Raw genomic sequence first — 72089 nt, 5'->3', positions numbered from 1 at the left:
AGCAGCAAGAGGAATGGCCAAAGGTATTGTTAAATTTTATATGTTCCCCCCCCCCCTCCCTTTTTTAAAATATTTCAATTATTTAAGATGCCACAACGAGGCATTCAAGATGATGAATTTCCCAGAATAAGTCGGGGAAGGAAACCTAATAGGTTAGTTTACGTCCCCCATGGCCAATTACCAGCCTTCTCAGGATGCAACCCATGACAGTTACCCAATTCCCAGGTACCCATTTACTGGTTATCTTGAGAGGTTATCTTGAGATGATTTCGGGGCTTTTTAGTGTCCCCGTGGCCCGGTCCTCGACCAGGCCTCCACCCCCAGGAAGCAGCCTGTGACAGCTGACTAACACCCAGGTACCTATTTTACTGCTAGGTAACAGGGGCATAGAGTGAAAGAAACTCTGCCCATTGTTTCTCGCCGGCACCTGGGATCGAACCCAGGACCACAGGATCACAAGTCCAGCGTGCTGTCCGCTCGGCTCCCTTAGGTAGGTGAACCTAAGTGAACCTAAGTGAACCTAAACACCTACCAGGGCTCCCTCCCTGGTAGGTGAACCAAGACATCAGGCCAAAGGAATCATGCACAAATGTCCATTTGGCTGCAGGACTCAAACCCAGGATCTTTTGGTTGTGAACAAAATAGTTTTACTGTAAATATATAGCTCTTTAAATAGCACTTTCTCTAACTAGCTGACATTGTAACTAAGGTGTGAAGGACAGATGAAATTGTTTATGTGATAATCTAAGACGAGGTCTGATAAAGACCTTTTGTGCCATCTGTAATGCTTTTTGCGCTACCGCTCACAGGATGGGTATGAGGTGCACAATAAACTAGCCGCCTACGGCGGCAACAACATTAACAAAATAGCACTGCCTGTTTCGGAAGAATACAGCAAACCTTAAGTGTCACCAATACTGTAACTGCAGTTTTTATTATATTTTCCTTAAAAGTGTGTTGCCTTTTCACCCTCTTGAATGTGTACAACTCAGGCATGTACTAAGCAGACTAAGCGGTCTCTAAGCAGAATTACCTTTGTCTTGGAATTCAACAGCCATTACAAACACTGCTCAAGCTTGGTGACAACCTTATATCAAGTACACTGCCACAAGAAAAAATACAATTATCATATTGGTAGACTAATAGTGCATATAAAATAAGTGAATAATAAGTTATTCATTAGTAACTTTTTTTTTTTTTAACAAACAAGCTTAAGGCAGATATTTATTATGCACATTCACATTATCAACCAAACTTCTGCTATATATAGCAAATTTGCACTAATGTAGACAGGCACCTTAACCACAATTACACCCCCCCTCCACAAATCCTGTGGCTCAACCAACCCAATTTTGGTCAAATTAGTCTATTACACTGATGCTGAAAATCAAAACTTGAATACTATCCCATGTTCTAATACTCAAATTCGTCAAACTTTAGCCATTAACTTTCTGCAGTAACCAACTGCTACAGCCAAAATTTGCCAATTTTCAATATACTAATACAATTCTTATTTCTGCTAACAGAGCTTTTCTACACAAATTAATACTGTACAGTACCAAGATAAACTACTTTGCAAGCTGGCTAGCTAACCAATAGTTTAATATTTTCAGCTCCAAATTCCTGTCCAGTGAATGTATGCACTTGCTCCACTAACAGTCTTCAATTAACTTCTTGTAACCTACTGTATTATATTATGTATTATAGTGGAGGCCTAATGGCCAAGTGAACAGCACTCGGGGTTCGTAGTCCTAAGGATCCAGGTTCGATCCCCGGAGGATGTGGAAACAAATGCGCAGTTTTTTCGCCCTGATGCCACTGTTCACCTGGCAGTAAATAGGTACCTAGGAGTTAGATGCTATGGGCTGCTTCCTGGGAATGTGCATGTATGAAAATTAGGATCAAGGACTTGCCCAAAAAGTTTTATGTGCTAATGGCTGTACAAGAATGCAAGAACTTTATATTAACCCTTAAACTGCGCAAATCCTCATATAATGTGTGACATTGAACTCTGTTTTTTAAATTTTCTGAAACTTTCAAATGTTTTGTGAATAATCTACTAGGCAAATGCTCCAACTTTGTCTTAAATGATACCAGTGTAACTTGAAAAACAAGAATAAAAAATAATTATAGAATTGAATATTGAAAACTTCAGATTTTGAAATCAGCTGCAAAAATATAAAAATACTTAGTATCACCAACTATTCATTTGTTGTTGTTGTTATGCTCTCAGAATAGCATATGATCTTCATCTTCATACATTTAGAATATAGGTTTTCAGTATACAGTAGTTCACTATAAAAATATTTTAATATGGCATTTGAAATATGCACAAATTTTGACTGCAAAAATTAACTCCAAACGTTTAGTTTATGAAAAATCAAATCTATAGGGGATTGTAGAACAGACAGCTGTGCATACTATATGTAAAAATGGTGAGAATTGGTCAGAAACTACATTTTAGGATACTGAATTAAATTGAAATTCTAGTTATAGATATAATTGAAGTTGAAGTTATCGACAATGAATAAGGCAGTTCTAATTCACAAATTTACTTGTATGTTGTAATAAACATTGTACTTGAGTACGAATGCCAAACAATGTGAAAGTTGTAGGTAAATGTGTGTAGAAATGAAGTCAAGAAAAAATAGCCCCCCCCCCCAAAAAAAAAAAAATTACTGCACTGTATAGGGTTAATAATTATAATGATTTAGTGAATATATTTAGGGTATACTTTATAAAGTAAAAAAAAAAGTCCTAATCTGGTCCCTAATCATCAAAACAACCTAAAGAAACAAGGAAAATAGATTTTTAAATCTGAAAAAATCAGCCCAAAAAAATTCAAAGTCCCAAGTTCTGAGAGTTGTAACCGATTTATTTGCTGACCAATTTAATTCTGGCTTCAGATAGTTAGGGACAAGTATGAATTCTCCAGGATGTAAAGGTTAAAACAAATTCAAATTATAAACAAAGGAGGAAAAAACACTTAAAAACCTTAAACAAATTCCCATAAACAAAATATTTTTTGGACATTGTTTAAAGTAACTGATAACATTGCCCAATGAATTTACTGTATATGATGTATAACAAAATAAGAGCATAACATTCACGCTCATTATTTGTGTTATGTATTACTCACCAATGCTATAAAGGCACCAGCTGTATATCCACTTTGTGGACACTTCTTGCTATTATTATTCTTTGTGCGTCGGACAGGTGCTTGCATCTCTATTATTGTTCCAGTTAATAGGAGCCGTTCTCTTTATCAACAAAACTTTTTTTTTTTTTTTAATATTCGTCTAAAATCAAATTTCTGAAAATATTTTGATGAAAGTTTCACAAAGCTGAAGCAAATAAGTTGGGAGGTTTGTTTAACATTCTTAAGTAATTTTTTCACAATTTGAATATTTTCCGAATTATACCCCCCTTCAATATCACACACGCATATTTTGCACAGTTTAAGGGTATAAAAAAAAAATGCCTCCATTGCATTCAGCTCTCTGGTTAACAGTGCCAATGAAGAGTCCCCTGGCACCCTAGCATATACAGTATTACAATCAGGCAACCTACTGGAAGCAACAACTAGAATCATGCCAACCCCTCAGAGGTGGGGATAGAGGAACCACTCACTAAGGGAAAACCTACCAAAGACTGAAAGAGGGTTACAAAAACAAATATTTGGTATGATGAACAAATGCTTGATAAAAAAAAAAAGTATAAATTACATCCTCTACTTAATGGCAGGACTAGTCAAACCAAGTGTTCTAACCCAGCACTCCCAACCCCACTCTCCTGGTTCCCTTTATTATGGTGGTGGTTATATCCTCTTATCTGGTGCCTTACTTTACCCCCCCCCTCCAACATGATTTACTAACAGCTTCCCTGCCTCATTCTGGTCTACTACCTGTAGACTGAGATGGTATTGGCACTGGGGTACTAGTAAAGAAACTATGGTAGGAAAGTCACCGAAAGGCTCCCAGAAAGAAGCATTTCGTACTTTTGACAATAACTACCTCCACCCCTCCTCCCCACCTTTCCCCAAACTGCAACTTCCCGAGTGCTAATTCTTTAAAACTTTCCTAACTTTTTATTATCATTATTAAAGCATGCACTAAAAATGTTCACATTACACCCACTGACCTTCCTAACAGAGGGCAGCACAAATGGTTTGCCATTATCATCACGATAAGCACCCACACCAAGGTTAATCTTCTTAGGGTTTGTGTCCCGCTTGAAGGCTTCTGTCACACCAAGGATGGCATCAGGAGGGCCCATTTCCACCCCACTCCACCAGGAACTACATACAGTATACCAATTATATATTAATAAAATACAAATTATTAACAAATTGGACACTGTCCAAGGCCAATATGCTAAGTAAAATTCAGACATTTTCATCTATGGCAAGCAGTTAACCCTATGAACTTTTATAGTGCACTTTTAAAACCAGAATATAAAGAAATGGCTACAAAGACTTCTCTTTTGTAAACCTTTACATGCCTACAAAAAATGCATTCAAAATACTATACACAAGTATGCATGAGAAATAAGCCAAAGCTTGGCATTGCAATTGCCTTTGCTACTGTTCAAGGCATGAACTTACACTTTAAATAGAGTACTGTAGTGTTTGAAAGAACACAGTTTAATATTAATTCAAACAATTAGCATATTTGAGTTCAATCAAAGCCAAATTATCCCTCATTTCCCTGAAGGCCACCATTTCTATTGGCCTCAATAGGCACAGGGAAGCTGGCGGCTTGTCAAAGCATCTAGTTGTTTCCGATGATTTTTCCAACTAGATTTTGAACCGAAATAATGTCATATATAGTACTGAAGTACTTTATTAATAATTTAATATTCTTCCAAGATGCCAGTAGTCTACAAACACTATTGCAATCCATATTAATTGACATATTATATATCATTTGGGCATTAATTTACCCTTATCCATCTACCTTGGGTAGATCTGTGTATGGTATGGCACCACCACAAGCTACTGTACAGAGGAACCTTGTGCGACGAGCAGCCCCATCTATGAGCATTTCAGGTAATGAGCAAGCCACTTTCAGAAAATTTTTCTAGATTGACGAGATTCTGATCTGTTAACGAAAAAACTATGTGGTACTTCCTAGCGTTCCCGCAAATTCTCCGAGACCTCCGATGACAGTTATTTTATCGCGCAGAATAAGCATCCCTCTGCATTTTTTTTTTTTATTACAATTTGTAACCCACGATGTAGTAACTTTTCTCCTCCCCATCGTCTCCCTCAAGCCAGCAGCGACTCCTCTTAAAAGGTAAAGTACAACTGAAAACAGTAAAACAAAACATTTATAAAAATTACATGTATTATAATTACATTATAAAATTTCATATTGATGTTTTTCAGGGGTTGAACGGATTAATTGTATTTCCATTATTTTAAATGGGGAAATTCATTTCGCAAGACGAGCGTTTCACATGACAAGCTCGGTGCCGGAACGGATTAAATTCAGTAACCAAGGTTCCTCTGTACTCAAGACATGTCTTACACATCAATATTAACTGACAAAGCTCTTGTAGATGGATGTATTAGAAGCCATGATCATCACTAGAAATATATATAGTATCCGACATTCCTAAAGTATAACAATCTACGGAAACACGGCACATAAAAAAGGAACCCCATCATATGGAACTAATAAACCTGGCACACAGACATTACTACAGTATTTTATGTTACTATATAGTCAAATTAAAAAATATATGAGCATAGAAAACTATGCTGTACTAGCACAAGTTTCAGGAAATGTATTTTATCTCCTATGACATTAACAAAGTACTGTATTGCAAGTTTGTCTATTGTAAATAATGCACACACTAAGCTTTTACTACTTGCAAGACCGTGTACTATAACGGGCTACTGTAATTAGATCAATCACTACCCTTTAACTATCACATTTGTGATAGACTAAAACGTCAGTAGTAAATTAGAAATGCAAAATATCTGGGCTTTAAGAACAATTTGATCCATTTTTTGAACCCCTTATGACTAACCATTTTACCACCACCCATGCTGAAATTACACATACGTGTGTATAAAAAAAAAAAAAAAGTTAATGTTATAAGAATATCACTAGGTGGGCAGTTTCCGTGGCGTAGTGGCAAGACACTCGCCTGACGTTTCGTGAGTACTTTGTCCTGGGTTCGTATTCTGGCCAGGAAAGATTTACTGCGAGTCAATCCTTAACTGTATCCTCTTTACCCAACAGTAAAATGGATACGTGGATGTTAAACGATTTGGGAGGTCGTATTCTGGGGAATATTTGGATTAAAGACTTGCCCGAATTGCTATGGGTGCTAGTGGCTGTACAAGAATGTAAAAACTCTTGTATATATAAATAAAAATAAAAGGCAAAGTAGGTTTTAAAAATCTGTTAAATATATCTGATATGAAGTGACATATCTGCTCAGAAGGGAGTACAGGACCTCTAAGAGGCCAAAACCATTTAAAATTTGTCTACTGCTAGTATAAAAAAAAAAAAAAAAAATTAGTAGTTAGAACAGTTGTCTGACATTATATTGGAATCTGACTTAAATATCAGTTGGGTCAACCCGTGTATCATTCCAAAAATGTGCAACCATTTAGGAATAGATGAATGTCCAAAGAATATGGTTGAAAACATCTCTTAACTTAAAAATTATTTATGTAACCTCACACACGTATAGGTTAGGTCTGTAAAAGGTTAGGTTCGGTTAAAACATATCTTGGTTTCAACAAAGTTAATTTTTAAGTGTTATGGCAGGATCAGGTTAAATACCTGATCAGGTATTTAACTATCAGGTTAAACCTACCTTACCTCTCTATTGTCAACCAATTTTTTTTTTAAAGAGCGCTGTTTGTCGACAGAATTGTATTTGTGCTGCTTTTTCAGCTATGTTTTCATTCCATGTTTTCATTTTACTCTTTATGCTCAATTAGTATTAAGCTTTAGTCATTCAAGTTTTTCATGCCCGAAACGCTTTGTGTAATAGTGGCTTTAGGCATTGTATGTACTAGCCCTATCTATAAATCTATCACTCTTTGTAAAATCTCTTGTATGTATGTACCTTACCTAAATAAACAAATAAAAAAAAATAAAAATAGGTTTTAAACTCTTAGCAAACCATCTTCAATACAAAGTTATTTTATCTATATCCAATAAACAGTATCATGGGAGAGGGGGGCTTTAGTTTTTAATTTTATTTATATATACAAGTTCTTACATTCTTGTACAGCCATTAGCACGCATAGCATTTTGGGCAAATCCTTAATCCAATTTTTTTCCAGGAATACGACCCGTCAAATCTTTTAACAGCCAGATACCCATTCGTAGCTGGGTGAACAGAGGCTACGGTTAAGGATTGGCACCCGGTCAATCCTCCATAGCCTGGATACGAACCCAGGCCAAAGCACTGAAAGCGCCGGGCGAGTGTTACCACTGCGCCACAGAGACTGCACCGGCTGTCGTCATACAGCGATTTTACTGAACATTTCGTACCCAAAATTGTTTGTAATCAGATTTGAACACCTACGTCACCCACCCTAACAATATATACTCTACAGTACAGTACAGTACATGTAATTAGAAAACGAACTTCGCGAAATGCAAGTAGAGTATACCACTGGACCAAACCTCCCCGTGACTACCATCTTGGCAATAATGGGTTATTTCATGGACACAATTTACATTTATTTCGTGGAAAATTAGTTGAATTTAGGTGTGGAAGTGATGTTATGACCTTGCATGTCCTCCGATGTATTGTAGGTAATCAATGTTGACGCCGGCAGGTCCAAGGCCGCTACATCAAACTCTTATCTCCGCCAAAATCTTGAGTTTAACAAGGGAATAAGACATTGAGAAGATTGAGGATACGAAGCGGATGAGGGATTTACCTTGGCCTGGAGGTGACATTATAGAGAGCAGCGTTGTGGCGGCTGAGGAGCGCCAACGACCTCATCTTGTTCACAGCCATGATGATACTGCGGCTGCTGGCTGGCCCGCCATGCTGCACCTCGCCTTGCGCACTCCTTCACGCACACCGTACCTCACACACGGTACCTCACGCCCTACACTGTACCTCACACACGGTACCTCACGCCCTACACTGTACCTCACGCCCTACACTGTACCTCACGCCCTACACGGTACCTCACACACTGTACCTCACACTACACAGTACCTCACACACACTACACAGTACCTCACACACACTACACGGTACCTCACACACACACTACACAGTACCTCACACACACACACACTACACGGTACCTCACACACACACACACTACACGGTACCTCACACACACTACACAGTACCTCAAACACACACTACACAGTTCCGCACACACACTACACAGTGCCTCACACACACTACACAGTACCTCACACACACTACACGGTACATCACACACACTACACAGTACCTCACACACATTACACAGTACCTCACACACTACACAGTACCTCACACACACTACACGGTACCTCACACACACTACACAGTACCTCACACACATTACACAGTACCTCACACACTACACGGTACCTCACATCCACTACACAGTACCTCACACACTACATAGTACCTCACACACACACTACACAGTACCTCACACACACACTACACAGTACCTCACACACTACACGGTACATCACACACTACACAGTACCTCACACACACTACACAGTACATCACACACTACACGGTACATCACACACTACACAGTACCTCACACACTACCTCATACACACTACACAGTACCTCACACACTACACAGTACCTCACACACATTACACAGTACCTCACACACTACACAGTACCTTACACACTACACAGTACCTCACACATTACACAGTACCTCACACATATATGCAACTAAATGTCACCCAGAACTGTAGGACAAGAGCTACGAGGAGAGGTTAGAGGCATTAAATATGCTAAAACTAGAAGCTAAAAGAAAAGGATGCGATATGATCGGTACGTACAAATTTGTAACAGGAATCGATAAAATTGATAGGAAAAAATTCCTGAGACCTAGAACTTCAAGAACAAGAGGTCATAGATTTAAAGAAAATTCACTTTCGCAAACAGAGGGTAGGCGGTTGAAACAAGTTAGGTGAGAAGATGGTGGAGGCCAAAACCGTCAGTAAGTTCAAAGCATTATACAACTAAGAGTTCTTGGAAGACGGGACATCCCGAGCGTAGCTCTCGTCTCATAATATTAATTTATATTTGAGAAAATTCTCGTTTTGAATGAACAGCATGTAAAAATTTATGAATACGTCTGTGGAGTCGGCCACTGGATGTAATTTAATGGACTTGAGTCGAGGACGGGTTGCCTCGACCCAAATCCATTCCATCCAGCGGTCGACCCCAAAGGCGCATTCATCTCTTTTAACACGCTGTTCATTCAAAACAGGAATTTTCTCAAATATAAATTAATATTATAATATATTAGCATATTGTGCATATATAGGCATAGGTTAGATTAGGTGTTTAGGTTCTGTTGGTGATTATTTGTATTTGTAGTACGTGGGTGAAGCATTTACATCGTTGTGCTTTCAACAAAATTCGTCAGTGAAGCACTTGTTCCGGAAGTGTTCGAACGTCATCAATTGAGAGTCGTGTGTAAACTGTTTTTTATTCAAGAACAGGGGTTTGGCGGGTGTATTTGGTGGGTATCATTTAACCAGTGCCTAAATATGTTCAATAGAGTAATATTAAATAATATTAATTTATATTTGAGAAAATTCCTGTTTTGAATGAACAGCATGTTAAAATTTATGAATGCATCTTTGGGGTCGACCGCTGGATGGAATGGTCTGAGGACGGGTTTCGTAGCGCATACCTCTCAGTTCTAGGACTACTAGTCTGGTGGCATACCTCTGAATCTTTTCTAACTTTGCTTTGTGTTTAACTACGTTTGAATTCCAGGCTGGAGCTGCATACTCCAGGATTGGTCTGACGTAAGTGGTATACAAGGTCCTGAACGATTCCTTACACAAGTTTATAAAGGCAGTTCTTATGTTGGCCAATCTACCATATGCCGCTGATGATATCCTTTTGATGTGGGCTTCTGGGGGACAGGTTCGGTGTGATATCGACCCCCAGATCTTTCTCTATATTTGATTCTTGCAGGATTTCATCTCCCAGATGGTATCTTGTGTTCAGCCTTCTGCTCCCTTCTCTTAATTTCATTACTTAACATTTTCCTGAGTTGAACTTAGTAGCCATTTTCTAGACCATTCCTCCAGTTTGTCCAGGTCATCCTGTAGTTTCTGTCTATCTTCATCTGTCTTGATTCTTTTCATAATTTTTGCATCAACCCTGCCTGTGACCATAAATGATCTGAGTGTGTGTGTGTTGTGTGTGTGTGTGTGTGTGTGTGTGTGTGTGTGTGTGTGTGTGTGTGTGTGTATTCACCTAGTTGTGCTTGCGGGGATTGAGCTCTGGCTCTTTCGGCCCGCCTCTCAACTGTCAATCAATAAACTCGAATAATCAGGATGAAAGAAACGCTGCCCATTTGTTTCCGCCATCGCCGGGATCGATCCCCAGACCCTAGGATAACGAATCCCGAGCGCTGTGCACTCAGCCACCAACTAATGTGTGTGTGTGGTGTGTATTCTCCTAGTTGTGCTTGCAGGGGTTGAGCTCTGTTCTTTCGACCCGCCTCTCAACTGTTACTATTTCCCCCCCCCCCCCCCCAGGAAGCAGCCCGTGACAGCTGACTAACTCCCAGGTACCTATTTACTGCTAGGTAATAGGGGGCATCAAGGTGAAAGAAACTCTGCCCATTGTTTCTCGCCGGAGCCGGGAATCGAACCCAGGACCACAGGATCACGCGCCCAGCGTGCTGTCCAGTCAGCCACCGGCCCTGTAATCAGTGTAATTGCCTAAGTGTAGTTACAGGATGAGAGCTACGCTCGTGGTGTCCCGTCTTCCCAGCACTCTTTGTCATATAACGCTTTGAAACTACTGACGGTCTTGGCCTCCACCACCTTCTCACTTAACTTGTTCCAACCGTCTACCACTCTATTTGCGAAGGTGAATTTTCTTATATTTCTTCGGCATCTGTGTTTAGCTAGTTTAAATCTATGACCTCTTGTTCTTGAAGTGCCAGGTCTCAGGAAATCTTCCCTGTCGATTTTATCAATTCCTGTTACTATATTGTATGTAGTGATCATATCACCTCTTTTTCTTCTGTCTTCTAGTTTTGGCGTGTTTAATGCTTCTAACCTCTCCTCGTAGCTCTTACCCTTCAGTTCTGGGAGCCACTTAGTAGCATGTCTTTGCACCTTTTCCAGTTTGTTGATGTGCTTCTTAAGATATGGGCACCACACAACAGCTGCATATTCTAGCTTTGGCCTAACAAAAGTCATGAACAATTTCTTTAGTATATCGCCATCCATGTATTTAAATGCAATTCTGAAGTTAGAAAGCATAGCATAGGCTCCTTGCACAATATTCTTTATGTAGTCCTCAGGTGATAGTTTTCTATCTAGAACCACCCCTAGATCTCTTTCTTTATCAGAATTCTTTAAAGATTTCTCACATAATATATAGGTTGTGTGGGGTCTATGTTCTCCTATTCCACATTCCATAACATGACATTTATTAACATTAAATTCCATTTGCCAAGTGGTGCTCCATCTACTTATTTTGTCCAGGTCTTCTTGAAGGGCATGACAATCATCTAAATTTCTTATCCTTCCTATTATCTTAGCATCATCAGCAAACATGTTCATATAATTCTGTATACCAACTGGTAGTTCATTTATGTACACAATAAACATCACTGGTGCAAGAACTGAACCCTGTGGTACTCCACTTGTGACATTTCTCCATTCCGATACATTGCCTCTGATTACTGCCCTCATTTTTCTATCAGTCAGAAAATTTTTCATCCATGATAGAAGCTTACCTGTCACCCCTCCAATATTTTCCAGTTTCCAGAACAACCTCTTATGTGGAACTGTCGAAAGCCTTTTTTAGGTCCAGATAGATGCAGTCAACCCAACCATCTCTTTCCTGTAATATCTCTGTGGCTTGATCATAGAAACTGAGTAAATTCGATACACAGGATCTTCCAGATCGAAAACCATACTGTCTGTCTGATATTATATCATTTCTCTCTAGGTGTTCTACCCATTTAGTTTTGATTTAGTGTGTGTCTGTGTGTACTCACCTAGTTGTACTCACCTAGTTGTGCTTGCGGGGGTTAAGCTCTGGCTCTTTGGTCCCGCCTCTCAACTGTCAATCAACAGGTGTGCAGGTTCCTGAGCCTATTGGGCTCTATCATATATGTGTGTGCGCGCGCACGTGCGTGCTCACCTAATTGACCTCAATATCACTAATACAAAATTATCCACTGAAACAATACAGATAAAGACTTAAAATATGCATTTTAATTTATGCTTCTAAGCATGACTAAGAACAGTTAATATCAGCGTGGTGAGAGAAGGAGTAATGATGACACAACAAATTAATTAAATTCACTTTTCTTTAATTGCCGGGTCGTTGGGGACAGGAATGCCTGTACTTACGTATATATAGGCTTATCAATGTCCCCTTAGCCCAACTATATATAATGACTTTCCCAAGGATGCTGTCTACAACAATTCCCTAACTCACTGTCTATTTTACTACTATAGGTGAAGAGAGGCATCAGGTGAAAGAAAACGTTTCTGTGGTTGTGAACCGAGGGTGAAGATCACTGTGTTACAGGACCCATAAATGACCGACAAGGGCAGGAAGCTGCACATGTCGGCGTGTCAAAGGTCTACCAAGAGGGGTAGCAAGAGCCTAAGCTACTCTATCCCTGTGAGATGTATTTCTTTCTTATCTCAATAAACATACTTGAACTTGAACTTGATACATATAAATTGTGACACTAGCTCTCCACATATGTCAGTTGCTTAATTTAGAACCTGTACTTGAGGTCGATCTCGAATCATTGTTGATGTGACGACTTATATTGAATTTTGTAACTAGCTCATCAAGATTGTAACTTGCTTAGCTAAATGAATTGTGGGGTTCAGTCCCTGAGCACATTATGTGCCTCTGTAACCCTTTCCACTACCCACAAGATGGGTATGGGGTGCATAATAAATGAACTAAACTAACTAATTTGAAGGTCTACCTATTTTTCCAGAGGATAACGCAGTAATATAAATTTTCTCTGTATCAATAATTAACAGGCAATTTAGTAAAGGAAACATTTGCTTGACTCCAAGCTGGCCCTCCATGCAGGTACCGTAGGATTGACATTTAAAAAGGACAGAGCAGCATAACCTGTGGAGAAAACGGCATATTTCTCATACGTTATCTTGGGAGACCTGAGTTCCTTAACATTAACTGGGTATATATATATGCTAGAACTGTTAATTAAAAGCATGTATTTTACTTCAATTACTGTTCAGGGTGTATTTAATTATAGACCATATACCTACATATTATGGGTGGTAAATAGCAGAAAGGTTAGTCACACAGCAAGTGCAAGAACTTAACCCCGGTGTTCTTTAAGCAACAAATAATTTGCATTCGTGTTGAAATAGTTACATTTTATTTTTTGTTAATCATGCACCTTAGATGCAAGCATGTAACGGGCGGTGGAAAGGTTAGTTATACACTGATCACTGAAAAGACAGTTATACACACTATAGTTATACACTATACGTACAGCAGGCAAACTGGGTTACAAACTGGGCTCACCCACAAGGTTATAAGCGCATGGAACCGCCTACCCGACAATGCCGTAAATGCAGACTCTGTTGAATTTCAAAATCAATCTGGAAAAAGATTATCAAGGCAAATGGGGGGTACCTTCGACAAACTGGCGGCTTCCTGTCCCTTGTCGTGGCCACTAGTGTTAGTGGTCCTCGGGTAAACGATTAAAATTGTGGGAACTATAGTATAATTTTTTATAAAATATTTGGACATTTCTTGAATATTAGTGATAAAATTGTCTAAACTCATAGATTGGTTTTTTTTACATTCAGTCGCATATTATTTTGCTGAGACAATATATACATTATATCTACGTCAGCAGCAGCAGGGTGCAAGCTCGTAGATATTGTATACTTTATGCTGTGCCAAGCCAAACGGTGCACGGTAACATCAATTGTTATTATTGGATAATCTATGGATAATCTAGGTGGCTCTTCTTGTAGTTGTATGCAGGTCTTCTTCCATGTTTGTATGATGTGGCTCAACTTGCATGGCTGTATGCTGTGGCTCTTCTTGCATGGTTGTATGATGTGGCTCTTTTTGCACGTTTGTATGATGTGGCTCTTGTATGGTTGGTTGTATAGTGTGGCTCTTGCATGGTTGGTTGTACAATGCCGTTTTGCATGGTTGGTTGTATAATGCCGTTTTGCATGGTTGGTTGTATAATGCCGTTTTGCATGGTTGGTTATATATTATCTTGCATGGTTGGTTGGTTGTATGATACGACTTTTTGCATGGTTGTATGATATAGCTCTTGCATGGTTGGTTGTATAATGTGGCTCTTGCATGGTTGGTTGAATAATGTAGCTCTTGCATGGTTGGTTGTATAATGTGGTTTTGCATGGTTGGTTGTACAGTATAATGCCTTTCGTGGTTGGTTGTATAATGTGGTTTTGCATGGTTGGTTGTATAATGTGGTTTTGCATGGTTGGTTGTATAATGCCTTTCATGGTTGGTTGTATAATGTCTTGCATAGTTCTAATGATATGGCTCTTCTTGCTTGGTAGTGTAATAATGCATAGAATAGCAGTGTAGATTTCACTTTGTCTCAGACTCAAAGTTTTGTTGAAGTTCTAGGTGTGTTATTGTTCTCAGGCTGGTGATAGTAAATCTAATGTTCTAATCAGATGTTATTGTTCTCAGGCTGCTGATAGACTATCCAAGTTTATAATTAACTCCTCTGATAGCTGTGCTTTGGCCAAAGCAACAGTTCTGTCATGCATTAGACTAATATCAGATAGAATCCACAAGGAATTAACTCTGATGCCAACATTAATAATAAGAAGTCCCCTATAATTATAAGACGTCCCCTATAATTATATTTTAAGAGCAAAGTAGATGGAAAATCCCTTGGTGTTCACATTGACAACAAGCTGAATTTCAATTGCCATATTCAAATTAAATAAACAATTCTGAAATAGTAGTCATTCCCTCCAAAATCTGATACTATGTACGATACTAAAATCCTCACTCTGCCTTGGTAGCACTTTTATTATTCACTCATCTATTCCTGTCAGACCTACTGTAGCTAGGGATCTACTACCCATTATTACACAACATGAATCACTAGTTAGAACAAATTCCAGTCCCAGGCAGCATTCTGCTTCCCTTACTGAAAACCCTGAATATATTAAATATCAAGTCATTTCACACACTCTCAAGTGTACTCTATATTTATAAAACTCTGAACTGCAATACTAATCCTGACCTCAAATACTGCCTAGAGGGCTATAACAGAACCCCGGGCACCACACAGAAAACAAGTATCTATTTGACATTCCTTAAGTGCAACTCAACAAAAGCAGAAATGCAATGGAAATTAAAGGTCGCAAAATGTGGAATGGACACCATAATTCGTCTCGAGTATTTCCTCCATTTGCATTTAATTTAATTCAACTTAACTCCTTTAAAAAACACAATTGTTACATGCTTGGGTCTAAATCTATTTTTTTTTATTTTTTATTTATTTATTTAGTTTTTTTTTTATTTTCTACCACAGACGTGGCCACACATTTACAATACTAACCAGCATATATACATTTTCTTCTGTCCTCCATGGACAGGGTTAGAGAAGTGGTCTAAATCTAGTAACAGATGTCAGGCCTAACAATGCACATCACATCACAACAATCATAACAACAACACTATTATATAGCAAGTTGATGAAGAGAAGGTCCTAGGAAATTTGCTCAACAAGTAGAAAAAAAAAGTGCCAGTGACTACAGAACTTTATTTAGAGAGATGACTAAATGAGTGAGCTGAAGGAGGGTAGTAGAAAGCATAAGCCAAGAGGAGGATGGGACTACAGAAAGAGACTTTCTCCAACAAATCCAGTGTGAAAATGAGCAAGAAAGATGACAAAACGAAGTAGCAATTCCACAAGTGAAGAGAGGCCACTTATGATTACTCTGTTACCTCTGAAATACCCATATCTTATTTCAACTGAAGATGATCCTCCAAATACCTTCTTAATCTTAAGAGGCTTCATCATTATACCCGCATACACCCATGTGTGGGTAACATTAGTGTCTTTTTGCTTATACCTGTACTTGCATCCTATTTTTTTATTATACTTAAGCAAATCCTATTACCATTCCAGTCCTGTAAGTTTCAGAACACACATGGGTCCTATTATTATACTCTCACAGGCCCCATTAGTAGGTACAGTATAAATATGGGGCCAGTGGGAGTCTCAGTCTCCATCTTTATTATGGTGCACTTACATGGTCTCCATTTTCAATAAACTGTTCCACTGAGTTCATCATTCCTATGTCAATGTATGCCATCCTCAGTACATCCAGACCATAATTATACCCGCACAGACTCCTGCCAATAAACCATAGAGGCCTCATTACTATACTCACATTGATACAGATAGAATAAGAGTTTGGGCTCAAATATCAGCCCGTCCTCTTGAGCATTCCCAATATCGCTAAACTGATGTACTAAGTTGCCCGAGCCTAACCTAACTGAGGACCCATGAATAGAAAATGGGACATAACATCAATGTTGAGCCATTATGATTTTAAGTACACCAGTTTTTGGCTATTTGGGGATTTATGTGTCAAAATTCAATGTACTATTCAAGAGGATAGTACATGTACTATTCAAGGGCTGCAAATATCAGGGGCTGGAACTTATTCTTTTCAGTGAATATCCACAAAATGCCTACTCATTATATCAAGATGAGGACCAGAGTATATATACCGACATACAACAAAATTAGAAAGTAGAAATTTGAACTACTGAGTTGGACAAACTGAAAAACTATTTTTAACTCGTGTTGCTTTAACAAACTAAACTAACCTAACCTAACCTCCTTAAGTTAGTACAGTACACGATATCGGAGGCCCAATATAGTACGTGTGTGTGTTATACTAGGCCTAGGAGTATTTAATCTTCATTTATTTTAAAAGAATTTTTTACGTCAGTATACTACATAAAAACATAACATATGAATATGTGACTATTGATCATCATCACAACAGGTACTATCTAAACAGGTACAGTGGGGCCCTGTCTGGGCCGTTCCCTGAGACAGATGAAGTCAAAATATCATAGGTCAAAACAAATTTTCCCATAAGAAATAATGGAATTAATTCATTCCACACCCCTAAAAATTTTAACTTAAAACATACATTTTATACCCAAGTGTTACCGAATAACACTTTTGTATTTATATCTTGCTTTGAATGAGGACTCTTGTTGACATATGGAAGATGGTGAGGAGGGGAGGAGAGGTGTTAGTCTTTGGAAGGGGAATCCCCTTCCATTATAACATCAGGCAGTGATGGCTTTTCTGGGGTACTCTCTCATACGTTTTGCCTGCATACCACTACGACAAGCTTGTGGCTCACTGCTTGTTTTTATCACTTAAAACCTGTCTAGCAACACTTGTTTTTCCTTACGTTGTAGCATTTGTCTGAAGTGAGACATCACATTGTCATAAAAAAGGTTAACACAACGGCCTGCTCCAGCTTGATTTGGGTGACACTTTTCAGCAAAACTTTGCAATTCTTCCCATACTGCACACATTTTCTTAATGAGGGGACATCCTCTACTCTACATCAACAACACGCACACCATCTTCATGTTTACGAATGATCTCTTTTTTTTTTTTCCTCTATGGTCATCCTCACATGTGTTTTCATATGTTGAACCTTATCACTGACTTTCTTGGGACCCATGGAGATATATATAATAATTACTTTTATGTTCAAAAAACAAAAAATCACCTAAATAATGGATTTTTTTACAAGCGTGATCGTCACTAAGCGAGCGGCTCTGATAAACTGAGGCAGGTCATCCCGTGCCACCATGAAGTCGCTTGTTCGACCCGAACGCGTATCAACGAATATTGCTAGTCGAGTTGCATTTTCCGACCAAATTTACATCGTAACTCGAAAATATTTTAAGTAGGGGCCATCGTAAGTTGAGGTGTCACTGTACTATGGGTTGGACTAATCATAATATCCATAAGGACCTTGTTATTATAATATATTGTCTAATATGTTATAAGAATCCTGTCTTATAATCATTATAATAACAATTGTTGTAATTAATAATTATTACTCTTCCTTCTGCTGGGTCATGAAGGAAGCCGACCTCAGGAGAAAGGGGGGCTATGACGATCTCTGTCTGGAACCCGTAGGTGTACAGTAGTACTCTGTCGTCCACCTCCTGGGGGTCGTGCGGCCCAAGCTCTGCTTCAGGAGGCTGGGGTAGTTCTTGCCCTTGCTGAGGTGGTTCTTGTCAGGCCCCGATCACGGTGGTCTCCAGGTTAGAAGTCACTGAGACTTCTTTTACCAACTTCATGGTAAACTCCAGAGCTGGAGCCCCTAGGGCAGTTCGTTGTTGCCTTCAACCTCGTTCTGACAGTTACTGAAACGGCACTGGAACCAATCATATTGGCGTTTGCCTTTCGACACTGTGGAGAGGGGGGAGACCTGCTGCATGAAAGACAGCTTCTCCTCTGTATCTACCTACCCTGGCTTTGCCCACTGGAGAGGCCACTCCAGACCGACAACCAGAGCGCAACTCCATAGTCTCCCGAGACTGATGGATGCCTACTACTACTACTGTACTAATAACTAAGTAGGACTTAAGACATTCCTTTCTTGTAGATATACAGTATGTTGCATTTTTTTTGTATGCAAGATTCAGACGAGACACTTTTCACTAGTCACTGTTGCATGTATGAGATTTTTATGATGCCTTTTTTATTATTGAATTTTGACCTTATCTTTGATAATGGGGCCATTTAACACTAGTTGTCAGTATTAAGAGAAGCTTTGACAGCAACACTGACATCATAAAGTATGATCGACTGAAAATAAACAAAATTTATCTGCTGCACCAAAGCATCGTTAAGTATATAATAAAGTTTTACATTGCACATATCCTTCCTAATCTTGCTTTAGATACAGAATTATTATTTAAGGTGTAAACTAAAACAGTACACTGGTAAAGTTACTTTGCAAGTTTATTGATGTTTACATAATCCTCATTTTAATTATACAAATTGATTCTAAACATGTGGAAATTTACAGTAAAAATTAGTAACCAAAGAAAACTGATACCTAGCAACATCTGCTTCGGTAGTAGATGAAAAAGATGGGCACACTGTGGTACTCAGAGGAAAACACAAGTGCTGTAATATACCAAAACATGTACAAAGTCAGGTTATATCAAAAACAATAAATAAATTTGAGAAAAAATGGCACAAAATTCATGGATGATTTGGTATCATCCTGAAATGTTGTGTACAACTTAAAACTACCAAACATTTATGAACTAAAAATAATTATATAACACTCTTACATCTGAAAAGATTTATATAAATAAACCTAATTATACTGTACATTAATATATCTTACATTGGTTTAATCAATGATAGAATACTAGTGCATGGTATAATGCGGATTAAAAAATACAGTTGCTTCAATAGTTCTAAATATGGTTAAATTTTGATGGCTGTGTAAGTAAAATAGGCAATCCCACTCAGAACTCAATATCACTTCAGTACAAAAAAAATTCTGCACAAATGTATGTCTAGCAAGCAACTGATATATATTATTTACAAACTACATACTATATTTCAAGTAATAAATACAATATATAAACAGATGAGAAAATACAACTTTTGAATAGTTAATGAATGATTATTCAAGTACAAACCCCTCAAGCTATGGAGGAAAAAGGGTTCCCAGTAATATACATAGATACATGTAACTTACTAAATAACTTTCAACAACCATTGTCAAATCTATTTACCATGTGTACAAAGCCTTTAGTTTGTACTCATTATTCAATAAATAAAAAGAGGACCATTCTTGGAAACCAATGTAATTACTGTAGTAGTAATATTGCAATATTTTAATCATAAAACAAATTCAAGTTGAAATAATATATCTGCAGCGCATCTATGATATTAGTATACAGGAATAACTTAAATATTACCATATCAAGTAAAATCAGTTAATACTAGTAACAGTAACTACAGTACATAAAAATGCTACCAGGTCACATGCAAAGTTCACAATGATAGTTTTCACATGTAAACTGTCATATAAGACATGCACGTGTGATTCAGCCTGCAATATCACCATGTATGGTAAGTTTCCAAAACAACTTGGTCTTGAAAAACTTGGTATCAACAACAATTAATATTGTACTATACAATAGGTAATAACACATAATATGACTGGTCACTGTATGGGGCTTATTGAAGCCATTGATAATTATTGGCAACATTCAGTTTTTCTCAACCCATATATTTTGATTAATAATAATTTAACTGTAAACCTCCTGGAATCGAAGCTCCTGAGATGGGCGTGTGATCCAATGGCAGGGTTGAAAGACAGAGCTGAGCTATGTCAAGGCTCTTCCCCATTTAGCTAATCCTCCTATCTAAGTTATCAACCTAAACACATTAAAGGCAACAAAAAGAATAAAACAATTTTACAAATACCTGTGGTTACACTACTATATTTCAAAGAAAAAAAGTTCAGTTTTGTGGCTATAGACAATGTAAATTAGTGATTACCACTTCTTAAGATTTGAAGTCAGTTTTATATTCCTTTCCACTGTGCACAGAATACTTAAGTTATCAAAGCAAACTGCCTTATTTACACTAACAATCTTAAGATGGTCACTACAAGCATTCTCAAGGGAAATATATATAAAGAAAGTGGGCATTCTCCCTCTGGTACATGTTAGTTACTATATTCCAAACTGGTAATTAACAAAAAAAAAAAATTACATATAAAAGGTGCATTTTAATATAGATATTTACTAACAATCTCTACATTCTTAAAAAGTTGAGTGTAAATAGGTATCAAATACCTGTGAAATTCAATCAAATATTCAATAAAAATAGTTTATCACTCATCTTCTTTAGTATCATCCCAGAAACTCCATCGGGACTTTTCTATTGCCTGCCAGAGCTCTTCACTCCTATCAATATATTCCTTGTTTGTCTTGTTGATATCTATGGGAACATTCCATTCTGAGAAAAAAAAATTAGGTTGGGATGTTAAGAAGCAAAAAATCTTGAGAGACTTTTAGCTTATACTTGCCCTCATGCAAATACAGCCAGCCACATGCTTTCCAGACACCACTTATCCAGATATGCTGGTTTCTCATTTTGGAATTGTCAGAATAAAGTTAACAGCGGTCTGAATAAAATGTGCAATAGTGGTGAGAGCAACCAGACACGAAGCATCGCTGCCTGTCTGAGAAATGTTGTCAGTAAAGCATTGGTGGGGAAGGAAGGGGGGTTAGTGGGTGGGTGATAGTCCTAGTGTGCTCAGTGATCATACTAGGCACCATATGAGTGCCTCCTACCCATTGTTTTGGTTCATGGTGAAATACTGGAGCATTCATTCCCATTATTCCTTTAGGATATTCAATACAAACTGTATCTGCAACATTTAAGAACATCAGTGCACCTTGTCAGCTCCAAATGCAGGCAATTTGTTGGTGATAGCTTCTACAAGAGGACACATAAGAGTAAGCACTCAGTAATAAGTATTGCAAAGAAAGTTGAGCTAATAAAGAAGGCGGAAAGTGGCATCCCAAGAGGTCTACACTGAATATAAAGTGAGCAAGACTACACCTTTCAGACATTATTAAAGCTAAATCTACTATATTTGACTATTTCTCTCTCAAAGTGAAAGTTACAAAGCAATATGTAGCAGTAAGTAAAGTCAAAGTGCAGATAATGTAGTGGGGGGAAAGGTGTAGACAAAAGTGCGAGAAGAAAAACCTCATGACAGGCTGACTGCTCATGGAAAAAACCTGGGAATTTCATGTCAAATAGATGTGTGGATAGACTGTGACAAAGATGCCTCAATTTTTCAAAACCTGACTGATGGTGAAATTAAGGATTTACAGACAATAATCAGGAGATTGAAAACCCGGATGAGGATGGCCGGAAGGTAGTGGAAGAGAAAACAGAAAGCATAAAGGAAATTCAGAAATATTTCCAAAGCAGTATAAAGTTCAAGGGGTCAGGCCACAGTGATTTTGGCACTCAGGAGATGAAGAACATGGACAATATGTACATAAATTTTTTGCAAACAAGAACAAAGGGTATGAAGCAAATTCAAATTAAAGACTTCTGCAAGGGCTTCCCCCCCCCCCAAAAAAAAAAAGCTGGCACTGAACTACCTGCACCTGGTTCATCACATGACCCAAGCATTGCAACCTGTGAGGGTACTTTATCACCTTTAATCTCTACTTCACTCCACCCAACACCACCAACATCCACCACCACCTACCTCTACCATCGAAATATCTATGCATCAACAACAAGCAGATCAGAACTTCTCACACTGGTGAATACAATATAAATAATTATCATATTTTCCCCCCTCTTAGATTTTCAGAATGAACTACTTATCTGGACACAAGCTATTCATCCAGTCTCAGTCCCAAGGCGTCCGGAAAGCACGTGGTCGCCTGTTTTTCTTAAATAAAACACCATTTCCAGATATATTAAATATTGCACTATTGTTCTTACCAATCAATCAATCTTGCTTTATTGAAAAGTATATGGGATAGAGCAAGTAACAACCCTTCCCAGAAATAAACTTAGCAGAATTACATAAATCTGCCTAAACATTAATTTTATTTATCATTCGCCAAGATGTTCTTCTCATCAACACTACCAGTACTTACCAACTGGCTCAAAATCTTCCTTAGAAGAATCCTTAGAATCTCCATTGCCCCCTTCTATGCCACTGGTGTAGTCACCATATGAAGAAGCATATGGATCATAGTAGGTACCATAATTTTGCCAGGCAGCATAATTGTTCCAGTACTGTTCATAATACTGGCTGTAGTCACCTCCCATGTGGTTCCTGTTGAAATAAGGTTACTGGAATTGTATACTTGTCTAAAATACATTAACATATATCTGAAAACTACTGGTATATAAATGTTCTTACATTACCTAATTCTTACATTAACTGATACCATCAATTCAGAACACAACTATAAATATACTTATTAAATTTACCTATCAAATATCTTTTCAGTGCTATATCACAACACTAACCATTTGCTAAATGTATTATATGCTAGTATGCACTATAGAAGTGGAACACTGACCATCAGCTTGCCAAGTTAAATGATACAGTATCAGGGTGGAACATGGGTTCAAAATGACAAAATGGTTAAGAACAAACACTGGTAATTAACTCTGCAATGTGGCACCCAGCTGATACTGGCATGCCCCTATTCTGTTGACTGTAGGGATTTAACCCTGAAGAGTTTATCCCTCAGGGAAAGGGTAACCTCACATGATGAAAGGTTTATTCCTCAAGGAAAGGGTAACCTCATGTGATGAAGGATTTATCGACCCCCAAAAAGGGCTCCCTCATGTGATGAAGAATTCATCCCTCAGGTAAAGGGTAACCTGGTAATGTGACGCGATGGAGAGGGGTTTGTTCCTCAGGAAAAGATATCCTCACAAAAGTGATCAAGGCATCAATGATATTATACACAAGTAACATGAAGTAATTAATCTTAGAGAATTAGAGCTGTTGAGGCAAATATGCTTTTATGCTGGATTAGGATATTGCACAGACTAACATAAAACTGGTATAAATTATATAAATATGGATACCATCATTGTCTGTCACCTTGTCTCTGGTCCAAACTAGTAAGATCTATTAGGTTTTAGATAATGAGCATGATAAAACTAAAATTAGTAAAGTAAAACTATAAATAATAAATAAATAGTGAAACTATAAAGGTCTGAATAAACTGTATTGTAGTACCAATGACCTTTCTTGAAGTTATCTCGAGATGATTTTGGGACTTGGCGTCCCCATGGCCCGATCCTTGACCAAGCCTCCTTTTTGTTACACACCCCCAGGAAGCAGCCCATAGCAGCTGTCTAACTCCCAGGTACCTATTTACTGCTAGGCAACCGGAGTATCAGGGTGAAAGAAACATTTTGCCCATTTGTCTCCGCCTCCACCAGGGATCAAACCCAGAACCTCAGGACTACGAATCCGAAGCACTGTCCACCCAGCTGTCAGGCGCCATAAACCTTGGACTAGAATGTGTCAAAAATGATCTGAACCCTTCATTTTGATAGTGGCCCAGAACAAATAAAAATGTCATAAACATTCCCTTCATCATGTGTGGATAAACATCCATTCATTCCAGCTACATTCTTGTTATACTTACTTTTTATGTACTATACTGATAGTTTTCCATTTATATTAAATCCAACTCAAACCTTTTACCTACTGACCCCAAAATCAATGCTTCAAAAAATTTAAAGAACTTTATATATAAATCTATAGAAATTATGTGGGAAAACAAATATCTAATGAAGACATACTGTTACACAATATGCTCTTGAAACCTGCAAATGTATAACAAACTGAACATATTAAAATACTCACATTCCTGGGTAATGTTGCTTCTTTGGCACAGCATAGCTAACTTTTAGGGGCTTTTGGCCTAGTCCCTTGAAGCCATTCATGTGTGTGAGGGCATCTTTGTATTCATCCTCGGAATAAAATCGTACAAAAGCAAAACCTTTGCTTTGTCCATTAGGATCATATATCACTAGAAAAAAATAAAAATCACAAATTAAAATAATTTGTCTTCACTTTTTATACTCAAAGATTTTTACCATAAAAATATTGTGTGTTCTAGGACCAAGAACGTCACACAGTATATACAGATATCCTTGTTACGTAACTGGAACAAGGAGACATTGCAGAGTATATAAATTCACCATCAAACAACCAACTCACTATAATGCAAAACAAATGACCCACACACTCATCACCCCCTCCAAGTGGTAATTTTATCACTATGCAGTCAGCCAAAGGTGGTATGGCATGACATACCTGCAAGAGTGTCAGAGTAGTAGGCATTACGTTTACTCTAAAGTGGCTGCCCAGGGAAGACCTATGTTGTCAGTGGACAGAGGGTATATGGGTAATTTAGTAACTTGGCTTATGATTGGTCCTTGGATTTAAGGATTATGTATTAGCGATAATATCTACCATGTATGTATAATGACTTACTGTAAATATATAGCTCTTGAAATAGAACATTCTCTGTAACTAGCTGACATTGTAATTATAAGGTGTGAAGGATAGATGAAATTGTTTATGTAATAATCTCCGTTGATGTTTGATAAAGACCTTTTGTGCCCTCTGTAATGCTTTTTGTGCTTCCGCTCACAGGAAGAATATGGGGTGCACAATAAACTAGCCATTTCCAGTGGCAACAATCAAAATCACTCACTCGTAGTGAGGGTGCAGTCATGTTAAGACGATTAATGTGAAGTCTGGCTGTGAGTCAAATGAAGTGTATATTTTTGTATCAGCCAAGGATAAGAAGGAATTTGTAGTGGATTATTAATGGTGGAGGCTTCCTTGTCCTTGAATAAGAGCAAGTGCCTTGTTCCGTGTTCCAATTATCATCATTAAATATATACTGTATGTACCAAGTGAACTGAAGACCGACTTCCTACTCTCATTTGTCCCTTTGAACCTGCTCTGAAAGTCATATCTATACTTAGTGCTTTGTAATTAATTAATCTACCTTGGTTTAATGGAGAGAGTTTACCATGGAAAGTCATTTGTTCTCCCTATGTTTCTAAATTAACCAAGTTATAAGTTTAAATTTATATTTCAATAACAAATTTCTGACGATTAACAAACTGTTTAATGAACCCATGGATTTTCAAATACCAGTGTATATTTACTATTTCAAGTGCTAATAAGATAAATAAATATTCAGCAAGCTTGTGGCAAGATAAATATTTATATTTATCAAGCAAGATAAATATTTATCCAAGCTAGTGGAAAATGTACAATCATATTGAACAAAACAAGTGTTGTGATTGAAGACCAGATCATGCTGTAATTAGAGGGTAGATTTGAGAATCGGGGTTATTAAAAAGAGTTCTGGGGCCAGATTCACGAAGCAGTTACACAAGTACTTACGAACGTGTACATTTTTTCTCAATCTTTGGCAGCTTTGTTTACAATTATTAGACAGTTAATGAGCTTTGAATCACCAGGGGGGTTGCTTGTAACAATAACAACAGTTAATTGGGAAGTTTTCATGCTTGTAAACTGTTTAATAAATGTAAACAAAGTCACCAAAGATTGAGAAAAGATGTACACATTCGTAAGTTTTTGCGTAACTGCTTCGTGAATCAGGGGCCAGATTCACGAAGCAGTTACGCAAGTACTTACGAATGTGTACATCTTTCCTCAATCTTTGATGGCTTTGTTTACATTTATTAAACAGTTTACAAGCATGAACACTTCAAAATCAATGGGCGCATCCGATCCCACGATCGTCGTCGCCCCTAAATCAACACAACAACTTCAAAATCAACTGTTGTTATTGTTATAAACAGCCTCCTGCTGCTTCAGAGCTCATTAACTGTTTAATAATTGTAAACAAAGCCACCAAAGATTGAGAAAAGATGTACAGGTTCGTAAGTGCTTGCGTAACTGCTTCGTGAATCTGGCCCCCTGGCCCCTGGAACAGAAGCCCATGTTAAAGTTAAGTTAGAAGTTGTACCAACAACTATAATAGTCATCATCTGTTAAGTGAACTGTCTTCCTGCCTTTACCATTGTGACTTTAGTTGATCCACAATGTGGGTGTGTGCACTAGCTTACTTCCACATCTACTCATCAACATTGCACTTATCATTCCATCATACACATTCCCGTGTGTGTTTGTGGTATGTGTGTGCCGAGTGTTTACACCACCAGCAGCAGCAGTAGCAGCACTGACAGCAGTACAGAGAAATAAATACATGTAATATACTGTCCAATTTGAGTTTCACCTCTGGTGTTTTCCAAGTTCATGTGCGTGTGGAACAGAGTTCCCCAACCTCAACATTACTTAGTTGGGATTTTTGTAATATGACTGTCAAGAAAATTAAGCAATGCATGTAAGCTTCTACAAGCGAATGACTTTGAAGCTTTACAGTTGCGCTTTATGGAGAGTGATGACATGGGTTATCCTGATTTCTGTCTGGATATACCTGAAGAGAGAAACCTTGAGTGGGTTTCGGGAGTTCTTCTACTCCCTGTGCCCGGCCTGGGACAAGGCTCAAAATTTTGGTAGAAAATGCGATTTTGGCCAGATAAATCAAATATCAGGTTCAACGTGCTTCAGATAATCGGGCTCATACAGTACAGTATATAGTCACACGCAGACGCAGGTTCGAACCCTCGTCACTGCCCTTGTGGATTTGTTCATTTACAGTATATAGTTTTTGGAAGGCTATTTTATCCAAGTTCCTGAAAGCTACTAGGACATTGTCCAGTGTGGCATATGATTCTGATTTTATTCTCCTAATATGTGCATATTGTGTTAGATTTGGTAATGTGTGTGTTTCCACGTCTTTGTCTCAGTCTGATGTGGGAAGCTTTCTGAATATCCAAAAAGATATATATGAGTAAAGCTTAGTAGTGAAATGCATAAGTGATAGGTAATAAAATATAATGGAGATAAGAAAAAAAATTCCAACCTTTTGCTGTCTTTATACTGTTGTATCTGCTGCCAAATGTCTTGTAAAGGGCAAAGTCATCAACATCTGGTGTGAGGTCTCCTACCCAAAGAGAATATTCCTTATCTGTGTTATTGCCTCTTGTGCTGCTATGGTTCAGCTTAAAGCGAACAGGCTGGTGAAAAATTTGGCAAGTTTAATAATGTAATGGTACACTCTAAAGATATAAATCATGGCTCTGAAAAATGCAACAGCCAAAATAAATTTATTTTACAATTCCCCACTTACGAGATACCGTAGAAGCAAAATACTGCATTAATACCAACCAGAACAAAAAGGTTATGACTATAGCCAAATATGTGGGAGATCAATGTTAAGCTGACCTTGAACAAGAGTTCACTGATAATATAGAACAGTATAGAAGTATAATATTACAGTATAGAAGAAAAAGAACAAGACAAAACCATTAGGTATCCAATTTAAAAATATAAAATGATGAATAAAGTCATAAAAATTTGTAAATAAGAAACCAAGATACTGTATATATATATGACATCATATGGGTCCAACAGAACTGTTAATGAATAGATAAGAGTGAGATAGATGGGTATTTCCTATAGGTTTATGAAACGCTCACTAAAGGTATAATGTAGGGGGAAATGATTTTAAGGCAACTGAAAGACAAATATGAATATGCTAATACATATGAACAGGGATAATGTTACCAATTACGACTTGGCATTTTTTTATCCAGTAAGTGTGAGAGATAACTATATAAGTGTGAGAGATAACTATGTACGTGTGAGAGATAACTATGTACGTGTGAGAGATAACTATGTACGTGTGAGAGATAACTATGTACATGTGAGAGATAACTATGTACGTGTGAGAGATAACTATGTACGTGTGAGAGATAACTATGTACATGTGAGAGATAACTATGTACGTGTGAGAGATAACTATGATGCAGAGGACCACAATAAAATGTACAATGTCTATTTATTTGTTGTACTTTATTATAATTACCTTTTGCATTTAAATACAAATACATGTATACATCTAATTAATCTAACTTAAGAGTTGTATTTTCCTGAAACCTCACTTGACTCTGGAAGCTTTTTTTCACTAAGAGATTTTAAACTGGCAAAATATATGAATATAGGAGAAGGTTGCAGACATATGTAGTGTTGTATATCAGTGTATGCACGAGCTAAGATTCCAGACATATCCAGGTTGTCTATCAGTGCACGAACAATATGTTAAAATAATAGAAACAGAGTTGAATATGAAAATATGAGAAACCATTTACAAATACAAATTGAACACATGATTCTAAAAAAAAAAAAAAAAAAAAAAAAAAAAACAGCGTTGAATGTAATAAAATGCCATTTTCTCGGCAAGCCTCCCCTGAAGCTATCAAACTAACATGTGCTATATTAGTTTGTTGTCATCAGTCCCTGGAGTGCCGAATGCCTTCCGGGGACCATGAGCCAGAACCTGGTCCCCTCAGAGAGGCACAGGGAGCAATGGCCATATGAGCACTCTACATTTAGTGTGTGTCATGTCTGCCATCAACTGAGGATACCACCAGAAAGGTAGGCGAAACAATACAAACCATCTACTGCCGAAAATTGCAACCTACATCCAAACAGAGCTAAAGAACTCCCCCAGAAGAAAACAAACAAGCAAATTGTCATCCAAATAGAGCACCAGCTCGTTAGTGCTCCCCTTCCCCAACAGGGGGAAGGGGGAGCCTGCTTAGGTGAGCCGGCCACTTCACATCTCAGTTTGCAGATTGATGAAAATTGCCGACCTGAAGGAGAGAGGGAGGGTGTCAGGGAAGCTTCCGGAGCTCACCCACAAAATGGCATTTCATTACATTCAATGCTGGTTTTCAGTGGGGAGTCCCATTGGCTCTCTGAAGCTAACTACCCACATATAAAAAAAAGTAGGGACAAACCCAGGAGGTGGCAGGACTGCAGGGCTCAAGACGAAGATGAGACTCCAGACGTCCCAAGGCCACACAAGGCTGGAGTGGGCATAGAACATGCACAAGATATCTGGCATTCAGGACCCAGCTTGATTTCCAAAACCCACATGCCCAAATGTCAACCCAAGACATATTCTCAAACAGCAGCAAGAGCACCAGAATTCCTCATCATGGGCACAAAACCCACTCCCTTCCCAGGGCAAGACGGGAAGCCCAAGACCCCCAATGTACCCCAAAGGCGAGAACAACGCCAAGCGACGAAGCCCTCAAATGGGAGCGAGACCTGAATGTCCCAGGGAAGATAACCCTAGAAAGCAAGGGAAGTACTTACCGGGCACCTAGGGAAGGAAACCCCTAGGCGCATGCAGCCCAGAGTACCAGAGAACACCTGGCCAACACCCTAAACACAGCTGGCACAGCCACAAGGGCAAAATACAGACAGGAAAACAAGGTCAGAGGAGACTTGTAGACACTAGTCACATCAGTCACGAACTGAGGGGAGGAGCAGCCGCCTACCTGAGTGGGCTCCCCCCTTTCCCCCTGTCTTGAGAGGATTCTCTTGAGGTTATCTTGAGATGATTTCGGGGCTTAGCGTCTCTGCAGCCTGGTCCTCGACCAGGCCTCCTTTTTGTTACACACCCTCAGGAAGCAGCCCGTTGCTGCTGTCTAACTCCCAGGTACCTATTTACTGCTAGGTGAACAGGAGCATCAGGGTGAAAGAAACTGACCATTTGTTTCCGTCTCCACCGGGGACAAACCCTGTACCTCAGGACTACGAGTCCGAAGTGCTGTCCACTCAGCTGTAAGGTCCCTAGGGGCACTAACGAGCGGGCGCTGCTAGTTGGACGACGATTTGCTTTTTTGCTTATTTTCTTTCGAGGAAGTTCTTTGCCTCTGTTCGTACGTGGATTGCAATTTTCGCCAGTAGAGGGTTTGTATTGTTTCGCTTACCTTTCTGCTGGTATCCTCGGTCAATGGCAGACTTGACAAACTCTAAATGTAGTGCGCTCATATGGCCATTGCTCCCTGTGCCTCTCTGAGGGGACCAGGCTCTGGCTCGTGGTCCCCGGTAGGCATTCAGCACTCTAGGGACTGATGACACCAAATTAATATGGCACACGTCAGTTTGAATAGCTTCAGGAAGCCGACGGGGCTCCCCACAGAAAACTATAAATTTAAAATACATAAAAAAATATACAAAGCAAAGTGAAAGAATAAATAATTACAGGATTTTTATGAAATGCAAACTAATTGAATTATATTCGTCCAAAAATGTTCACAAACTTTAAGCTTAATCTGCAAAAGGCGGAAAATACAATACAGTATATGCAATAATTATAATAAACAATTTCTCAAGTACAGTATAGTATACTGTATCACTTACCCATCATTAATTTTGAAATAATATCCCCCATTCAATATTATTCCAGACGCACAAATGAATAATGCAAGCAATATCACCCTTGGCAAACTATCTCACTGTATCTGCTGTAATTGCTGTCTCAGATACTTATTTTACCGAAATATGTGAAATTAATATTAATGTATATATATTTTGTTTATGCTTGCTAGCCACTGTCAGTACATTTAAGGCTCATGCATGGAGGGGGGTGTGTGTCTCAGTGATTTGCTCATTGACCAGAGCAGATCTGCTCTTGGTTTTTGTTAACAGTGATTAACCAAGCCTAGTGACTGCTAACTTAACACTTGCTCAGGGTGTAGCAGGATCACAACAAATCAGTGATGTTGGCATAGCAAGAGCTTCACCTGCATGCCACTTTCTTTGGACATTATGAAGTGAGAGGGGGGCTTTACTATCATTGTTATTTATCCATATTTATCAAATTTAGTAACAAGTGTCAATATTGTGCACATACTACACTTTATACAAATAGCAATGTACCCATACTTTTTTTTATATTTGACTTCCATAATTTATTTTTCCATTCTTTGACACAATTTCCCCTGAAACTAACCTGTGTTTGAGGATGTAGTGTAACACTGTAAAAGTGTTTGGTTAAGTTTAATACATACATAGAGTACATGAGTCACAGACAAGGATCTGAGAGGCGCCAGTTGTCTGCCTGAGATCTCACACCTCAAAGCGTTAATGACCCCAAGTGACCTGAGGTCAGATCATGAGAATTTCACCTTGCTTCCGCTAAGCGTATAATTGGAGCCTGGTAGCCTTCAAACATGCCGACGTTTAAGGAGTGGCTTGGTAGTGCCGGAGGCTATCTACTTGTGGGCGGAGTTAGCTACTAGGTTCCCCAATAAATACTCGGAGAACTATCGAGCAAAGAGCATTAAGAGACAGAACAGCAGACGAGAGCAGAGACGACGTCCCTAGCAGGGAGGCTGTCGGCCGGCAGGGGCGAGACAGTCTCTGTCAAGCTACAGACCCCCCCCCCCTCTCTATTCAACTTAGACTCAGTCCTCGGTGAGTGGACAGTAAGGTGACTTGGTCGTGTTTTACATATGTTGTGTGATGATCAGGGGCAGTCAAGTTGTAGGGTTCTCGAATTCTTGGATGATGACTCACTTTGCATATTAAACTGGAACATTTTAATTGGATTGCTTAAATTATGATACTTCATGGGAAATATAATTGTGAATTTATTATTTAAATTGTGTTTAACTTTGTTCCCTAGAGCTTTGAGTTGAGGTGAGAAAGCCTCTGTGGTTATTGGTTTCATGATATTAATGAATACATGTTTGGAGTTGATACATGGTACAGAGGGAACATACTAATAATGAACTCATGATAACATCTTTTGAGAATTTTGTGATACAGGCAAGTTCCATTCCTTGTCTTGTATGTAATGATCATGAATGGATGGTGGCAGCATTTCGTCTTCTACTATCTACTTTCTACTCCTACTATCTACTCTTCTACTTCTACCTATCTACACCTCTCCCTCCACCCCTCTCTCAACTCTCACTTTCAACTAATGACCATCCTCGCTCCTCCCACCTCTCTCCCTCTCACCCCAAACCCTCACTAATTACTTCACTATTCATTTCTTTCCTTTCGTTTTCTCTTATACGTTTGTGGCAATGATTCTGTATTCTAGAGTTCTCTCTAGAGTTTCGGGTAACTGATCAAGTGACGGCGCCTTGTAGTCTTAGCACCTAGGTAGTCAAATACCTAGGTTACAAGGTGTTGAACGTGAGAGGTTGCCTTAGGATCTCTGGGAGTGCTCTAGAATAGTTAGCTAACTGGGGACGGGATAACGGACTAGAGAGAGCTGTTTCCCCCGGCCTCGTTAGTTAACTGGGGGGGGGTGGAATAATGGACAAGATAGAGCTATTTCCCCCACCCCCCGTTACAATGGTGGCAGCGGTGGGATACAGCTCTCGGGTTGACCAAGTGTTGTTGTGCGTTAACGACGGAGAAGCGACGGAGGCAGTTGTGTTGAAGAAATGTGGTACAGGATTATCTACAAGACCAAGCAGTGACGTCGCCCAGCCAGAGACAATGGACGTCTGTCTATATATTTCATTTTTTAGAGTAGGATGATGTATATTTGTTTAGCTAGGATGTATTTTTTTTTTTCGTTAATAAAGTTGTTGCACACAGCTAGCTTGCTTTAGCAGTGTTGCAAAAACTTTATTTCAGGGAGAAGGGGAGATGTAACACTGTAAAAGTGTTTGGTTAAGTTTAATACATACATAGAGTACATGAGTCACAGACAAGGATCTGAGAGGCGCCAGTTGTCTGCCTGAGATCTCACACCTCAAAGCATTAATGACCCCAAGTGACCTGAGGTCAGATCATGAGAATTTCACCTTGCTTCCGCTAAGCGTATAATTGGAGCCTGGTAGCCTTCAAACATGCCGACGTTTAAGGAGTGGCTTGGTAGTGCCGGAGGCTATCTACTTGTGGGCGGAGTTAGCTACTAGGTTCCCCAATAAATACTCGGAGAACTATCGAGCAAAGAGCATTAAGAGACAGAACAGCAGACGAGAGCAGAGACGACGTCCCTAGCAGGGAGGCTGTCGGCCGGCAGGGGCGAGACAGTCTCTGTCAAGCTACAGACCCCCCCCCCCCCCTCTCTATTCAACTTAGACTCAGTCCTCGGTGAGTGGACAGTAAGGTGACTTGGTCGTGTTTTACATATGTTGTGTGATGATCAGGGGCAGTCAAGTTGTAGGGTTCTCGAATTCTTGGATGATGACTCACTTTGCATATTAAACTGGAACATTTTAATTGGATTGCTTAAATTATGATACTTCATGGGAAATATAATTGTGAATTTATTATTTAAATTGTGTTTAACTTTGTTCCCTAGAGCTTTGAGTTGAGGTGAGAAAGCCTCTGTGGTTATTGGTTTCATGATATTAATGAATACATGTTTGGAGTTGATACATGGTACAGAGGGAACATACTAATAATGAACTCATGATAACATCTTTTGAGAATTTTGTGATACAGGCAAGTTCCATTCCTTGTCTTGTATGTAATGATCATGAATGGATGGTGGCAGCATTTCGTCTTCTACTATCTACTTTCTACTCCTACTATCTACTCTTCTACTTCTACCTATCTACACCTCTCCCTCCACCCCTCTCTCAACTCTCACTTTCAACTAATGACCATCCTCGCTCCTCCCACCTCTCTCCCTCTCACCCCAAACCCTCACTAATTACTTCACTATTCATTTCTTTCCTTTCGTTTTCTCTTATACGTTTGTGGCAATGATTCTGTATTCTAGAGTTCTCTCTAGAGTTTCGGGTAACTGATCAAGTGACGGCGCCTTGTAGTCTTAGCACCTAGGTAGTCAAATACCTAGGTTACAAGGTGTTGAACGAGAGAGGTTGCCTTAGGATCTCTGGGAGTGCTCTAGAATAGTTAGCTAACTGGGGACGGGATAACGGACTAGAGAGAGCTGTTTCCCCCGGCCTCGTTAGTTAACTGGGGGGGGGTGGAATAATGGACAAGATAGAGCTATTTCCCCCACCCCCCGTTACAGTAGCCTAACAATAATCATGTGAAGTTGGAAGAATATTGTACAGTCTACCTCATCTACTGTTGGCACAAATATTGATTAAGTTTTACTCAAATGAACGAATGTGTTTTTAAAATTCAGTTTTGTTGTTTATGAACCAATTTTTGTGAACTTTACATACAGTATTACGGTCTTTATATCTAGCTTTTAAAAAGAAAAATTAAATTTTTTTAATTATATTTCAAATTACTGTACAGATTTTCAAGTGAAATTTTTGAAGAAAATGATGGGTCTTATTCAACAATTTATTTATCGGAACTAAATACGTTTATCCACAATTTTCTTTTTCAGAATGTTATTTTAAATTCTATTCTCCAAATTAAATACCATATTTTAAAAATCTATTAGAGGTTCAATAATCTTTGAATTTTTGAAAGAATCAATGTGATTTGGACATCTCTTAAATATTTACCTGGTTTTGCTGAACATATATCTCCTACACCTAAACTAATAAATATTTAAACAAATGAAATAAATCACCAGAAAACATATGCAAAAAAAGTAAATATTTATCCATTTTAACAGAACTCTCCAATGTAGGGAAAACCTCATGCTGGTGTTGAAAGGAAATAATAGCAATATGAACTCACTGGCTGACTGTGAGGAATCACTTTCCCATTGAGTTTGTGCATAGCAGTCAAAGCTGCCTGGTCTGAGGAGAAGTTGACAAAACAGTATCCAGCTGGGTGTCCTGTATACCTGTTCTTCATTACCTGAAAAGTAATGAGAGCAGAAATAAGAAATAAATATAAATGGTAAATGACACTAAACAGCGAGATATATTGTGACTGTATCGCTCAAGACAGGTAGCCGTGAGTCAATGAACATCAGGATATGGATACGGGCCAATGTATCTCAGGATACAGGATTCAGCACAGGTGGTGGTAATAGTAGTGGTGATAATGGTGGTAGTAATGGTAACTGTATGTGGTCGTGAGCAAAAAAAAGTTGTTATAATGGCGGTAACTGGTTGTGATAATGGTGATGGTTATAATTAATGGGGGATGGTTGTGATAATGGCAACTGTTATGATTAATGTGATGGCTGTGATTAATGGCAATGGTTGTGATAATGGTGGGGGCTGTGATAGTGATGGTAATAGTGGTTGTAGTAATAATTACTGCTGGAGTCATTTAAACTCATTTTCATTAAGTGGATTCAGCAGGAATATAGGCACCTTGATTACCATCATAATTATCCAGTGCTGTACTGAGTACAGTATAACTAATTTACTATATCATTTTTTGCAAACGCTGAGATCAGATGTAATGGCATCTTAATAAATTCTAACATTTACAAAAAATATGAAGTATTGGTATCAGAGTACAGTATCAGTAATTGGACAATAAGGCAGAATGAGTATTAGTCAAGATATTGGTATTGTTACATCTCTAGTACATAAGTTAGTCTTTCCCTTCCACCTCCTTTTTCACTATTAACTCATTGCATACACTTATGATTATAATACTTTAAGACAGGCACTTTAATCCCCGTCTATTTCATAACTGTTCCTAATCAAATTTACTTGATAACAAAAGTTTACCTTTACATTCTGTACATTTTCTTCACCCAAGGCCCTGAAAGCAGCAATAATGAAGTTTTCGTCCATGTAATCTGCCAGCTGTAGAGGTATATAAAATGATTTTTTATCAGAAACGCAGTAAATAAATTACAAAATTTAAAAGAAGCCTTGAATGAATGTCAAGTAAAACTTTAACAAAGGTTACTCATTTTTTTTTGAACACACTTAATAATGAATCAATACAAAGAACAAGAGATTGCCAAGAAGATATTACAGTACAAGCAATTTTTTTTATTCAGAACAAGGGTTACATAATTATTCTATAAAAACAAGCAAAGAAGGAAAATATACACTTAACATTACAAAATAATACAGTACTGGTAAATAAGTAACATACTGTACTCTATCATTTTATTTTGCCAAAGTAGTGAAGAGAGATGATTATCTGCAGTTTATTTGGCAAGAATGTTTTACTACAATGCTTTTCGCTTTTTTGGGGGCATGCTTGTACTCTATTTCCTCATGTACTATATACAGTATACCAGGTAATAAAAAATTAACATGTAAGAGAATTATTGTACTTAAATAATACCTTGCAAAAACAAGATGATACGAATAGTCAGGAAATCAGTGAGGCAATGATAGAAAAACTGATAGGCAAGGAGGAGGATCTAAGCATTTCCCAAGTAAGGAGGTTAGGTAAGCCTCAGACAAATTTGGTATTCATAACCATTGTAAATCTTGAGCACAGACAAAGATACTCATAAACGCACAAAAAACTAATAGAACCGGGAAGGTATAACAATGCCTACATGTCCCCAGACCTCGCAGTAAAGCTACAAAAAACATGAAAAAGAACTAAGAGACAAACCAAAGGGGTTAAGAAACACAGAACAATACAAAGGTTCAAGCCTAAATGTAAAGATAGGGAAGGTGACCATGATAGTAGATGGAGAAGACAGTCATTCACTGAGTCAGGGAGAACTAACCTTATACTGTATATCTAAAATAACATGCAGGCACAAAACCAAACCGTGTATGGAATAATACTGTGCAGAATGTGTGTGCAATCTCTCATTCATCAAGGAACAAAGTCAGGAGTTTAAATTACTAAGAATCCTGACATCACTAGCATCAGCAAAACATGGGAATGATAAAGACATAATTGAAAGGAAATTTCATCTTCTGGGAAAGGACAGAACAAAAGAGGTGGTAGTGTAATGCTATATAATAATAATAATAATAATACAGTAATATTAATAATAATAATAATAATAATACATTGTGTTGGGGCACAGGCAGCCAGTTTATATATAGTGTACATGTTACGCTTATACATGTTTATATTGTAATATGTAACTGAGGCGCCCCTACCCCTAGGGTCGAATTACTGACCCTCCCTAGGATGCAACGCCATAAGCTAACTCCTGGGTACCTATTTACTGCTAGGTGGACAGAGGCATTAGGTGATAGGAAACACACACATGACCATTTCTGTCACGCCCAGGATTATAACCGGGAATTCTTGATTGAGTCAAAAACGAACCCGGCTGTTTTACTGGAACTCTACAAAAGTAAAATTATGCAAAATTGTAAAACGATGTGTAAAAAGAGAACTTCAGTGAAAAACTTAATGATAAATTGAACACCATGGTACAGTATTACCTTAATTTAACTGAGGGGCCACTTCCCGATGAGGACAGGAAGCCAGGAAGCAAGTTTGTCAAAGGCCCCCCATTTGACCTGATCTGTATGGTGCAACATACTAGCTCAAAATGGAAGCAAACTGACAGTGGGAGTACAGTATGCTACATTATAGAAACAGCAACAGCACAGGAAGTTACTGATCTACATAGTGATAAATGCTGCAGCTGAAATCCAAGCCCTAATAATAGGGCACTGCAACCAAGAGACAATAGAGATCTTGTACTAATATCAGAATAGGGCATGATTGATCAAATACAGATAAGGGAGAAGCTTGCCCCTTTATGTGATCACAATATTCCAAGATGGACTACAATTATAGAAACCCACATTGAGGTCCAAGATGACGACATTCTAGACCACCCTCGAGGAGACTATCAAGATATGAGAGGAGTTGCAAAACAACACCTAGAAGGAGTTAATAGGAAATCAAGGCATAGAAGCCCCATGGGAAAATTTAAAAAAGGACACCATTGAACTTATTCAAAAAATATGTGGTAAGGAGGAGAAAGAAAGAGATGGAACATGATGTGACACATGCAGTAAAAAAAAGCTCTAACCCCTAAGCAAAACCTTTAAAAAAGGTCTCAATCCAGAAAGAAAACACAGATTAAGATATATACAGAAAATCTAAATTATTATGTAACTAGAAGTGGGTGTTGTAAAAGGAGTTAAGATGTCATTAATAACCAAAACTGTACAAAATGTCACCAGCAAGTGATTAGTGGTATTATTAAATATATAATTACCTATACATAAAATTTATATTGTAATATAGTATTAATTATGAAGCATTATTATTATACTGGAAATAATACAAACCTACACAGCGGCATCAACCACTAAATGTTCACCAATATGCGGCATTTACAGTACTATCAAAGATCCGTGGCAATAGTCACTATAACAACAAACCCAGTCATCTATAATGAGAAATTATAGCTCAACATACTTTAATTACAATTTAACCAGTGGTTACCACAAGAACGTCGGGAAGGAATGTATAACGCAAGCATACATAATGACTTCCTTACAAGACCACCTGGCCGACACACGGTCTAACATTTAATAACTCCCAATTCCACATATATATAAATAAAAAAAAAAGATTCCTATGCGGTCCATCCACTTTTACTTCCCGAAGTATAGTTTGGGAAAACTTACATCACCCATCCATAATGCTCCTTCTCGTGCCATCACGAATATTTTTCGATTAATCAGCAGGAATGAAGTGCGGGTCACCAATATTGTTTGTTGTGGCGTCTGGAACTGGCAGTGGTCGGTGGTCGTCTCCTCCCGGACCCCTAACACCCCGGCCCCCTCTCCCTTGTCACACTCCATACACAGGTTTTGAAATTGAAATTGAAATTGAAATGAGTTTATTGAGGTAAAATACACACAAAGGGATGAGGTAGCTCAAGCTATTTTCACCCCGTTCAGAACATCGTGTTAATACATACATATAAACACATCACAAACAATAAACATATTACCAAACATTCTGAGAGATAAACATCTTCATTTCCTAGACACAGGTTTTAGTTTGAGTGCAAAATATACTCAAGTTTATATTATAGAGTTAACATGTACATTACAGTGAGTATATTATATTTTATAAGCCCACTAAGTACGCCGCCCATTCACAACCGAAATGTCTATGATTCGATTCTCGGAGACGATTTGTTTAGTGTTGCCATTACGGACGACTAGTTTATTATCCACCCCATACCAAGACTTTGAGCGCGTTTGTTGTGCGCCCCATATCTGTCCTGTGAGTGGTAGTTTGCACACCCCATGTTCATCCTGTGAGTGGCGTGAAACTTTATGAAAGAGACCTGACTGCAACAAGACATGAGGAATTAAACACATGGTATACTCAGACTCTATATGGTGCAATATACTGGCTAAGAATGATAGCAGGCAGTGTGAGTATGCTATAGGGCAGGCACAGCAACAGTAGAGGAAGTTACAAATCTATATAATGTCTTAAATGCCGCAGTTGGAGCGCAAGCTCTTATAATGAGGGATTTTAACCACGAGACAGTAGTTTGGGTGAATTTAACATCACGATTGGAAAGGGGGACAATTTCTGGACCTAGTACAGGACTCATTTGTCATACAACATGTGGCAGAGCCCACGCAATATAACAGAATATTAAATCTTGTGCTAACATGAAATCCAGATAGGGAAGAAGCTCACCCCTTTATGTGACCACTATATCTCAAGATGCACTATGTGCTTCATAGTCTCCCCGGTTAGGCGTCTTTTTTTAATAATTATTTAAGATGAAACACAATTATTATTACCAACACAAGAGGTCCAGGACCTTCAGGAGGACGTTAATAGGAGACCAAGTAAACATCATGGGAAAATATTACAAAAGTCATCACTGACATGTTCAAAAATACGCGCTAAGAAGAAAAGGGGAACGAAAGAGAAAAGATGGACGGCAAAGGCGAAAATAAAAAGCTTTAACAACTTAGTACAGAGTAAGGCATGAGTTCTTCAGAAATCATGGATTGTGAAATATACACAAGGGCATTATATTCAGCTACACAGATCAGACATAAGAAACTACGAAAGAAAGCTTGATCAAAACATTAAAAAAAATCCCGTCTTTCTATTCCTATACTGTATAAGAAATAAAACCAAGACAAATGACCATGTCGTGGCCTGATTAATTGTCTGGGCGTGTGCATGGGACTACCCACCACATAGGTTCGAATCCTCATCATGGCTCCTATGGATTTTCTCACTCCGTAGGAGTCTTGAGAGATGAGATCAACCAAGTTATAATTGTCGATAAAAAAGGTAGCCAATACTGAATGACTGTTCAGTGTTCATTCATGAACACATTGACGTAAACATGAATGTTTATCTTTACATCAATATTCACCCTAGAAAGATTAGACAACATCCAAATACCCACACAAATGTTTGAAGCAGATGAGGAGAACGAAATAAGAGTATGCTATAGAGCATATGTAACAGTATGCCCCATCACGTGCGAAACACTCAGGAAGAGCAATGACAAATTAAAAGAATCTAAAGCCCCAATATCAATCCAAAATCGTAAAGGATCTGCTAGCTGACGAATTGTCTACCACTGAAATTCTTATTCAGAAAATCTCTCGACAAGGAACAGTCCTCCCCTAGATTGGAACTACAGTATGCAAAATGTCACCCTGTCTTCAAAAAAAAAAAAAAAAAGGCAGAACGAGATCAAGAGAAAAGTACCGACCAATCACCCTTTCCCTCACATATCTGTATTAGATATTATGTATTAAATATTAATGTGTACCTCATGCTCATCATGTGAGCGGTGACTTAATGTGTACCTCATACTCATCATGTGAGCGGTGACTTAATGTGTACCTCATACTCATCATGTGAGCGGTGACTTAATGTGTACCTCATACTCATCATGTGAGCGGTGACTTAATGTGTACCTCATACTCATCATGTGAGCGGTTGTTTATTATGCACCCCTTAATTATCCTTTGAGTGGTAGTTTGTGTACCCCATCCTCATCCTGTGTGTGGAAGTTTATTGTGCACCCCATAATTACCCTCTGTGCGGTAACTTAGGGTGTTATTATAAGGTGGTGATGGGTATAGTTAACTGTACTCATTCTGTTAGTGGTAGATCTTACCAGAATTTACCCGAAGGTCGCCATCTTGCGGTGACAGGAAACTGGCGGCTTCCCAAAGGATAATACTATCATGCTGATAGTTTTCAAATTTACAGGAAAGTAAATCAAACATTTAACTTTAATGTATTTTATTAAGGCAGTAAACAAATCAAAGAAAATATTTAATGCTAAAAATAATGGCACAGGACGACCGAAGCGTCGTCGTTTCTTCATTTTCTGACGTGTGGTCATCATGTCTTCACCCACCTTGTTGTGACTCATCGTCTGTAATAGTAGCTTCAGATTGATTGATGAAGATTAAGCCACCCAAAAGGTGGCAAGGGCATGAGTAGCTCGTAAGTGGTGGCCCTTTTGAGCCATCACCAGTATCAATAGATGATACTGGAGATCTGTGGAGGTGCGACTGCACCCTGCGTGACGGGAGATGTCTCCTGTGGAACGAGTAGCTTCAGCTTAAGTGTTTAGATTATATTCAATCATGACAGCTAGTGAAGGCTGAGGGTGGAGTGTCCACGGGAGGGCTTGCTAGTGAAGGCTGAAGGTGGAGTGTCCACGGGAGGGCTTGCTAGTGAAGGCTGAGGGTGGAGTGTCCACGGGAGGGCTTGCTAGTGAAGGCTGAGGGTGGAGTGTCCACGGGAGGGCTTGCTAATGAAGGCTGAGGGTGGAGTGTCCACGGGAGGGCTTGCTAGTGAAGGCTAGTGAAGTGCTTGTCGTAATGATTGTGCTTTCTACTGATAATTATCTTATCTTATCCCCTTTGAGAGTACAGCGTTTAACAAGTCAATAAGATGAAAGAAATCCAAAACAAATCTTAGAGTACAGCACATATTTATAGGATAAAATAAATAAAACTTTCCAATAGTTAACTCTTGTCAGAATTGGTGTGTCCAAGCCTTTATAATGTGCTTTGTGTCTATACGATTACTTATGTTTACAATTATATTAAATTAAATAAATCAAGAAAATTAAATTTATTGGCAGCAAAAAATTATGGAAGAAAATGAGAAAAGTTTCATTATGTGTAGAAAAAAGTGATTTATCATTAGGCCCACTGATATATCATCATTTTTTAAGTTCCAAACAGCCTTACAGACCGTTCTCTTGATTTGTCACAACGTACAAACTACAAAGTCCTAATCTAACCAGAAACGTAAGAACCTCAACAGGCCTCCTAACCTAACTTACTGAAAATAGATATTTATGAGACACTTCTTTTCATAGTATTTTGAAATGTGTACGTTAGGGACCATAACGTACAAAATGAGACGCATTAGTTGAGAGGAGTTTATAAACAAATGTTATGATATTTGTGCCAAAGATCTTTATTGTGTCTAGTTGTGTACTCCGTGACCGTTGAGTTGCGCTCTCCTGCCTTATATGAGTTAACAGGAATCTCAGTAGTCAGCAAAAAATCATAGGGTAAGGGAAGCAATGTTCATCACAAGCATTACAAGTGGGGCTCATTTGACGTCTGTTTACGATGGGTAAGGAAACATTGTGATCAGGGGTTGGTGACTTATAGGATGTATGCATGGCTGAGGTAGTGAGCATTGGTAAATTCTGTTGGCAGTGAAGTTTATGGTCGATGTTGCGATTATAGTGTTAGTGATGTTTACGGTACATTGGATGACGTTTATTCTATTTTTTTGTTTACAATGCGAAGAATTCGAACAATCATTTCTAGCATAGACTGTAGTGGTGTTAATATATGAAGATGGTCACAACCCGCCAAACACACACCGAAACTACGACGTTGGTACAACGTTTGAACAAGTTTTAACACCTCCTAACCAGTTATAACAACCAATATAGCAAGTTGTACCAACGTTCTAATACGTCATAAACACGTTAAGCCAAGATGTAACAACTTTATTACAAGTTGTATCAAGCGGAAAATAGAGACAGTTTCGGTTTGTGTTTCCAGGGAAGGTTTCACACACGTGGAGTCAGCTAGCCGTTAGTGTTCCAGTCTTGTTTAATGATGTCAGCGGCCCGCTCTCCGATCATGATAATGGGCGCATTAGTGTTGCCGGAGACCATATTTGGCATGATGGACGCGTCCACCACCCGCAGCCCGGAAACCCCGCGGACTCTGTTGAAGAACAAGCTATAGTACACAAAGGAATCGACAAGATAGTGTTATATTAGAGCCGACACCGCCTGCAGCCTGGATTCTGTTGGGGGACAAGTGTTATATCACCTGTTATATATATATATTATACCAGTTATTATCAGTCAAAAGCAATGGAAAGACAACGTGGAAATAATTACCAAAATTTTGTATCTTGGAGCAGTAGCTAAAGGCAAAGGATTCAACATCACTCTAAACTGAATTCCATCCCATGTTGGAATCCCATTAAAGGAGAGAACCGATGAAACTGCTCAATTGGCAACTCGTCATCCAGTGACCCACAAAACAATCCAACCCCAGCCTAGAGTACATAAAAATACATCACCAAAAACCTCTCACACCTCAACAAAGCCCATCTACACCAGAGTGTAGCAGAAGGTTCACTCTCTGCAATAATCTTCAGGCCACCAAGGTAGACAGGTTAAATATCCGGAAAGGAATCCAGGGAAAGAGCAGTTCACTTGTATGATTACGTCTAGGTTACAGATGCAACTGGTAAATTAGTGAACCCAGAGAGTGGTACTGCATCTTCTGTCAAACAATCACAGAAAAGCCACTACTTCACTATCTCCTGGAATGTGAAGCAACTAGCGACATTAGAAGAGCTTTAAGAGTCCCTGAATCTTGCAGTAACCACCATGAAGCCATCAACACAGCCACTCGTTCGGTCAAAAAATGTGTCCAGCAGCAGGACACCCTCATAAAACAAATCCACAGGGGCCGTGATTAGGGTTCGAACCTATGCGCTGGGTGTTCCCATTGATATATCACGATAATGTGATTTCTCTGATTACCTTCATAAATACTGTCAAGAAGTATCCTCCCTCGCGACAGCAGCCACATAATAAGGACTGACCGTTTCAATGCGCGCGCAAAGCACATAGTATATCCTTTCACGACTAAAGATCACATTCACCCCAGAGTTACTGACCTGCCTGGCTCCTGTGCTATAGGTAAGTGCACTAAGGGCTCACCATTGCCCGTGCTACTTGGAACTTTATGTTTTGAGTAGCTAAAATAAAACAACAAACAACAACAGATCACATTCACTCCAAACATCTACCCCTTACTGGCTACACCTGCCCGTGCTGCCATCTTTTGGGTGGCTGCTTACTCTTCCATCAGTCAGTGTGGACCACTGGTGGCCACCACACTGTTCAACCACTGACTGCCGTCCATGGGTCCTTCTCCAACACTAGTAATAATAATAATATGGGGGCTAATACGTACCTCAAGTGGGGGTCAACCACACCCATGGGGTCAGAGGGTGGCGCCATCTTGCAGGTGCCGACCGGGTGGAGGTATGTGGAAGACATGTGGGCAGCGTAGCAGAGCCAGTAGGTGTTGCTGTTGGTCACCTCCCGGCCACACTCTTGTAGTTTCTGTCATGGTATAATATATAAATGTGTGTACTCACCTAGTTGTGCTTGCGGGGGTTGAGCTTTGTACAATTCACGCCTGCCTTGCCTGACTCCATATTTTTTGTTGATTAATTTATATTCAGGCTACAGGCTCGTGGCATTTTCAAAGCTCCCGACCCATAAAGCCGAGGAATCCTGTAGTAAGACAGGTCAGGAAACTTAACAATAGGTTGTGAGGTAAGCTGCCGAGGGTGGGAGAGTAGGACTTTGGACACTTAGGTAAGTTCTGTAGATCGTTTGGCAGATCTCAGGGAGTGTATTGTGCTTTTGAGCACCTGAACCCATTATTACGTGATGACTTACACACATATAAACACCGGCATGAAATGCTACAAACGTTTGCCCTGACATTTACTATAGTAGCGAGCGGTCTTACTCTTATGCCAATTAAGATTAAATTTAATCTTAAATTAAATTTAAGAGAGAGAGAGAGAGAGAGAGAGAGAGAGAGAGAGAGAGAGAGAGAGAGAAAGAGAGAGAGAGAGAGAGAGAGAGAGAGAGAGAGAGAGAGAGAGAGAGAGAGAGAGAGAGAGAGAGAGAGAGAGAGAGAGAGAGAGAGGGGGGGAGGGGGGGAAGGAGAGTCTCACACACACAAAAAGAAAAGGTAATTTATATGACGAAAACATTTCAGCTTACCTTATCATGAAACTTAGCTTCGAAGTTGTTGACAAAGGCCGAGGTATTGCCTAGCACGACAGAGAACTTGATGCCTGTCAGAACAAACTGGTTTTACTTACATATTTCTTATATTCTATCTCTTTCATAGCAAATCAACAAAAAATGAATTAACAATCGTCCTATAAATAATGAAGTCGGTCCATGAGGGCTAAAACTATTTTTTAAAACAAAGGATTACAAATATGACAAAGGATCGAACTCAAACATCAACATAACATTAGATCCAAATTTGATGATTCCAGTAATGTGGGGCGTGAATTTTAAGGGAAGTATATATATCAATTATATTTTTAAATATATACACGGCATTACAATGAAATGCATAATGTGGTGAGCTGTTCCATATTTTTAGTATTCAGTTAAAGAAAAAATATTATTTTGCTTCGTTTAACTGAAAAGTTTTTAATTTTATTTTAAAGCCGTTGTTTCGAGTGATGTCAGACCTGGTAAAATTACAGTGGCTTTGGGTCAAGATCGCAATGCCCTTGAATTATCTTAAATACTGAACTTGCACCTCCTGTTATTTTTCTTCTGACAAGACTGAAAAAATATAGCTCTTTTATTCAGGCTTCCTGTGATTTATTTCTAGGTCTTGGTATTATTATTGTTGCTTGGCGCTGAACACCTAATTTGTCAATATTCCTTCTCGCGTACGGCGGCCAGAGATGCATGCAAATTCTGGTATGGACGCACTAGTAAATAGTAAAGAATGAAAATGACTTCCTCCTGTTGAAACTCAAAGCATCTGTCGATAAAACCTTCTATATTCCATAAGCTTCATTTACAGCTTCAGTGCACTGCTTACTTGGCTTCAGGTGATTGATATATACACCGAGAAGTGTGTCCAACGTCTCAGTGTAACACTGAAAGTTTACTGTTGCCGTAGTTTAGATTATTCAGCAATATTCAGTAAGCTAAGCACTGTTAACAAGGGCTCTTTCGTTAACAATTATCAACCCAGTAATGCTCATCCAGCAGTTTATCTTTCCATTTTTGTTTTCAGTATGTATATTACTTTACATTTATTTGCATTAGGATTTATCAGGCATTCGTTAGACCAATTTATTAAGGTATTTAAGTTGGCCTGTAATCTGTAAGATAATTGTTATTCCATTAAGCAGTCACATTAAAATTAAAAACTAAGCAAACATAATAACAAGGTCAGAACTATTTATAAACCATAACAAAGGTTTCAGATCACTTTCAGATTGACACGAGAGCTTAACATTTTATCTAAACAATGTCAAATTAGCTAAAGTGATTTCAAACCAAAAGGATACATTTTAATTTACAGTTACTCCAGCATGATATTCACCATTAGCCAGGGTCTGGACGTCATCTGGGTGACTGAGGTAGTTGGGGTCAATAACTGGAAATTCTTTGGGGTCGTTGGACTTAAGAATGACTGACCCCCGACTCTTAGGGCGGAGAAGGATTGGTCTGATACTGAACCCGTCCAGCCCGTAGATCTCCTTCATGTAGTTTTTGAAGCTCTGTAATGTGAACGAGTGTTATGTTGGTACCAAGGGAGACATGATAGCGTACTTGCCATCTACAACTGTCAAGTGAGAGGGATAGCTAGTTGTGTTTGATTCAAGAATGTGGGTATAATATCAGCAAAAGTTTCATGATCCGTGTAAACCACTCACGTTGTGATCAGCCCCCTGAATGCCTGGTGTAAACACACCCAGGTCGTAGGCTGATGTTGTAGGAGCGAAAAGCAGCTGTATGTCTGGTAAGAGCGGGTCCCCGCCCTCAGACACCTTCACCCAGGCGTCGTGTACTCCTGACAGCGTGTCTCCCAGAGGACCTGACAGGCAATGTGCAACAGGGAAACATTACAGATTGTCTAGTGTGGATGATCTTAATTAGTCTCCCCTTTTATTACCATCTATGGCCTTTAGTCATATTCCTACCTTTTATAAAAGACGTTATTTGCATTATTTTATTTTTAACCGATTATATAATATGCATATTTATATTCCTACAATAAGGTAAAAGTTAGGCTAAAAGAGGACCCACAGCCTCTGAGAAAAACACACAAAGCATTAGCAAAGATTTTTAGGTATCACCCCCTCCCAATGCGGTTTCCATGTTCCTTTGTCTTACCACCCCTCCTTCCTTATATATTTTATTTAATTTATTTTATATTTTAAAGACTACACATTGGCTGGCGAATATGTAGTCAAATTTATTCGCTGGCGAATAAAATTATGCTATCTGTCCTCAGGAAGGAAATACGCTCACGGGAATGGATTGAGAACGACTGCATAATTATTATTCGAACAGATGTAGCGGTATGTAAATGTAGAACAAGGTCGTCATCGGCAAGAGGCCGAAAACGACCTTGACTGGTTGAAACGCCAGAGAATACTCACCTCCCCTATTTTCAATATACTGCTTGATGGACGCGAAGTTCAAGGTGTTTTTAATGGTGGAGCTGGAAACGCCCTTCTTGGTGGTCCAACTGAGGCCATGGATAACAACGTGGTCTTGCAGGTTCTGGCCCACTCCCGGTACATCTGCCACCACCTTCACCTGTGTGTGTGACACCAGTACTTCACCTTAGTGTGTACCACCACCCTGTCACTCACCTGTGATGCTGCGGGAGGTGCTGGGGTCCCACCCCGACACCATCAACTGGTGGGGTGACCATAATTATCTTGTGACTCACCTTGTGGTTCCGCAGGAGGTGCTGGGGTGTCCCACCGCTGACACCAACAGGTGGGACGACTATAATGTTCTCGTGACTCACCTTGTGGTGCTGCAGGTGGTGCTTGGGTCCCACTCCTGACACCATCAACAGGTGGGGCGACCGAAATGCCCCTGCGGACAACACCACCTCCCGTCGGGCCCCGACTGTCACCACCTGCGTCACAAGACAATGCAATATATCAGCAATTTTGTCGGTGTGGGATGGATATTTATATTGAATCAGAGATGTGTGTGTGTGCGCGCTCATCTAGTTGCGCTTGCAAGGATTAAGCTTCTGCTCTTTGGTCCCGCCACTCAACTGGTGTACAGATTCCTGAACCTATTGAGCTCTATTATATCTACCTATGAAATAGTATATGGGGTTTGCTTCCACTACCTCACATCTAAATGCACTCCGTTTGTTAATAACTTTACACAAAAATTCTTTCTGGTGACATCTTCCCACTCCATGATCTCATTGATCATGGAAACTCATTGTCTTCCCTTATTTTGGTAACACCTTCTCTGTCATTCTTGCCTCCTTCTCCAACTTAAGCACTATTCTTTTATGGAGTACGGTGTCAAAGGGTTTTTGACAATCCAAAATTATACAGTCTGCCCATCCTTCCCTGTCTTGTCTAATTTTTTGTCGCCTTAGCATAGAATTCTATTGAACCTGTGGGGCAAGATTTACTATTCCCGGTGGTGTGTTACAAAGTCCTTACTCATCAAATATGCTATTAACTATTTTATCACATTCTTCTCCAGTATCTTGTATGGTAAGCAATTTATGGACACTGGCTCGTAGTTCTGTGTCTCCCTTCTCGTATTTTGAGATTACATTAGTTGTCTTCCAATATTCTGGGAGGTTTCCTGTTTCCACTGATCTTTAATATACCACAGAAAGAAGCGGCAAGCATAGAGCTTCTGGTCCCTCTTTTAGTATCCATGGTGAAATTCTATCTGGTTCAACAGCACAGTCTTTGTCACGTCCAGTTCCAGCAGCTGCTTTTTTACCTCATCTCTAGTAATATAAAATTCCTCCAGTGTTGTTTAGTTTGACACCAATTATCTCAGTTCAGCCACCTGTCCTTGCTCAATTGTGAAGCTCTTAGCTACATAAATGATTCTAACATCTGCGAATCTTCAGTGTATTATTAATACTTAAAATTAATTGATCAATTGTTCCATCAATTAGGTCTGATGAAAGAATGAGAGAGTCCCTCCTCAACCAAGAGAAAGAAAGCTTCACCTTTCCTTTGTGCTCCAGCTTCACCCCCACTGCCTTTTTCTGGTCGTCGAACAACACCTAAATCAGAAGTAAGAAATAATCATTTAATTATCATACAAATAAGTTAATCACGGTCTATGTTTTGTTAAATACAAGATTATTAACACCAAGAATCATATCTATATTTACGTACCTATATTTAGCAAGCGACTTTACTGTTTATGTATTTTCATTTTGTTTTATACCATACATATTTTTTGTAATGCCGTTCTGAATATTATTTCACTGTTACAGTTATTCATAAAGTATTGAATTGATTAATACCTTTTATTATTGGATAGATGAAGGCTGAAACATTAATATCGCTAATAATATTAATGAAGACTGAGGCAGGACCCACACTAGACATTCAGACAGCAACCAAGTAGCCTCAAGACTAACTTCACTTGAAAGTTGAGCAGTAGTAGCCTCAAGACTCACCTGGAGGTTGGTACAGGAACTCAGAAACTCACGTGGAAGGAACTATTGGAACTCGGAGGCCTCAAGACTCACTGGAGGTTGATATAGGTAATTGGAGGCCTTAGTACTCACCTGGAGGACAGTGGCGCTGTGAAGTATATGGAAGTTAGGCCTAGAGGAGGCAGGTCTGAGGTAGGCCTCGGCCGTGGAGCTGCGGACCCCGTCACGGATGGTATACATTCCGTGGGAGGGGAAGCCTGAAACACAAGTGTACATTACGTGGGAGGGGAAGCCTGACACACACACACACAAGTATACATGCCGTAAGAAGGGAAGTCTGGAACACACACAAGTATATCATCACTGTTATCACGGCTACTCTAATTACTGTCTAACCAGTAAGCATATTTAAGTGTCTGAAAAAAGACCAGGAATTGAGTAAATCCTATGCACGTAAACATTGTGAAGCGGATTATGTGTTTCTCTTCTATTGATGATTCGTTCGGTGATGGGATTAAAGGTTATCAACCTCTGGAGGGTTATTACGGCCACCACGAGTGCTTATTGACCGACCAGTATGTACACTATAGTTCTGGACATAGTCAAGAGTTGAACAGTACACCGAAAAGCTGGGTACACCTCTCGGTGTTTGTATCCTTCGTATTGGTGATGTAATCACTCTGATGGATATATCATTAAATAATTATGCTACAAAATATTTAAATTAATTATGCAATTCTTAATAAAATAAAGCTAAATGACATGTTACATTTACTTTTAATATGCCTAATTAGTAATACAATTTACAATAAAATGTTAATTACAGACGAAAATTTTAATTATAATATATATATATATATATATATATATATATATATATATATACATATATATATATATATATATATATATATATATATATATATATATATATATATATATATATATATATATATATATATATATATATATATATATATATATATATATATATATATATTTACCAAATAATTGTAGTATGCACAGAGAAAAACACCTACACATTGCCTTAATTATTCCCCTGACAAGCAAAAATAATGAAGCCAATTTGTCTGTAATGCAATAATGATTTAGATCTGCCCGAAACGCTGTGTATGTTAGTGGCGTTTCACCAACATGTGCTTTGCAACACATTGTATATTCTTGTATGTGAATAAATAAATTAATACCAATAAATACAAATGTTACCTAACTGCTCAGGCCCGCTTGGGTCGACTGCTGGGTAGCCTAATTCGCGGCCGGCTTGGACGAAGGCTTTGTTAAGGGCCACCATGTTGTTGGCTGTGACTCCCAGAGGTCCTCCCTTACCGTGGTACTTGGCTGAAAATAATTAATATTAACCTTGAAACGTTAGTATAAGGCCATATCATATAGTATATATGATACAGAGATTTTCACGTTATTTCTAATTTGAATATTATTCTACAAAAAAACAGGTTTGCAAATGTCAATGTTAATGTAAAAGATAGGGAGGGATAAATTAAGCTCATCCTCTTGAAATGATAGTACTTTTTTGTATGTGGTTGAAAGTACAAATATGTAGTAATAGTGACCCATTAGGTCAATTTTTGTACTTTTTTATAGTCCGATAAAATTAAGCTAAAAGCCAAACTTAAATATCCCTCGGCCTAGTATAGCACATATATGAGCGTGTCCTCAGGGTAAAATAATTATCACGAGACATCAAACTCATTGTAACACCAATTAGATAGTTATCTAAATATTTGTGATGGTATGAAAGCATATTATAGATTAAATTATAGTCTACTTGTACACTGGGAAGTGTACCTTTGTCCTAAACAGAGAATATTCTCACGTTATAACTTTGTTGTATTATAAATCGTCTGTTTAAAATATAAAAATCTAGGCTTAATTCGTTTTCTTTGAACAGTCCAAATAATTTGGTTTTCTGTTAATAAAATTCTAAGGATATGCATATAGTTTTCGAATTTCATATTTTACATATTTGCGAAAAATACATTGTATTAACATAACCAAATATAATGAAGCCTAACCTAACCTAACCATTGACAGAGAGTAGATAATAACATCTACTAGATATAGATAAGTAGATAATATTATTCAGATAATATTCACAGTAGATATCTGTTCACTTGAGAATGAACCATGGAGGTTCGAAACGTGCAAATTGTATAAATAAGTGTAATACACTCTATAGTAAATCACTTCTTTTCTTCACCTTAAAAGTACGAAAATGAGTTTTGGAGAACTCCTATTTCAACTAAGCCCTGATGCTAAGAAAATAGTTAGAGGGATAGAAGCCCTAAACCAGAAAATAATAAATACAGAATATGTGTCGGAAAATCCGACACCATTTAATAATCATACAGATAATAGCTGTATTGTATAAACAAGTTACCCATAGAAAACGTAACTTGTAGTGGAATTACCGTCTATAGAAAACGGGATATCATCACCACATACCATTATAAATTCACCAGCTATTCTGCTGGGAATTATTCTTAAATACATTAGTCTTTGGACTTTACCATCATAAAAACATCTTATATAAATTAACTTAATTATCAATATTAAAGTAGAGTAAATGTGACCCTTCTATCACTTTCTGACATGTGGACAATGTAAGCCAGGCGTGAGAGGGAGGAAGGAGGGAGCCATTGTTGTGTCACCTCCTAGACGTGTGGAGCAAATTCGGCTCCTATCATATCTGGACAATGTCGGCCAGTAACGTCAATAGTATGGAGTGTTAAACAGCCATTGTTTATATTGAGACCAGAGGCTCACACGGGAGCAAATTCGGCTCCTGTTAATTTTACTTGGACGTAGTGTTATGGAAACCAAAGGTACCATCTCCAACACGATGTCTACAATTCAAGTTAAGAGTTCTTTCCGAAACCCATGTATCTTTCATTTATGGCCATTAATGTCATTATATAGGGTGATCCGGTTAGAGCACGTGGAAGCCTCAAACTAAAGGTAATTAAGCCAGGTCTTCATGTTCCATGTACAGTTTTCTCTGAAATACTTGTCATATATAGGATTCTGGCTTCACAGCTAGCGCACTTTTGACAGGTCAAGACGAGGAAGCAAGATTTTGTGCACCAGTTACTGGGTGATGGAAGCTACCTCAAAGAGGATAATTTGGTGTCTACACCCTAGTTATACCTGGTGGACTAACCTGCTGTACTATAAGATAAGGAACCTCTTCAATGTATGTAGTTAATTCTGTAGTTTGATTGGCTGCATATATATTAATTTAATAAACCCCCCCTAATGTGTAGAGGATCGATTTGTGAGATTATGAGATTATTGCAGAAATACAGTCCACTTATCATTATACAAATTGCTATCGAAGTATATAAATTAACGTAAATATAAATTCATATAAATTAAATAAATATAAATCTCACAGGTCGGTTCCCACAATATGCGGTCATATTCAATGAAATAAGTAGATAATAGTATGAGTAGATAATATCCCTACCCGAAACGCAGCGCGTACTAGTGGCTTTACAAGAGTGCAATTACTGTACCATGCTATGTATTTTCACAAACCCAATGTACCTTCTTGTATATAAATAAATAAATAAATATATAAATAAATAAATAAATAAATAAATAACACTAGTTACACAGTGGTTTCGAAGTGATTATCTCCAGGAGCACCTCTTCCCTGAGGACAGGTTGATATTGTGCATTTTCTTTCATAGCTAATCAGTGCTGGTATATAAGGTGTATTATTGAAAGCAAATTACACATTTGAAGATCACAGAGACTAAGCACTATAGACCCTTTAACACCACCATGAAAGTGGCTCATATAAGAACATTTATATACTGCTTGTCAAGAAAAAATTGTGAACAATAATTTACAGGGAAGACATAACTTGCAACAGGAAGTTAACACACTAAATTAAAGTTGTTTGAAACTATATCTCATAAAGGTAAGCATACGTCTATCCAATAGGTAAAAAAACATAATCTGTGGGCACCACTACGGACCAGTACTAGGCAGCAGCGGGCCGCGGTAGTCTTCTGACTTGATGAAGTAAGGGAGGACGGAGGCGTAGTCCCAGCCGTAGTTACCAAGGGCTGCCCAACCATCATAGTCTCGTCGGTTGCCGCGACTGTACACCAACCCGTTTATTACTGTGCCGCCCCCCAGCGCTCGCCCCTGCGTCAGGACCGCCTCCTGTAGAGAGAACGCCGTAGGCTGCAGTAACACAACTGTGTGAACACCACACCAAGGCTCTCATCACTGGGCCATGATGGGTAACCACAAGACCAAGAATGGCAGGAGGTAGTTGTTACATCATTACATGTTATCAAACTCAATGGCCACCAATCAGGAAAACAGAGCCGGATTCCTGTTATATAAATTACAATTAGAAAGGCGGGTATATAATAATTTTTTATTCATCAGTTGTGAAGGCGCTGCACCACACCGGAGTGTAAACACGACGCTAAATGGTCTCATCATAGATGAATGTTCTAACCTCATTCAGGGCTCGTCAGTGACGTGTTAAATTCATATAAATGTGTGTCAGCATATATATGACGTGAGTGGAAGACGTGTTCACATTATATTGTATTACATGAACATTATTACATTGAAAACCGTTATCACGTGGCAAATTAATATCATTCAACATCATATAAAGTCGACCTCGTTCCGCAATGTTAACGAAGTTTATTATTATTATTATTGAAGGGGGGGGGAGGTACAATTTTCAATAAACATGAATGAAATTATGAAAGAATTGTGGTAGTGGTCGGCTGGCCAAGGTCCGCCAGTGCGCGGGCAGGTCCCTGTCCTTGGCCAGATGCAGATCTTAATTCATGTTACTTTTTCATATCGAGTTCAACTTGGCTCGGGCTCGTTCTTCTATATATGTATAAAAAAAACTTTACACATGACAACTTATTACGTTCGAACTTTCTTTGCTGTTTCTGTGTTGGAATCGACCCTCTATATGCTTCACCCACGCACTACAAATATAAATAATAACCAACATAACAAAAACACTTAACCTACTTATCCTAGGCAGACGACGAGACACAATAACGTGACTGAAGATATATTGGATATCATACCTATCCTAGGCCTAACTGTGCTAAAAATTTAAATATACATTAATTACTAATCTATATGTGAGAAAACATAGTTTATGGGAACTATTGTGAATCTGAGACTAATGCCAATGATGGCTAATGCCAAGGTTGACTAATGCCAAGGATGGCATTAGTCGGCAAATAAATTCAGCTATTTGCTACTTTTTGAAGGCGATTTTAGTACCCGTTTCTTTATTATGTTCAATACGTTAAAAGTATTTTATTTCCTTATTGTTTTAGCTTTATATGTCCTTTACCTTAGGTATAAATGATGACATGGGGATCCCGTCCTCCGTTTATTTTCAGGTTAGCAAGAGTCATATCTGTTTTCGTTGCCTGTTCATGAATGGTAAGTTGAGTACTGGTAATGTATCTTGTGGGCTGTAATGACATTGTCTGTGTTGGTGGTGAAGGGAATTCAGTAGCGTTTTGGGTTGATTAGCTTTTGTCCTATTGCAGTGCGTTAAGGCTGGTATCTAGGAATCACCAAAACGTCGGTTCGAGTCACCCCATTGCCCCCAAATGATTTTCTCATTGATATGTCACACCACTGTGATATATCAATGATAAAATATCACACACACACACACATATATGCGAACAAGCCTGAATGATCCCCAGGACTATATGCAACTGAAAACTCACACCCAGAAGTATGGGTTCGAGTCACTTCTGGGGTGTGAGTTTTCAGTTTGTTATATATATATATATATATATATATATATATATATATATATATATATATATATATATATATATATATATATATATATATATATATATATATATATATATATATATATATATATATATATATATATCCCTATTAATTTTGAGTGACTTACCCGGTTAGCAACGTTGAGGAGGCCGTATTTTTGTGGAGTGGACCTATATGCCCATGTTGGGGGGTAGGCGTAGAGGTAGGCGAACTGCCAGAGAGCTGGGATGTAGCTCTCTGGTGCTGGTGGCTCGCCGGCCTCCACCACCAGCACCTGCCACCCCGCCTCCTCCGACAGCCTGGCTGCCACAGCACATCCAGCTGCTCCTGCACCAACTGCCAATTGCAATTCATTATCAGTAGATAGAAAAAGTGATTTCATACCCATTGTTTCGTGTTCTGTCTTGTGTTTGTCACCTCACCCAAAACTTTTCTGCCATATCACCTCACCCAAAGCGAGTATAATAAGTATGATGAATTTTTTATGTGTAAACTAAGTCTTTGAAAATGTAATAAGAATTACGAAACGTGTTCAGACGTTAGACCAAGAATAAAAATGAATTTTGGAGAATTGATATTTCAATTACCCTCAACAGTGAAGACAAACATAAGACATATTGAGAAAATTCGTATTAGAATTATTAATCTTACCTTTTCGGTCATCTTCAACAACATATGTTTACAAGAAAGATTGCTACCATGATATACTAACATATCTGACTATATATGTTTTATATATATATATATATATATATATATATATATATATATATATATATATATATATATATATATATATATATATATATATATAACATATATAGTCACTTTATTTTAAAAATTTCATTATACAAAAAGGGTTACAACACTACAAAAAGGGTTCAAGGCTACTTGTCACAGGCTGTAGAGTTCCTCTAGCTCCTCAGATGTGGGCAGGAACCATGGATGCGGTTAGCATTTCCTCTCTGGATCGCCACACTAAGGAGCTGAAAGAGGAAACTGGCGGCTCTAGGGGTCCCTAGTTGTTTGAATTAGCTTCGAACCCAGCTCCTTAAAAAACTAGCATTGCTTTTACCCTAGGCACCAAGTATCTCTGAGGCAATGGGGGGACAAAATTGTAGTGGTGATCAAGATCTCCGTATTTACGTGACTTGGCTACTTCCCGGTGATTGGCAGCACTGTTGGGTAAAGTTGAAACGCAAGTGCAGTCCCACACCAACTGTCTACCATTCTTCCAGGGGTTCACCGTGATCCCGTCTGGGCGACCGACAGGCTCATCAGAATTGTGGGGCATTAGGTAACGGGGGTTCTCTCTCTGCTGAACAACCGGCTGTGGTAAGGCTTCTCTTAATAATGTCATTAACTTCGCCGTGTCTTGCATGCCATCCTCCTGTCCTTTGGCAGAGAAGGCCATGCCGTCCGTACCTGTCGGCCACTGCCTCGCCGCAAATACACCTGTATTCGGAGTGGATTGGGGCAGCGAGGCGAAGAGCCATAGCAAATCTGAGGGCCTGCGGTGTGAGACGAGTGCCGGTTGCTGACATTGGGGTTGCTAATAGGAAGTCACCTGCATGGGGAGCTGCTACAGCTCTTAAGACGGGCAGTGTCTTGTAGTGTGGTCGCAGCTTCTAGGCATGTCGCAGCTGCTTGATCGACAACGGGCTGATCCCAGCTGGATTGCCTGTGAGCTTCAGAAGGTGGTGGTTGGGGTGCTGGTTCTGCAAGAGAGACCCATTTGGTGCTGCAGACCGTAAAGCTGGGATCATGTACCCCTGCCTGTTGAACTAGGTACTCAGGTAGGATTTCGTTCACCAGGTTGTCAGACGCCACTGAAGAGGACAGGAACGCTAGTACAGCAATTTGTGTTGCTGTGCAAACGCCGAGGCCCCCGAGTCTGACAGGAAGGGAGGCTTGTTTCCACTGTGAGTCACTGAGAGAAAGGTTGAGGGCATTTTCTAGCATTGATTTCAGCAGGCTGTCGTACTCTTCTAATATAATGTTATTGAAAGATGGCGAACATCTAAGAAAGTAGGTCAGCTTGGGGAAGGACAAGCATCTGGTGATGAGGCAAAGTGCACCAGCATCATCAGCATCGATGTCTTCAATCCTTTTCAGGTCAGTGATCTTCTTACCAAGGATCTCGTCGATGGCGTTTCCTCCAAGAGGAGCTCCTAGGAGTGTGCTGTCCTCAGGGTTGGTTATATGTATATCAGGCAAAATAACTTTTATTCGCTCTATTATGTACTGGTTGGTGGAGGTTATTTCGCACTTGGAAGATTACAGGGTGAGGTCTAGACTTGCTCCTTGCTCTTGAATTATTCGTATGTCATCCAGGAGGGAGGCTGGGGAGTCTGGTACCATCGTCCAAAAAACAAATATTGAGCTCACTGAACAGGTTATTAGTGATTTCCTTGATGAATAGGCAGAAAAGAAAAGGATCAAGGGGGTCACCCTGTTGAACATCTTGTGATTCAATACACACACACACACACACACACACACACACACACACACACACACACACACACACACACACACACACACACACACACACACACACACAGGTGGAAGCTGAGTACCCAAATGAGCCACAGAGACGTTAGAAAGAACTTTTTCAGTGTCAGAGTAGTTAGTAAATGGAATGCATTAGGAAGTGATGTGGTGGAGGCTGACTCCATACACAGTTTCAAATGTAGATATGATAGAGCCCAATAGGCTCAGGAATCTGTACACCAGTTGATTGACGGTTGAGAGGCGTCTGTACACCAGTTGAGAGACGGTTGACACACACACACACACACACACATATATATATATATATATATATATATATATATATATATATATATATATATATATATATATATATATTATATATATATATATATTATATTATATATATATATATATATATATATATATATATATATATTATATATATGCGAACAAGCTTGAATGATCCCCAAGCAAATATACAAGAGAAAACTCCTCTCCCCTGAAGGATTTGACCCCAGACAGCCAGGGGCTCCATGCATCTTAGCGTGTCTAATACTTTCACCACTATGTCATAACGCCTGTTTAAAAAGAATTGGAAGTCGTCAGACCCTTAACCCAATTCCCAACAGCACTCGGTGAAACCTTTTTGGGCACAAATATTTCATCGAATCACCTCACATGTGAACATTCAAGCAAGTAAGTAATTTTTTAGATTAAAGGTTGATAACATTCAAGCAAGTTCTCATTTGTGTTACTTACCTGGCCCCAAAATGACAAATTTAAAATGTCGTCGATACATGTTACAAAAATGGTTGGCTCTAAAATGGGACTTTGAGGAGGTACTTTCTCGCAATATTTATCCAGTAAAGATTCCTTTCCATTTAGGACGAGCCTTAATTGCGATCTGCCTTTTAACCAACTGTTTTGTTCATTCGATTATTTTACAATTGGCTCCAAGGGCTTGTGGTTTCTAGACCACAGTTTATCGTGTGTTACCTTCCCAAATACTTTAGAGACGCTACAGTACACTATATGGACTTATAATTACAGTAAATGTACAATATTTGGTGAATTTCAAAATTGACAAAAGCTGAAAGAAAATGAGGGTCAGAACCAATGTTAAGAATTCTTGAGGAACTTAGTAGTGTAGAGTAACTTACCAACGATAAAGTCGTACTGGGGAGCGAGGGGGCCGGAGAGCTCGTAGTCCCGGTGGTCAGCGTCCCTGACGACTGTGAGCAGCAGGAAGCGCACCAGGGGCACCAACCCCGCCATCATCAGCCCCCGGCCCGCCGACACCAGGGTGTTCCCCGCCAACATTGTCACTCAAACTCTGAGGAAACAACAACCATATTTAACGCAGACTTTCATATCAGCAATTATAATTGTATTTTAAATTAAGCAATTTACTTACTGCAAATTCTAAATATACACATGCATGCAGACAGCAAGTCACAATAACGCGGCTGAAAATTCAGTCCGTTCTTGCGAGCGTTCCCATCGTCAAGAAACTATCGTACTAAGGTGCCCTAACCTAACCTAACCAGAGGACATATAAACAGAAAACGGGACATTATGTAAATTTCGGAAGCCGCTGCCATTTTCTTGTACATCAGTTTTTGGCCTTAAGTCAAGTATACGTCACAATGCGGCGTGCATTAGAGAACGTCGTTAATATCCATCCCAGAAATATGGAAACAGATGAAATGACGACGTTTCAGTCTCAACTCGTGTCATATATCAATAACTAATTTTAATTACTTTAAGTTAATCTGTACTTTTGTTAGCTTACAAATCACTACAAAATCTCAAGATGTACATAAAATAACTTGTTAGTCTTAAGACGGCCGAAACCTTACGCGTGTTCCTGGCGTTTGAAGAACGTAAATCATTACCAAAATTGTTATATGAACCATTGTTAATTGTGTTTTAAATAAATAAATAAATAAATAAATAAATAAATAAATAAATAAATGCGTGAGTGGGACTGAGATCATCTCTGAAGAGTGGGTTTGAGACCATCCTTGGATGGTGAGGCTGATACCATCCTTGGATGGTGGGTCTGAGACCATCCTTGGATGGTGGGGCTGAGACCATCCTTGGATGGTGGGTCTGAGACCATCCTTGGATGGTGGGGCTGAGACCATCCTTGGATGGTGGGTCTGAGACCGTCCTTGGATGGTGGGGCTGAGACCATCCTTGGATGGTGGGTCTGAGACCATCCTTGGATGGTGGGGCTGAGACCATCCTTGGATGGTGGGGCTGAGACCGTCCTTGGATGGTGGGTCTGAGGCCATCCTTGGATGGTGGGGCTGAGACCATCCTTGGATGGTGGGTCTGAGACCATCCTTGGATGATGGGGCTGAGACCATCCTTGGATGGTGGGTCTGAGACCATCCTTGGATGATGGGGCTGAGACCATCCTTGGATGGTGGGGCTGAGACCATCCTTGGATGGTGGGGCTGAGACCATCCTTGGATGGTGGGTCTGAGACCATCCTTGGATGGTGGGGCTGAGACCATCCTTGGATGGTGGGTCTGAGACCATCCTTGGATGGTGGGGCTGAGACCATCCTTGGAGGGTGGGGCTGAGACCATCCTTGGGAACCCCCACACCAGTCTCAGAGGGCCTCAAGGGGAACACGTTTGTGACGTGTTCGGAGTTCCCCGGCCTCAATCCATTAAAACAAAACAAGAAATAGTGCAACGTGATGAATTTTAGACGAGTTTACATACTTTCGTAAGTATGGCAATACTATGTTTCTACTCTTATTTGACAAAATCTAACTGTACTGCAATATGCAACGGCTGATACACTTCAACACAAAATTAGTAAGTGCTCAGTTATCAATAACGTTAAGCCAAATGACATCAGATACCTTTGTAACTATTATGATTGGCGCTGCCCAATAAACTAGCCCTTCCGGGCAAAATTAAATTATTCACCCACGGATATTAGAAAATATTCTCATAATATATTTTAAAGAGTGCCAGTGCAAGCTAGTAGATTAAACTAACATCCTATGTGCTTATTATTCATTTAAACGTATGTAAAAATGTGACATATGGGTTGTGAGCGTACAGATTTTGGTTATTCAATAAAACATTCTTGCAAAGCCACTAACACATAACGTTTCTCCAACCATGATGCAAGATGGGGGATATGAGGCGACCAAGGGTAGCTTTTGACCTACACTCTGCAATTCTTCATATAGACCTATAAGCTATGAATGCAGTATTATCTTCATAAACCTATTAACAACAAAAATAGCCAACCTCACCAACTAGGCTTGGTGCTGGGAGAACAGCTTCTGGGGCCAGTAATCCCCAGCTAAGCCTGGTGCTATAGCCTCACCTCTGGGTTGTTTTACAAGATTCAGTTTTTACACCTTGAGCTTCAGTCAGTTGATAAAAACGCATCGTGTTGAAGGTTATGACCAACACCGCATCTCTTGTACTGGTCAACCCATGTAAAAAATCCTTCAGGAAGATGTGCAACACATCTTCCTGAAATGGTGGTACTGTTTGTAACTATGTGGTTGAAAGTACCAATATGTAGGAATGGAGCCCCAGTAAGCCACCTTTTGTACTATTTTTCAGAGACCGGAAAAAATAAAGCTTAAAATCAAACATAAATACAGTATTCCTACTCATCATATATCACATATATGTACTATGATAGGCCTCAGATAGCGAGCATTAGGCCTTGGATGGTTAGGTTAGGTTTTATTAGCAACATAAATTATACAAAAATTTCCGATTTGTCCAAATTCAGTACTACAAAGGTGAACTTTGTGGTGGCCGATCACGGAATATTTCTACTTTCGACCACTTAGTTACTATAAGCACTTTTATTTTAGGAGGCTGCAAGCTGGGCTGCAAAAAAAAATCGTTGGGGTGGGTTGGGGGGGGGGGGGGTAGATGGACGGGGTGGGGCCTTGTCCATAAAAACAAGTTAGTGATGCAGGTGTAAAATTAAGCCATGACTAAACAGAGTGCACAGTGAATAAGCAGAATTGAAAATTGTATAAAAAAAGACAATAATAATAATCAACGCTTTACACCCGCACATCCACGGCTACATCATGAAGCCTAGCGTATAGCTGGCACATACGTTGCCCGCAGGGAGCATGTAACTGAACTTTATAATAGGTGTATTGCGTATGAGTCAGTGTTGACTTTTTTTTTATTAACATGCTTAAGTATACACAGCAATGTGCTGCTACCCTTTCCTATATGAAAGATTAGACAGTGTAGATAAAAACACTAGCTATAAGTTCATATCTCACAGGATGGTCAGTCATACATGGAATCAGGAGAGAATATGAAATGTAAGGCTGATCTATTAGCCTCCACTAGCAAACTCTGGGTACAGCAAAATAATATCTTCCAATATTCCTGAGTGTATGAAGTAATTACTGAGCTCAAAGTACCTCATACCATTTGATCTGAAGTCACTTATAACAGAGCAGTCACAGATATAGTGTTGGAGAGTATGTCCCAGCTCTTGTTCACATAGTTTACAATTGGAATGTTCACCACTGGGGCGGTGGGGGGGGGGGGGGGGTTATTACCTGCAGCCACCTGCAATAGATACCGATAGTGCTGAACAACTGTCCGATAACGTGATTACGACCTTCTCTCTCTCAGGAGGTATGTTTAAGTCCACCGGGATCAATATTGCCTCCAAGACAAGTGGATCTAAAGATGGGCGAATATGGATAGATAGGGAAACAAGGATAGATAAGTACACATGTATAGATAGGTACACGTGGATAGATAGAGAAAGACGAGAAGATGGGTAAAACCAAAGGGAGGCAGGGGAGCAAACGATGGAGAAAACAACGCAAGAACAAGTGAACAAATCAACACAAGAACAAGTGAACAAGACAACGCAAGAACAATTGAACACGACAACAAGCGAACAAGACAACAAAAGAACAACAGATGAACAATATTACGCAAAAAATAACTAAGTGCACAAAAAGACGCAACAAATCAACTGTGAGCCAACCAAGACTGGTGTAATGTTCACCACCTCCTGAGTATCGCTTCTCACTTTACAACAAAAGTCCTCCATTAAACCCCATACAAGAGTTATTCAGTAAAGTTCAATTAAAATTTAATTTTAGGACCAAAAATACATGTTACCTAGATCATTTATTGTTTTTTTTTAGGTTGATCGCCATATGCATTTTGGGGTCTTTTTTTCTGACGAAAGGCAAAGTTATGTTGTGTACTTCTCAAAGTACTGACCTACTGTGTACTTCTCAAAGTACTGACCTATTGTGAGCTTCTCAAAGTACTGACCTATTGTGAGCTTCTCAAAGTACTGACCTATTGTGAGCTTCTCAAAGTACTGACCTATTGTGAGCTTCTCAAAGTACTGACCTACTGTGAGCTTCTCAAAGTACTGACCTATTGTGGGCTTCTCAAAGTACTGACCTATTGTGGGCTTCTCAGAGTACTGACCTATTGTGGGCTTCTCAAAGTACTGACCTATTGTGGGCTTCTCAAAGTACTGACCTATTGTGGGCTTCTCAAAGTACTGACCTACTGTGTACTTCTCAAAGTACTGACCTATTGTGAGCTTCTCAAAGTACTGACCTATTGTGAGTTTCTCAAAGTACTGACCTATTGTGAGCTTCTCAAAGTACTGACCTATTGTGAGCTTCTCAAAGTACTGACCTATTGTGAGCTTCTCAAAGTACTGACCTATTGTGAGCTTCTCAAAGTACTGACCTATTGTAAGTTTCTCAAAGTACTGACCTATTGTGAGCTTCTCAAAGTACTGACATATTGTGAGCTTCTCAAAGTACTGACCTATTGTGAGCTTCTCAAAGTACTGACCTACTGTGCGCTTCTCAAAGTACTGACCTATTGTGAGCTTCTCAAAGTACTGACCTATTGTGAGCTTCTCAAAGTACTGACCTATTGTGAGCTTCTCAAAGTACTGACCTATTGTGAGTTTCTCAAAGTACTGACCTATTGTGAGTTTCTCAAAGTACTGACCTATTGTGAGCTTCTCAAAGTACTGACCTATTGTGAGCTTCTCAAAGTACTGACCTATTGTGAGCTTCTCAAAGTACTGACCTACTGTGAGCTTCTCAAAGTACTGACCTATTGTAGGCTTCTCAAAGTACTGACCTATTGTGAGCTTCCCAAAGTACTGACCTATTGTGAGCGTCTCATAGTACTGACCTATTGTGAGCTTCCCAAAGTACTGACCTATTGTGAGCTTCTCAAAGTACTGACCTATTGTGAGCTTCTCAAAGTACTGATCTATTGTGAGCTTCCCAAAGTACTGACCTATTGTGAGCTTCTCAAAGTACTGACCTATTGTGAGCTTCTCAAAGTACTGATCTATTGTGAGCTTCTCAAAGTACTGACCTATTGTGAGCTTCTCAAAGTACTGATCTATTGTGAGCTTCCCAAAGTACTGACCTATTGTGAGCTTCTCAAAGTACTGACCTACTGTGAGCTTCTCAAAGTACTGACCTACTGTGAGCTTCTCAAAGTACTGACCTATTGTGGGGCTTCTCAAAGTACTGACCTATTGTGGGGCTTCTCAAAGTACTGACCTATTGTGAGCGTCTCAAAGTACTGACCTATTGTGAGCGTCTCATAGTACTGACCTATTGTGGGCTTCTCAAAGTACTGACCTATTGTGGGGCTTCTCAAATTACTGACCTATTGTGAGCTTCTCAAAGTACTGACCTATTGTGAGCGTCTCAAAGTACTGACCTATTGTGAGCGTCTCAAAGTACTGACCTATTGTGAGCGTCTCATAGTACTGACCTATTGTGGGCTTCCCTAAGTACTGACCTATTGTGTACTTCTCAAAGTACTGACCTATTGTGTACTTCTCAAAGTACTGACCTATTGTGTACTTCTCAAAGTACTGACCTATTGTGTACTTCTCAAAGTACTGACCTATTGTGGGCTTCTCAAAGTACTGACCTATTGTGGGGCTTCTCAAATTACTGACCTATTGTGGGCTTCTCAAAGTACTGACCTATTGTGGGCTTCTCAAAGTACTGACCTATTGTGGGGCTTCTCAAATTACTGACCTATTGTGGGCTTCTCAAAGTACTGACCTATTGTGAGCTTCTCAAAGTACTGACCTACTGTGAGCTTCTCAAAGTACTGACCTATTGTGGGGCTTCTCAAAGTACTGACCTATTGTGGGGCTTCTCAAAGTACTGACCTATTGTGAGCGTCTCAAAGTACTGACCTATTGTGAGCGTCTCAAAGTACTGACCTATGGTGAGCGTCTCATAGTACTGACCTATTGTGGGCTTCTCAAATTACTGACCTATTGTGAGCTTCTCAAAGTACTGACCTATTGTGGGCTTCTCAAAGTACTGACCTATTGTGGGCTTCCCAAAGTACTGACCTATTGTGAGCTTCTCATAGTACTGACCTATTGTGGGCTTCCCTAAGTACTGACCTATTGTGTACTTCTCAAAGTACTGACCTATTGTGGGCTTCTTAAAGTACTGACCTATTGTGGGCTTCTCAAAGTACTGACCTATTGTGGGCTTCTCAAAGTACTGACCTACTGTGAGCTTCTCAAAGTACTGACCTATTGTGAGCTTCTCAAAGTACTGACCTACTGTGAGCTTCTCAAAGTACTGACCTACTGTGAGCTTCTCAAAGTACTGACCTACTGTGAGCTTCTCAAAGTACTGACCTACTGTGAGCTTCTCAAAGTACTGACCTATTGTGTGCTTCTCAAAGTACTGACCTACTGTGCGCTTCTCAAAGTAATGTCCAATCATTATATTTTCAAAGTACTGACCTATTTGGCGTTTCTCAAAGTCATGATTTGTACACTTGTCACAAATATGTGTATGTATGTATGTATGTATGTATGTATGTATGTATGTATGTATGTATGTATGTATGTATGTATGTATGCATGCATGTATGTATGTATGTATGTATGTATGTATGTATGTATGTATGTATGTATGTATGTATGTATGTATGTATGTATGTATGTATGTATGTATGTACTCACCTAATTGTACTCACCTAATTGTGCTTGCGGGGGTTGAGCTCTGGCTCTTTGGTCCCGCCTCTCAACCGTCAATCAACTGGTGTACAGATTCCTGAGCCTATTGGGCTCTATCATATCTACATTTAAAACTGTGAATGGAGTCAGCCTCCACCACATCACTTCCTAATGCATTCCATTTGCTAACTACTCTGACACTGAAAAAGTTCTTTCTAACGTCTCTGTGGCTCATTTGGGTACTCAGCTTCCACCTGTGTCCCCTTGTTCGCGTCCCACCAGTGTTGAAAAGTTCATCCTTGTTTACCCGGTCGATTCCCCTGAGGATTTTGTAGGTTGTGATCATGTCCCCCCTTACTCTTCTGTCTTCCAGTGTCGTGAGGTGCATTTCCCGTAGCCTTTCCTCATAACTCATGCCTCTTAGTTCTGGGACTAGTCTAGTAGCATACCTTTGGACTTTTTCCAGCTTCGTCTTGTGCTTGACAAGGTACGGGCTCCATGCTGGGGCCGCATACTCCAGGATTGGTCTTACATATGTGGTGTACAAGATTCTGAATGATTCCTTACACAGGTTCCTGAACGCCGTTCTGATGTTAGCCAGCCTCGCATATGCCGCAGACGTTATTCTCTTTATGTGGGCTTCAGGAGACAGGTTTGGTGTGATATCAACTCCTAGATCTTTCTCTCTGTCTGTTTCATTAAGTACTTCATCTCCTATTCTGTATCCTGTGCCTGGCCTCCTGTTTCCACTGCCTAGTTTCATTACTTTGCATTTACTCGGGTTGAACTTCAACAGCCATTTGTTGGACCATTCACTCAGTCTATCCAGGTCATCTTGTAGCCTCCTACTATCATCCTCTGTTTCAATCCTCCTCATAATTTTTGCATCGTCGGCAAACATTGAGAGGAACGAATCTATACCCTCTGGGAGATCATTTACATATACCAGAAACAGTATAGGTCCAAGGACCTATATGTATATGTATGTATGTATGTATATGTATGTATGTATCCATGTATGTATCCGTGTCTCTACGCACGTTTGCAACTTTTGCGTAAACCTGACCTTGCTAAAAAAATCATCGTTGTCTTCAGCCTTTCTTATGTGAAGCAAGAAGTGGTGTTGGTGGCAGCGTGACGTAATTGCATGATAGTCCAATTATCGAGTCCCCTTGACCTGTTGCCCGCTGAAGGTGACCTGGAGGCCAGGAGGTGCTACTGCACGCACGCCTACTCCCTCTTGCCTGCTGCCTCTCTCAAGAACCAGGAGCAACACACAGGAACCAGGAGCAACACACAGGAACCAGGAACAACACACAGGAACCAGGAGCAACACACAGGAACCAGGAACAACACACAGGAACCAGGAGCAACACACAGGAACCAGGAACAACACACAGGAACCAGGAACAACACACAGGAACCAGGAACATCACACAGGAACCAGGAACAACACACAGGAACATGGTATTCACCTCACTCACAGTCTCATCACCTCACAATTACCTCACTTTATTAAAACAGTTCCCACTATATATCCCGCTTTTCATCCCCCCCCTCACTCATCAGTCAACTAAACCGTAAACAAGTTAAACCGTAAGTAAACAAGTTGAACCGCAAGCAAGTTAAACGAGACAGAAGTCGACCACAAACACCACCACTCAGTTCCTCAGTATTTATGTTAACAACAAAAACTTGTTCAATACTTTTATAAACATCAGATCAAGCGACGCCACCAGCGAATGTGGCATAAGATGGAGGGAAGGAACGGTACCCGAACCACATGAACCATCGAGGATCGAACGCCGATCTGCAAAAAAGCGAGACCGTGACAACACCGACCAGTTCAAGTGGTATCCAGTATAAGCAACAGTGTACTTGTTGAAAGCTGTCAAACTATTAACAAATGCAAGTGTATTTGACATTTTATGTTTTAAATGTTTATCAGACGCAATGGTTACATTTTTAACAAGTCGTGATTTTCCTTCCCGCAAGATTAAGGTTCTAAATGATCACAAATCATTTGATACTGTTCCTCGTGGAAGTTACGTACAGAACTGAGAGACAAGCTGATTGATGAAGATTAAGCTACCCAAAAGGTGGCACGGGCATGAATAGCCCCGTAAGTGGTGGTCCTTTTGAGCCTTTACCAGTATCAAGAGTTGATACTGGTGATCTGTGGAGGTGCGACTGCACCCTGCGTGACGGGAGATGTCTCCCGTGAGACAAACTGGGGAAACACTGAGCCATGTATGCACTTGGGCTGGACGGTAGAGCGACGGTCTCCCTTCTTGCAGGTCGGCGTTCAATCCCCGACCGTCCAAGTGGTTGGGCACCGTTCCTACCCCCCCCCCCTCCGTCTCACTCACAAATCCTGATCTGACCCCTTCACAGGGCTATATAGTTGTAATGGCTTGGCGCTTTCCCCTGATAATTCCCTTCTCTTCCTTCCTATATCATCTTGTCACACGTGTCTGGTCACGGGCACGCACGTGTCTGGTCACGGGCACGCACGTGTCTGGTCACGGGCACGCACGTGTCTGGTCACGGGCACGCACGTGTCTGGTCACGGGCACGCACGTGTCTGGTCACGGGCACGCACGTGTCTGGTCACGGGCACGCACGTGTCTGGTCACGGGCACGCACGTGTCTGGTCACGGGCACGCACGTGTCTGGTCACGGGCACGCACGTGTCTAGCCACGGACACGCACGTCCTATGATCAGGTAATGTAATTATTAGGAGAAAGCTCTATACTATTACGACTATATATTACGACTATATAGGACATAGGTTAGGACGAAGGAAAGGAATGGTACCCCAACCGCTTCGAAGGTCGAGGATTGAACGCCGATCTGCAAGAAGCGAGACCGTCGCTTCCAAGTGCTACACAGTCGTAATGATTTAGTGCTCTCTCCCAGGGTTATTTCTTAAGAAGTTAAAGATGGCTAGATTTCATGATCATCCACAAATAGGATATGTGTGAGGGGACTCATTTGAGGTGTGAAGGACTCACCTGAAGTGTGAGGGACTCACCTGAAGTGTGAGGGACTCACCTGAGGTGTGAGGGACTCACCTGAGGTGTGAGGGACTCACCTGAGGTGTGAGGGACTCACTTGAGGTTGAGGTTACACTCTGGCAATCTCCTGGTCAACTGTGAGCTTCCACCACGCATCAACTTCCTCTACACCTCCAACCAGTTCTCCTTGGTTACTCACTACATAAAAACAAAAAAAATTAAGTTCGTTTTTTGCCTTCTTGGGATATTTACGCCCCTAAGGACAGTTTCAGGGACTCCCTTGCGGCCTTGAGAGTGACTGGCCAATTTAACATGTTTTTGTATTTTAATACATTCATGACAATTGTCTCGTAATCAAAATCTCGACCAAAGTATAAATTAAAAGTTTAAATTAGAATCTTGATGTGGTAGACTGGCGAGTCACCACACGAGTCACGTGTTGGCAGATGTTATGGCTAGGCAGACGAGTCATGAGTAGTCAAGTCTTGGGTAGACAGATGAGTCATTAGTAGACAGATGACTCGCGGGTAGACAGACGAGTCATGAGAAGACAAACGAGTCGTGAGTAGACTACAAATAATTCACTGTGTTGGGGGACAAGAAGCCGGAGTGTATTCATACACGTTTTGGCTTTTATTGAGGTCCCCTCCCCCCTCCAAGGCCGAATTACATGACCCTGCCCAGGAAGCAACCCCACAACAAGCTGACTGACTCCTGAGTACCTACTCACTGCTAGGTGAACAGAGGCATTAGGTGAAAGTTCTATGGCGGGCTTGGAGAGAACTGTTCTGCCACGGACCTGGGCACAGATGTTATTGGACATTTGGCACAAATGTTCTATGATATTCCAATCCCTATGTGCTACCTTGATGGCAAGATAAATTACACTGTAACTATTTTTTCCTGGGTATTATACTCTTAGTGCTGCCTACCCTCAGGCGTGGAACACTGCTGTGATTCCCTACCTAAACGAACTATGGGCTTCATTTAATCGGCTCCTGAACCGATTATTTGTCTCTGTAACCCTTTCCACCTCCGCCCACGGAATGGGTATGGGGTGCATAATAAAGAAAGAAAATTTCCCTGTTTTGTTATCCCGTTAACTTGTTTTGTGACAAGGATGGATTCTACCTTTACTTATTTATTTATTTATTTATTTATTTATTTATTCAAGAGTTCCTACATTCTTGCACAGCCACTAGCACGCATAGATTTTCTGGCAGGTCCTTAATCTTTTTTCCTATTTTTCCCCGGAATACGACCCGCCAAATCGCTTAACAACCAGGTACCCATTCATTGCTGAGTGAACATTGGCTACGTTTAAGGACTAGCGCCCGGTCAATCCTCCCAGTCCAGGATACGAACCCAGGTCAAAGCGCTCGCGAATCGCCAGGCAAGTGTTTTACCACTGCACCACGGAGGACTTTTTCTGGCACACTGTGACCAGTCTATTCGAGGCAACCAGTTTCGCCTGTAACCCGAACGAGTGGTGCTTCTTCATTGACTATGCATCCGGAATCCAACACGTGCTGCTCCATAATGGGAACATGTACCCGTCTCTTACCCTGGGTCGCTCGGTGTATCTCATAGAGGAATTACAACGGCATCAAGACCTTGCTGGACGCCTTCAAGTATGATGAGTACGGCCGGGAGGACATCGGACACTTCAAAATGGGGGCATTATTAATGAGTCTTGAAGGTGGATTTACCAAGTTTCCCTGTTATCTTTGCCTTTGGGACCGCAGTGACACCAAGGGCTCTCCATAGCCCGTGCTACATGGACACTTATTTATTTATTTATTTATTTATTTATTTATTTATTTATTTATTTATTTATTTATTTATTTACAAGAAGGTACATTGGGTTTGTGAGAATACATAGCATAGCATTTACAATCTTGTAAAGCCACTAGTACGCGCAGCGTTTCGGGCAGGTCCTTAATCTAACAGATAATTTTAAGTAGGTAAATTCTAGCAGGATTAATAAAATGATAACAGATACATTGCAAGAAAAAATGAGATGAGAGAGATTAGTAAGACACTTAACGTTCTGAGTAGCTAAATCTGAAACAACAACAACAACAACCAAGGCGCACTACCGCAGGCGAGACTGGCCTCAATGAACCGAGTTCTTAGTGTGGGGAGGAATAACGTTAAGTGGCAGCCACTGGTAGACCCTTAGAAGGTGCTGATGCCACCACTGCACATCAAATTGGTCCTAATGAAACAATTTGTCACACCTCTAAATAGGGAGACTAGATAAATCATCAAGGGACCGTTAAGACATCTTACTTAAGCTGCCTGAAGCAAAGATCAAAGCTGGTGTCTTCGTTGGATTTCAGATAAAGAAGATCCTGAAGTGCAAGGAATTCCCCCAAAAAGCTCACTAAGGAGAAAACGGATTGTAGGAATTTTGTTGCAGTAGTTAGGGGGCTTCGTGGGTAATCACAAGGCCGAAAAT

General features: G+C 39.6%; 4 protein-coding genes across 5 annotated transcripts in view; all 4 read right to left on the bottom strand.

Moving 5' to 3' along the window:
- The window catches only part of Got2 (glutamate oxaloacetate transaminase 2), a 15880-nt gene extending 7810 nt beyond the window's left edge, over nt 1–8070 (bottom strand). The window contains exons 1-2 of the mRNA XM_045741848.1: nt 7913–8070; nt 4141–4297 (exon numbers count right to left, since the gene is read on the bottom strand). Coding sequence (XP_045597804.1) covers nt 4141–4297; nt 7913–7992 — 237 coding nt within the window. The 5' untranslated portion in view covers nt 7993–8070. The remainder of the gene's footprint in view (nt 1–4140; nt 4298–7912) is intronic.
- An 11143-nt stretch (nt 8071–19213) lies between these two features.
- On the bottom strand, nt 19214–39302 carry Secp43 (tRNA Selenocysteine associated protein). Its single transcript, XM_045741847.2, has 7 exons — nt 39146–39302; nt 36299–36376; nt 35346–35468; nt 27778–27931; nt 24669–24834; nt 22930–23111; nt 19214–21256 (listed from the first exon to the last, which is right to left on the bottom strand). Exons 1-7 carry the CDS (start codon nt 39176–39178, stop codon nt 21132–21134), a joined length of 861 nt encoding a protein of 286 aa, XP_045597803.1. The 5' UTR covers nt 39179–39302; the 3' UTR covers nt 19214–21131.
- Nucleotides 39303–41745: 2443 nt separating this feature from the next.
- LOC123757908 (L-sorbose 1-dehydrogenase) lies at nt 41746–69813 on the bottom strand. Of its 2 annotated transcripts, none has more exons than XM_045741844.2 (14): nt 69726–69813; nt 59755–59927; nt 56226–56434; nt 54271–54460; nt 51476–51607; nt 50381–50505; nt 49811–49867; nt 48620–48733; nt 48243–48402; nt 47514–47674; nt 47180–47357; nt 45823–45896; nt 44996–45147; nt 41746–43726 (listed from the first exon to the last, which is right to left on the bottom strand). In XM_045741844.2, the coding sequence occupies exons 2-14, from the start codon at nt 59912–59914 to the stop codon at nt 43585–43587; spliced, it is 1854 nt and encodes a 617-aa protein (XP_045597800.1). In that variant the 5' UTR covers nt 59915–59927; nt 69726–69813; the 3' UTR covers nt 41746–43584. The 2 variants fall into 2 exon arrangements, with proteins under 2 accessions (XP_045597800.1, XP_045597799.1); XM_045741843.2 differs by having other exon boundaries at nt 69706–69789.
- On the bottom strand, nt 60588–61166 carry LOC123758089 (uncharacterized). The gene has a single exon (XM_045742274.1). It carries the CDS (start codon nt 61164–61166, stop codon nt 60588–60590), a length of 579 nt encoding a protein of 192 aa, XP_045598230.1.
- Nucleotides 69814–72089: the final 2276 nt, after the last annotated feature.

This window comes from Procambarus clarkii, chromosome 40, assembly GCF_040958095.1.
Source record: "Procambarus clarkii isolate CNS0578487 chromosome 40, FALCON_Pclarkii_2.0, whole genome shotgun sequence".
Taxonomy (NCBI): domain Eukaryota; kingdom Metazoa; phylum Arthropoda; class Malacostraca; order Decapoda; family Cambaridae; genus Procambarus; species Procambarus clarkii.
Note: the sequence above shows the minus strand (reverse complement) of the source record. Positions and strands in the feature narration are given on the sequence as shown.

Excerpts from the sequence above, each read along its gene's own strand:
- Secp43 (XM_045741847.2), bottom strand. The coding sequence starts at position 39,178 with ATGGCACGAGAAGGAGCATTATGGATGGGTGAT. Across the intron at positions 24,835-27,777 it reads CAGTATAAAGACAGCAAAAG|TGATATATGATCCTAATGGA; the intron begins GTTGGAATTTTT and ends ATTTTTTTCTAG. Across the intron at positions 21,257-22,929 it reads GGAAGATTTTGAGCCAGTTG|AATGGAATGTTCCCATAGAT; the intron begins GTAAGTACTGGT and ends TTTTTTTCTCAG.
- LOC123757908 (XM_045741844.2), bottom strand. The coding sequence starts at position 59,914 with ATGTTGGCGGGGAACACCCTGGTGTCGGCGGGCCGGGGGCTGATGATG. Across the intron at positions 51,608-54,270 it reads CCCGCTGCTGCCTAGTACTG|CCAAGTACCACGGTAAGGGA; the intron begins GTCCGTAGTGGT and ends AATTATTTTCAG. Across the intron at positions 47,675-48,242 it reads GTATATTGAAAATAGGGGAG|GTCCTCTGGGAGACACGCTG; the intron begins GTGAGTATTCTC and ends ATTGCCTGTCAG.
- LOC123758089 (XM_045742274.1), bottom strand. The coding sequence starts at position 61,166 with ATGGTCTCAGCCCCACCATCCAAGGATGGTCTCAGACCCACCATCCAA.